The following is a 71748-nucleotide window of genomic DNA, read 5'->3' on the forward strand; positions in this document are numbered from 1 at the left end:
AGACGAGGGAGGGCCTAACAGGACTTTATCGTCCCTAGAGGCGTTGGAGACGAGGGAGGGCCTAACAGGACTTTATCGTCCCTAGAGGCGTTGGAGACGAGGGAGGGCCTAACAGGACTTTATCGTCCCTAGAGGCGTTGGAGACGAGGGAGGGCCTAACAGGACTTTATCGTCCCTAGAGGCGTTGGAGACGAGGGAGGGCCTAACAGGACTTTATCATCCATAGAGGCGTTGGAGACGAGGGAGGGCCTAACAGGACTTTATCGTCCCTAGAGGCGTTGGAGACGAGGGAGGGCCTAACAGGACTTTATCGTCCCTAGAGGCGTTGGAGACGAGGGAGGGCCTAACAGGACTTTATCGTCCCTAGAGACGAGGGAGGGTCTAACAGGACTTTATCGTCCCTAGAGGCGTTGGAGACGAGGGAGGGCCTAACAGGACTTTATCGTCCCTAGAGACGAGGGAGGGCCTAACAGGACTTTATCGTCCCTAGAGGCGTTGGAGACGAGGGAGGGCCTAACAGGACTTTATCGTCCCTAGAGGCGTTGGAGACGAGGGAGGGCCTAACAGGACTTTATCGTCCCTAGAGGCGTTGGAGACGAGGGAGGGCCTAACAGGACTTTATCGTCCCTAGAGGCGTTGGAGACGAGGGAGGGCCTAACAGGACTTTATCGTCCCTAGAGGCGTTGGAGACGTGTTCATGGAAGTTGGGCATCACATGTCTGACGTGGAATTAAAATCACCAGCAACAAGGAAAACAGCCTCCAGGTGCATGGTTTCCTGCTTGTTTCAAGGCAGGGAGGCAGGCAGGCAGACAGGCAGGCAGACAGGCAGGCAGACAGGCAGACAGGCAGACAGGCAGGCAGGCAGGCAGGCAGGCAGGCAGGCAGGCAGGCAGACAGCAAGAGGATATTGGACAGAATACAAGAGTGGGTGAAGTAAATCTATTTGCTTAATTTGCCCAGCTGCATCTTTACACTTCACAATCATTCTACACAGGTAATGTACCAGCACTCTCCCCATGGATGAGTTCTGACAAGCAGAGACTTGTGTTTGTTTTTTATTGTGTGTGTGTGTGTGTGTGTGTGTGTGTGTGTATCCTCTAGGAGATGCACTGTGATTTAAGTAGCCCCTCTTAATTGCATTTCACTGTTCGTTTGTGTCCCAAATGGCACCCTATTCTCTATATAGTGGTACTACTATAGACCAGAGCCCTATTCCCTATATAGTGTACTACTATAGACCAGAGCCCTATTCCCTATATAGTGGTACTACTATAGACCAGAGCCCTATTCCCTATATAGTGGTACTACTATAGACCAGAGCCCTATTCCCTATATAGTAGTACTACTATAGACCAGAGCCCTATTCCCTATATAGTACACTACTATAGACCAGAGCCCTATTCCCTATATAGTCCACTACTATAGACCAGAGCCCTATTCCCTATATAGTGCACTACTATAGACCAGAGCCCTATTCCCTATATAGTACACTACTATAGACCAGAGCCCTATTCCCTATATAGTCCACTACTATAGACCAGAGCCCTATTCCCTATATAGTGGTACTACTATAGACCAGAGCCCTATTCCCTATATAGTGGTACTACTATAGACCAGAGCCCTATTCCCTATATAGTGGTACTACTATAGACCAGAGCCCTATTCCCTATATAGTGTACTACTATAGACCAGAGCCCTATTCCCTATATAGTGTACTACTATAGACCAGAGCCCTATTCCCTATATAGTACACTACTATAGACCAGAGCCCTATTCCCTATATAGTAGTACTGCTATAGACCAGAGCCCTATTCCCTATATAGTAGTACTGCTATAGACCAGAGTCCTATTCCCTATATAGTGCACTACTATAGACCAGAGCCCTATTCCCTATATAGTGTACTACTATAGACCAGAGCCCTATTCCCTATATAGTGCACTACTATAGACCAGAGCCCTATTCCCTATATAGTGGTACTACTATAGACCAGAGCCCTATTCCCTATATAGTGGTACTACTATAGACCAGAGCCATATTCCCTATATAGTGCACTACTATAGACCAGAGCCCTATTCTCTATATAGTGGTACTACTATAGACCAGAGCCCTATTCCCTATATAGTGGTACTACTATAGACCAGAGCCCTATTCCCTATATAGTGGTACTACTATAGACCAGAGCCCTATTCACTATATAGTGGTACTACTATAGACCAGAGCCCTATTCCCTATATAGTGGTACTACTATAGACCAGAGCCCTATTCCCTATATAGTGGTACTACTATAGACCAGAGCCCTATTCCCTATATAGTGGTACTACTATAGACCAGAGCCCTATTCCCTATATAGTGGTACTACTATAGACCAGAGCCCTATTCCCTATATAGTGGTACTACTATAGACCAGAGCCCTATTCCCTATATAGTGGTACTACTATAGACCAGAGCCCTATTCCCTATATAGTGGTACTACTATAGACCAGAGCCCTATTCCCTATATAGTGGCACTACTATAGACCAGAGCCCTATTCCCTATATAGTGGTACTACTATAGACCAGAGCCCTATTCCCTATATAGTGGTACTACTATAGACCAGAGCCCTATTCCCTATATAGTGGTACTACTATAGACCAGAGCCCTATTCCCTATATAGTGGTACTACTATAGACCAGAGCCCTATTCCCTATATAGTGGTACTACTATAGACCAGAGCCCTATTCCCTATATAGTGGCACTACTATAGACCAGAGCCCTATTCCCTATATAGTACACTACTATAGACCAGAGCCCTATTCCCTATATAGTGTACTACTATAGGCCAGGGCCCTATTCCCTATATAGTGGTACTACTATAGACCAGAGCCCTATTCCCTATATAGTGGTACTACTATAGACCAGAGCCCTATTCCCTATATAGTGGTACTACTATAGACCAGAGCCCTATTCCCTATATAGTGGTACTACTATAGACCAGAGCCCTATTCCCTATATAGTGTACTACTATAGGCCAGGGCCCTATTCCCTATATAGTGGTACTACTATAGACCAGAGCCCTATTCCCTATATAGTGGTACTACTATAGACCAGAGCCCTATTCCCTATATAGTGGTACTACTATAGACCAGAGCCCTATTCCCTATATAGTGGTACTACTATAGACCAGAGCCCTATTCCCTATATAGTGGTACTACTATAGACCAGAGCCTATTCCCTATATAGTGGTACTACTATAGACCAGAGCCCTATTCCCTATATAGTGGTACTACTATAGACTAGAGCCCTATTCCCTATATAGTGGTACTACTATAGACTAGAGCCCTATTCCCTATATAGTGGTACTACTATAGACCAGAGCCCTATTCCCTATATAGTGTACTACTATAGACCAGAGCCCTATTCCCTATATAGTGGTACTACTATAGACCAGAGCCCTATTCCCTATATAGTGGTACTACTATAGACCAGAGCCCTATTCCCTATATAGTGGTACTACTATAGACTAGAGCCCTATTCCCTATATAGTGGTACTACTATAGACCAGAGCCCTATTCCCTATATAGTGGTACTACTATAGACCAGAGCCCTATTCCCTATATAGTGGTACTACTATAGACCAGAGCCCTATTCCCTATATAGTGGTACTACTATAGACCAGAGCCCTATTCCCTATATAGTGGTACTACTATAGACCAGAGCCCTATTCCCTATATAGTGGTACTACTATAGACCAGAGCCCTATTCCCTATATAGTGGTACTACTATAGACCAGAGCCCTATTCCCTATATAGTGGTACTACTATAGACCAGAGCCCTATTCCCTATATAGTGGTACTACTATAGACCAGAGCCCTATTCCCTATATAGTGGTACTACTATAGACCAGAGCCCTATTCCCTATATAGTGTACTACTATAGACCAGAGCCCTATTCCCTATATAGTGCACTACTATAGACCAGAGCCCTATTCCCTATATAGTGGTACTACTATAGACCAGAGCCCTATTCCCTATATAGTGGTACTACTATAGACCAGAGCCCTATTCCCTATATAGTGGTACTACTATAGACCAGAGCCCTATTCCCTATATAGTGGTACTACTATAGACCAGAGCCCTATTCCCTATATAGTGGTACTACTATAGACCAGAGCCCTATTCCCTATATAGTGGTACTACTATAGACCAGAGCCCTATTCCCTATATAGTGGTACTACTATAGACTAGAGCCCTATTCCCTATATAGTGGTACTACTATAGACCAGAGCCCTATTCCCTATATAGTGGTACTACTATAGACCAGAGCCCTATTCCCTATATAGTGTACTACTATAGACCAGAGCCCTATTCCCTATATAGTGGTACTACTATAGACCAGAGCCCTATTCCCTATATAGTGGTACTACTATAGACCAGAGCCCTATTCCCTATATAGTGGTACTACTATAGACCAGAAGCAGTGCACTACATAGGGAATAGGGTGCGCCCCCATTGGGTCATCTGTAGGGGAAATATGAGTTGCTGTTTTAAACCCATAGATGTTAAAATGTGATTTGTCACATGCTCTGAATACAACAGGTGTAGACTTCATCGCTGTCATGTTCCAGGCAATGATGTTTCACTTCTCAATTATCCAGCGTTGGAATGCCCACTGGAGCCGCTTCTTCTGCTTCTTGTTTTTAGCTGATAGGAACCCGGTGTGGTCGCCTGCTGCAATAGCCAATCCCTGACGAGGATCGACGAGTTGTGCGTACCGAGACGTCATTCTACACATCACTCTGTGTACTACGCCGTTGTTTGTCTGTTTGTGGCTCGCCTGTCGGCTTGTACCATTCCTGCCATTCTCCTTCCACCTCTCTCATCAACGAGCTGTTTTCACCCACAGGACTGCTGCTGACTGGATGCTTTTGGTTTGTTGCTCACCATTCTGGGTAAAACCCTGGAAACTGTCGTGCGTGAAAAGCCCAGGAAGGCGGATGTTTCTGAGACACTGGATCCGTCACGCCTGGCACCGACGATCATACCACACTCAGAGTCGCTTAGGTCACTCCTTTTGTCCATTTTAATGTTCAATCAAAACAGTAACTGAATGCCTCGATGCCTGTCTGCCTGCTTTATATAGCAAGCCACAGCAACGTGACTCACCTGCGATCCGTTTTCTTGAATGGGGGGGGGGTGTACCTAATAAACTGGTCAGTGAGTGTACTGTAGGTAGGGGTTAAAGGGACTAGGCAATCAGGATAGATAATAAACAGAGTAGCTGCAGCGTGAAGAGTGTGAAAGAGTGTGTGTGTGTGTGGGGCGTCAAAATACGTGTGTGTTTTGTGTAAATGAGCGTATGTAGTGGATGTGTGTGTGAGTGTCAGTGTAGTGTGTGTGAGTGTCAGTGTAGTGTGTGTGAGTGTCAGTGTAGTGTGTGAGTGTCAGTGTAGTGTGTGTGAGTGTCAGTGTAGTGTGTGTGAGTGTCAGTGTAGTATGTGTGAGTGTCAGTGTAGTGTGTGTGAGTGTCAGTGTAGTGTGTGTGAGTGTGTGCATAGAGCCGGTGGAAGACCAGCCTGGGGGGGCGGCCCCTCAGGAAGTCCAGAATCCAATTGCAGAAGGAGGTGTTCAGTCCCCAGGGTCCTTAGAGGGAGGTGTTCAGCCCCCAGGGTCCTTAGAAGGAGGTGTGCAGCCCCCAGGGTCCTTAGAGGGAGGTGTTCAGTCCCAGGGTCCTTAGAGGGAGGTGTTCAGTCCCCAGGGTCCTTAGAGGGAGGTGTTCAGTCCCCAGGGTCCTTAGAGGGAGGTGTTCAGTCCCAGGGTCCTTAGAGGGAGGTGTTCAGTCCCAGGGTCCTTAGAGGGAGGTGTTTAGTCCTCAGGGTCCTTAGAGGGAGGTGTTCAGTCCCCAGGGTCCTTAGAGGGAGGTGTTCAGTCCCAGGGTCCTTAGAGGGAGGTGTTCAGTCCCCAGGGTCCTTAGAGGGAGGTGTTCAGTCCCCAGGGTCCTTAGAGGGAGGTGTTCAGTCCCCAGGGTCCTTAGAGGGAGGTGTTCAGTCCCAGGGTCCTTAGAGGGAGGTGTTCAGTCCCCAGGGTCCTTAGAGGGAGGTGTTCAGTCCCAGGGTCCTTAGAGGGAGGTGTTCAGTCCCAGGGTCCTTAGAGGGAGGTGTTCAGTCCCCAGGGTCCTTAGAGGGAGGTGTTCAGTCCCAGGGTCCTTAGAGGGAGGTGTTCAGTCCCAGGGTCTTTAGAGGGAGGTGTTCAGTCCCAGGGTCCTTAGAGGGAGGTGTTCAGCCCCAGGGTCCTTAGAGGGATGTGTTTAGTCCCAGGGTCCTTAGCTTAGTGATGAGCTTGGAGGGTACTAAGGTGTTGAAAGCTGAGCTGTAGTCAATGAATAGCATTCTCACGTAGGTGTTCCTTTTGTCCAGGTGGGAAATGGCAGTGTAGAGTTGTGGCAGGTTGGGAAATGGCAGTGTAGAGTTGTGGCAGGTTGGGAAATGGCAGTGTAGAGTTGTGGCAGGTTGGGAAATGGCAGTGTAGAGTTGTGGCAGGTTGGGAAATGGCAGTGTAGAGTTGTGGCAGGTTGGGAAATGGCAGTGTAGAGTTGTGGCAGGTTGGGAAATGACAGTGTAGAGTTGTGGCTGTGGGCAGTCATGACATTTTGTCAGCCGGTTATTGTTATGCCCCTCTCACGGTAATTAATTTACCATTCATTAAAATAAACACGTTTAGCATCTCCAGGCCTCCATGCATACAAGCCACTGATTCACCCCTATGGAACATCTACATTTAAAAAAGTATAATAAATCAATGTAATACACACCATCACAATAAATCCATGATTTATTTTAGTCAGGTGTAAAGGAACATTTTGATATGAAGAGAATGTATTTCAGAAGAACAGAATATGAGTTGGCCTTCTGTATGTTACCTGGCTATACTCCATGCCATAGGCTGTAGGCTGACAAGATATGCTTATAAGTCCTGTGCCATTATTTTACTGTACTTCCACCGGCACAGTAGTTCTCTGTGTAGTTGAGTGTCAGAAGATGGGATGACCAGGGAGTAGTTCTCTGTGTAGTTGAGTGTCAGAAGATGGGATGACCAGGGAGTAGTTCTCTGAGTATATCCTTGTCTGGATGGATGGTTCTGATATCCTTGTCTGGACGGATGGTTCTGATATCCTGGTCTGGACGAATGGTTCTGATATCCTGGTCTGGACGGATGGTTCTGATACCCTGGTCCGGACGGATGGTTCTGATACCCTGGTCCGGACGGATGGTTCTGATACCCTGGTCCGGACGGATGGTTCTGATATCCTGGTCCGGACGGATGGTTCTGATATCCTGGTCCAGACGGATGGTTCTGATATCCTGGTCCGGACGGATGGTTCTGATACCCTGGTCCGGACGAATGGTTCTGATATCCTGGTCCGGACGAATGGTTCTGATACCCTGGTCCGGACGATTGGTTCTGATATCCTGGTCTGGACGAATGGTTCTGATATCCTGGTCTGGACGGATGGTTCTGATCTGAACAGCCAGTAGAATGCTGAGCATTATGACCCAAGCCATTCTACTCAGAGATGTCTGTCTGCTGGTAACATACACGTCTGTCTCTCTGCTTCTGTTTAAGTTATAACACATACAAGCCAGTGGATCTTATATGAATGCTTCCTGTGACCTTTCCACCTTGAAAATGTAGTTTACCATCTCTATTCATCTGTTCTCCTCTGAGATGATGACAAATTGATGCTTTTTTTTTACTTTGATGATTCTGTATCTACTGCTGGGTAAAGGCCATTTATTTGATTCAGTGTTCCTCTGTGTTAATCTGTTTTATTACATTTTACAAAGAAACATCTGCCGACGGTTTCCCCCAACCATTATTTTTACAGGTTACTCTACAGGGAGGGAGGGAGGGAGGGTTAAGAGACAAGGAGGGAGGGAGGGTTAAGAGACTGAGAGGGAGGGAGGGTTAAGAGACTGAGAGGGAGGGAGGGTTAAGAAACTGAGAGGGAGGGAGGGTTAAGAGACTGGGAGGGAGGGAGGGTTAAGAGACAGGAAGGGAGGGAGGGTTGAGAGACAGGAAGGGAGGGAGGGAGGGTTAAGAGACTGAGAGGGAGGGAGGGAGGGTTAAGAGACAGGAAGGGAGGGAGGGAGGGTTAAGAGACTGAGAGGGAGGGAGGGAGGGTTAAGAGACTGAGAGGGAGGGAGGGAGGGAGGGTTAAGAGACAGGGAGGGAGGGAGGGTTAAGAGACAGGGAGGGAAGGAGGGAGGGAGGGTTAAGAGATAGGGAGGGAGGGAAGGAGGGTTAAGAGACAGGGAGGGAGGGAAGGAGGGTTAAGAGACAGGGAGGGAGGGAAGGAGGGTTAAGAGACAGGGAGGGAGGGAGGGTTAAGAGACAGGGAGGGAGGGTTAAGAGACAGGGAGGGAAGGAGGGAGGGTTAAGAGACTGAGAGGGAGGGAGGGTTAAGAGACAGGGAGGGAGGGAGGGTTAAGAGACAGGGAGGGAGGGAGGGTTAAGAGACTGAGAGGGAGGGAGGGTTAAGAGACAGGGAGGGAAGGAGGGAGGGAGGGTTAAGAGACAGGGGAGGGAAGGAGGGTTAAGAGACAGGGAGGGAGGGAGGGAGGGTTAAGAGACTGAGAGGGAGGGAGGGTTAAGAGACAGGGAGGGAAGGAGGGAGGGAGGGTTAAGAGACAGGGAGGGAGGGAGGGTTAAGAGACAGGGAGGGAGGGAGGGAGGGTTAAGAGACTGAGAGGGAGGGAGGGTTAAGAGACAGGGAGGGAGGGAGGGAGGGAGGGTTAAGAGACAGGGAGGGAGGGAGGGTTAAGAGACAGGGAGGGAGGGAGGGAGGGTTAAGAGACAGGGAGGGAGGGAGGGTTAAGAGACAGGGAAGGAGGAAGGGAGGGTTAAGAGACAGGGAGGGAGGGAGGGTTAAGAGACAGGGAGGGAGGGAGGGTTAAGAGACTAAGAGGCTAAGTACATGTGTCTGTCTGTCTCTAGGAGAGAGGGCTAAGTACATGTGTCTGTCTGTCTCTAGGAGAGAGGGCTAAGTACATGTGTCTGTCTGTCTCTAGGAGAGAGGGCTAAGTACATGTGTCTGTCTGTCTCTAGGAGAGAGGGCTAAGTACATGTGTCTGTCTGTCTCTAGGAGAGAGGGCTAAGTACATGTGTCTGTCTCTAGGAGAGAGGGCTAAGTGCATGTGTCTGTCTCTAGGAGAGAGGGCTAAGTACATGTGTCTGTCTCTAGGAGAGAGGGCTAAGTACATGTGTCTGTCTCTAGGAGAGAGGGCTAAGTGCATGTGTCTGTCTCTAGGAGAGAGGGCTAAGTACATGTGTCTGTCTGTCTCTAGGAGAGAGGGCTAAGTACATGTGTCTGTCTCTAGGAGAGAGGGCTAAGTGCATGTGTCTGTCTCTAGGAGAGAGGGCTAAGTACATGTGTCTGTCTCTAGGAGAGAGGGCTAAGTACATGTGTCTGTCTCTAGGAGAGAGGGCTAAGTACATGTGTGTCTCTAGGAGAGAGGGCTGTGCCTTTCATGGCCTTGTAACTGTATGTACATTTTGATAAAACACTCAATTTAACAGTTTAATCTACACTCTAACTAAACCAGGTTAAAAAAAAACAATAATTACTTTTTTCCCTTGGAAAAATCCCCCATTTTGGAATGTCCCATGTCATTTTTCTGACTTGGAGGAAGATTTTAACCCAGTTAACCCCAAACTTCCCACCATCATCTCCGTCTCCCCGTGCAGCTCTAACAGAGGGGCTGCAGGCAGAACAGCGATCCCCAGATTTATAAACAGGGTGTGAACTGCCAGGAGAAGCTCTAGTCTGAGGAGGGTGGTTAACAATGTTCACACAATTCAGCACAGCAAATCTCAAATGGTCACAACACACACACACACACACAATCAATTAAGGTCAATCAGTAGGTCAATTAAGTTCCATCATAAGTGAAAACATGCATCAGATTATTGAGAAGTCTTAAAGCTGAAATTCCCTCTTCTGTTACACAGGTTGATTATAGGAGGATGCAAACTGTGGTAAAGACAGAGACAGCTCCCTCTGCTTGGTAGAGTTGTCCTTTCCTGCTGAATCCTCACCATTCTGACAGTCCATTGTATTTCAGCTGTCAGTCACAGCCTGTACATTAGAAATACCGGATCAAAAAGGCAGACTGATTGACAGGTCCAGTTTTGGCAGTTTCAGATTAAGATGTTCTCTGTTCTGAGACATTAACATTTTAGTCATTTTAGCATAATGTTCGTATCTAGAGTGACTCACAGTCAGTGTATTGAACTAAGCTAAGCTAGGCTACCACATATCACAGTCAGTGTATTAAACTAAGCTAGGCTTGGCTACCACATATCACAGTCAGTGTATTAAATGAAGCTAGGCTAGGCTACCACATATCACAGTCAGTGTATTAAATGAAGCTAGGCTAGGCTACCACATATCACAGTCAGTGTATTAAACTAAGCTAGGCTTGGCTACCACATATCACAGTCAGTGTATTAAATGAAGCTAGGCTAGGCTACCACATATCACAGTCAGTGAATTAAACTAAGCTAGGCTACCACATATCACAGTCAGTGTATTAAACTAAGCTAGGCTAGGCTACCACATATCACAGTCAGTGTATTGAACAAAGCTAGGCTAGGCTACCACATATCACAGTCAGTGTATTAAACTAAGCTAGGCTAGGCTACCACATATCACAGTCAGTGTATTAAACTAAGCTAGGCTAGGCTACCACATATCACAGTCAGTGTATTAAATGAAGCTAGGCTAGGCTACCACATATCACAGTCAGTGTATTAAATGAAGCTAGGCTAGGCTACCACATATCACAGTCAGTGTATTAAATGAAGCTAGGCTAGGCTACCACATATCACAGTCAGTGTATTAAACTAAGCTAGGCTAGGCTACCACATATCACAGTCAGTGTATTGAACTAAGCTAGGCTAGGCTACCACATATCACAGTCAGTGTATTAAATGAAGCTAGGCTAGGCTACCACATATCACAGTCAGTGTATTAAGCTAGGCTAGGCTACCACATATCACAGTCATTGCAAGTGAAACACTTTTCCTCAATAAAAGCAGCGAACAGCTACATTTGTGCTCACCACCTTCCGGAGACACCTGAAACCCCACCTCTTTAAGGAATACCTGGGATAGGATATAGTAATCCTTCTAACCCCCCCCTACCCCCCTCCAAAAAAAGATATAGATGCACTATTGTAAAATGGTTGTTCCACTGGATATCATAAGGTGAATGCACCAATTTGTAAGTTGCTCTGGATAAGAGCGTCTGCTAAATGACGTAAATGTGCTAGTAAGGAAACACACGTCCCAGTGTTAGTGCAAAGAAAAGTACAAATGTTTTTTAAACGTTCTTTTTATTTTTAGGCAGGGGCTGTGAAATACTCATTTAGGGCCCGTTTTGAGTTCCAGCTAAGACATGGTCAGTTCCAGGAGGTGGTAGTCCATGTTCTGCCTGATTTTAGTTGATACATTAGTCATGTAAAACCTGCCAGTGGCTGTGAAATGGGCTGTTGCAATGGAATAGGTCAAACCAGATAAACATCCCGACTCACTACATATAAAACAACTTCCCTGCTTAACCGCTGTATCCAGGCAACAGAACCTTGTGAGAAGTACATTAGTCCAAGACTTTTAAAAAAACGCCCTTGCAAAAAGACCCCTATTATGTATGATAGGGTACACCGTGCAACTTAGACGGGCCACTTCTACAGTCCTACTTATTATTGTTTTCATTCTCCCTGGTAGTTTGATCATATTCATTGATTGTTCTGGGAAGTGCATTCACTTGGGGTAGTATTCATTAGTGTACACCATAGGGGGAAAACATTTTTGCAACTGAAAACACGTTTCTTATTGGACAAATTCCGGTAGATCCCTGCCGTTTGGTTCCTAGTGAAAACGAGACCCAGGCTCCACGCTCAGTAGGCTTAAAGTATTGGAAACATTTCAGATTTAAAAAAAATTATAATAATAATAAAATGCTGAATAATTCCTTATTCTAACAATGTTAGAAGCAAGACATTAACCACAGAAAAATAGTTTATTCTCACAAAGAAACTTTTTATGTTTTCAAGTATTCCAAACTGTTAAATAAAGTACAGGGTGTGTTCACGTGATTTTTACATACTGGACATAAAAGCACTGCTCTGGTTTAAAGTTCTGTTTGAAGTGTTTTTCCCCGCTAACCCACTCACCCACTAACCCACTAACCCACGCAACACTCAAATGTCTGCAAACTATTCACATTTCTTCTTCTTCTTTTAATTTCATCAAATCAGAAATGTCAACAGCTGGCTATTGAACAAAGACCACACAGACAGTACACCTTGGACAGTACAGAATGGAGAGTGTCTGACGTCCATACAGGGGGAGGTACACGTAGAGCCAGGGTTGTGTTCATTAGGGCACACAACAGAAAATGTTTTGCAACAGAAAAAAAAATATATAATTTAAAAAAGGGACAATTTCTTATTGGACAAGTCCAGGAAGCCCCCCCCCTCCCCTTTTTGTGCCTAAATGAACACAACACTTGCTTATAACTGTGATTAGCTGCTTGCTGGTGATATGAACAGTACAGGACAACAGAAAGTGGGGTTAACATCATCTCAGTTGATCCCTTGATTAAATTTGGCAGTTCAGTACTTCCACACTAAAAGACTAGTTTCCCAGACAAGGATTAAAGACTAAAAAGCATGATCAATGGGAGAATCTCTATTGAAAAAGCTTGGTAGTTCGAGGCTAGTCTGAATATGTCTGGGAAACCAGCCCTAAAATAACTCCAATAAAAAGACTATACAGAAAGACTGGGGGGGCGGGGCAAGAAAGTGTTCCCGTAGTTACAGTTACCGAGGGATCCCGTAGTTACAGTTACCGAGGGATCCCGTAGTTACAGTTACCGAGGGATCCCGTAGTTACAGTTACCGAGGGACTACCTACGGTTCTTCACCTTCTGTTAATTTTTTATCTTCTAAAACTAGGCCTTAAACAGATACCCCAAGAGTTGTTTGTAAGGCACCTAATACTGTTTTGAAAATGACTGACTATTTAGTTGGGATAATATTCTATAAAGTTGTCATGTGTTCACTAAGTATGACTGGATCTAAGAAAAACAACAACTAATACTCTAGTGAGTTTTAACTCGTTTCCAGAACATGATTCAGTCTTTCTGTACATGACTTCTTCTCTTCTTTGTGTTACTTCCTGATGGCGTGTTTAAAAACAGCATACAGACATCCGTACACGCCATGTATTTCACTGATTAGTGTTTAAAACGTTAAACTACCCACTTGTGGCTAGACGGTATGCAGCATGTGTTCTACGGAGGGCTGAGTGTCTGCACGTTTTCGCTCCTCCCTTGTACTCGATTGATGAATCAAGGTCACCAATTAGTAAGGAACTCCCCTCACCTGGTTGTCTAGGGCTTAACTGAAAGGAACAACAGAAAAAAACAGCAGACACTAGGCCATCCATGGAATGAGTTTGACACCCCTGGTATACAGCAACGGTAAATAAAAAAGTTGCACGTTGGAGTGGGGTAGAATATTAGCGTTTCCGCTAACCCCAACCTTAACCTAATTCTCCTAACCTGCTAGGAAGTCAATTCTGTCCGTAGCTGTATACGATCTAGTCAAAACCATCAGAGGCTCCAGAAATGAGAAATGAAGCTTAAAACTACCAAAACATTGGTCCATTTGTTGGCTTGTCAATGCCCCATTACCCATCATGCTGTAAACAGTACTGTGTGAGCTTTAACACATTGGGATATTGCAGCCGGGGTCAACGTTCTCTTAGAGAATAACAAAAGACAGCCACTTTGTTTGAACAGGAGGAGCACGGTTGGGCTCAATTCCATTTCAATTCAGACAAGGAAGCAAACTGAAATTCCAATTCCAATTCAGAATTCCTGTTTGTTCCTGAATTGGAATGGAGCTCAACTCTGATGAGCAGCTGATAGAAGTCCACTATGATTCCAGTGTGTTGGTGGGACTGAGTTCATTCATGAGTTGAACGGTTATAGAAACCTGTCATTATTCTACAACTGAACTGATTGATCCCTATCAGGACGTTACTGGACCCATATCCCCATATAATATGGGTTTTACAACAAAAATTTAAAAATAAAAAACAACAACAAAAAAGTCTGGTTTGCCAACAGAATTTAGAATTGCGTACTGTGAGACAAAATGTAAAATAAAAGTTCAATAAGTCTGTCTATAGGACAGAGGATAGTCACCATAATAACTGTACACCTTCTACAATATTCATGTTCATTATGAATATTAATAATGACAGAAGTGCATTCACTTTTATTTATACAAACATCTTCCTTCTGATTCGCTTTGTTTTTTTTGTTGCAACTTTTTAGTTTTTTTTAAATGACTGTACTTCTTTAATCATCATCAACAGGACAGTTGATTAGTGAGTCAAGTGTTTTCTGTACATGTAAAGGTGGAGTGATGGACTGAGTCCCAAATGGCACCCTATTCCCTATCTAGTGCACTACTTTTTGCCACATACAAAGTAGTGCACTGCATAGGGAACAGTTTGACATTTGGGACGCAGATATGACCTCCATTCAGAGAGCTTATCAGGCGTTTAGCCTCAGAGACTGGTCCTCTCTCCTCCGGGACGAGATATCGATGTCTATTGAGTCTTTCCCCACTATGAGACGCAACCGTTTCGCCGGCGGGAGTGGAATGAAATCGTCCTCAAACTCATCGTCAAAGTAGTCATCGTCGTCATCCTCCTCCTCCTCTTCCTCCTCCTCATCAGACGGAGACTCATCTACCACAACGTTGTGCATCCTGTGCCCCCCGTGTCTCCCACCGTTCCTGGCTTCCAGGCCGAAGGCCCCACCACCCAGACCGCACCCCTCCGTGTCGCCTCTGTTGAAGGTGCTGTTGTCGGTGTGCGTCTGGGTCCGGCCGTCGTCCTCCCTCTTCAGCTGGATCTTCAGCTTGGTGGAGCTGCTGGTGCTGTGGAGTCCGGGAGGCCCAAACCCGTTCAGCTTGGACACGTGGTAGGAGCTGCAGGAACTGCCGTTCTCCCTGTCCTGAGACTGGTCCTTCCTGAACATGATGCTGATCTTGGACGTTGATGAGGAGGAAGAGGAGGAAGATGATGAAGAGGAGTTGACCGGGGGTTGGGCGGTAGGCTGCGGTGTAGTCGTGGTGCTGCTAGCCTGTTGCTGCGTGCTGATTGGCTCGCTAGGCTCGTTGGACTTGCTGCTGCTGCTGTCTCTGCGCCGGCGGAGCGTCAGTTTGGGGATCCCTCCACTGTTCTCCAGGATCAGCTGGGCATCGTAGCGCGTGATCCGCTGTTTCTTCTTCGCTTTGCTCTGCGCCCTGTCCCCCCTGTGGCTCCGGTAACCTCCCTTCCCTTTATGCCTACTGCCTTTCTCCCTCCCCTTGTCCCTGTTCCTGTCCTTCCCCCGCTCCCTCCGGAGGGGCTTGCTCCCATTGTAGTCCCAGTGGCGCTCTGGGACAGAAAGGCCCAGCAGCATCTTGTCGCAGTCTGCCGTGTCGGCAGTACTGTGGTGGTGATGGGGTTGTTGGGAGGCCGCCACCGGGGCCACCGCTACCGGCGTGAACAGCTCGCCGTATGACAAGTCCTCACGCTTTATCGTCCGTTCGGCCCGGAGCTGGGTGAGCTGGCTGCGTCTGGTACAGACCCCTCTGCTGGTGTAGCCAGCATCCAGACCTCCACCCAGCTCCGAGCCCAGCCCGTGGCCCAGGTACTGCTCCAGGTCAGCAGGCTCAGTTTTAATCTCCACCCCTCCAGGGATGGTGCTGTGGCCCTCCAGCCCCCCAGGCTCCAGTTTAACCCCAGCTGACCCGGCTATAGCCTCCTGGACCTTTACCAGGGTCCTGGTGGACCTGCGAGTCCTGTAAGTGCAAGGCTGGCTCTGGCTGCCCTCGCAGACTGCTGGGGTGTTGTTCTCCTTGGCCGCATGGCGGGTCAGACACCCCCGCTGGCCCAGGGCTGTCTGGACTGGTCCCTGTGCATCCTTCTCCTTCTTCACCGACACGCCCCCCTTACACAGCGACAACGTCCTCTGCTCGCGGAGACCCAGGCGACCAGGCCCGGTGGTACCCAGCACCTCCCCTCGGGCCCCCAGTGACGCTGCCGCCTTGGGCTCCGAACCTCTGCCCCGGCTGCATCTACTTCGCAACCGCACCTTGGAGAGCGAAGGCTTGGCGGGTTTGGATCGGAGTCTCTTTGGTACCCTGTTAGTGTTTCTATGACTTTGTTTAGAAGGTGAGGTAGAGGTTAGTGCTCTGGAAAGAGCCTGTCTGCTTTGAGTCCTGGTTCTGCTGAACTTCATACTGGAGGAAGTCCTTTTCCTTCCAGCTGAGGGGGAGAAGAGTGGGAAACTAAACATCAGATCATTCCTAAATTCAATGTAAACGTCATTCTTGAAGTAACTGTTAAAATTGTGGTTCGTTTTACACATAAACAAAAATAAAAAATCCCAATTCAGCAGCATAGGGAATTGTAACAATACAAGCAGGGGAGGGGATCCACCTAAAACCCCAACCTGAACGGACCCCAACCTGAACGGACCCCAAACTGAACGGACCCCAACCTGAACGGACCCCAACCTGAACGGACCCCAACCTGAACGGACCCCAACCTGAACGGACCCCAACCTGAACGGACCCCAACCTGAACGGACCCCAACCTGACGACCCCAACCTGAACGGACCCCAACCTGAACGGACCCCAACCTGAACGGACCCCAACCTGAACGGACCCCAACCTGAACGGACCCCAACCTGAACGGACCCCAACCTGAACGGACCCCAACCTCAGCCCTAATTTCAACCCTGGTTTCAACCTGTTCTTACATGTGTGTGTGTTTGGTATGTCCTGAGAGTCTATGTCGGTGTGGGAGCCCACAGAGTGGCTGTCGGAGTTCCTGCTGCCCTCTCCTGCCTCCATCTTCTTCAGCCGGTTCAGACGCTTGTCCGTCTCCCGTAACCCGTACTTGCTGTTGATCACCGGAGCCTCCGCCGGCAGCCCGGCTTTGGATTTGAAAGCACCAGTGAGACGTCTGCAAAAACAACAAACAAGGACCAGTAAAGTTCACAAAATATGCCTTAAGTGGTAATACCTTGTTTTCATATTCCTTCAGCCATATGAATAAACCCTGCTTATTAAAGTCTATTTATGTTTTTGTATTAAATTGTGTCATTGCGTCGCATTACATCAAATGATGTAAAGAAAGAGAGATGGAAAACCAACAGATTTTGTTGTTATTGAATCAATAGAAAATGGATGTCAAGACCACACATACCGTTCACATGTATAGCATTCACAATACTCATTGTTCTCCCCAAAGAATCCGTCGCCGTAGTAACAGGAGATCTCCTCTCCTGGTTCGATGTCCCTCAGCACCTTGACACAGGCCGTGTCACGACCCGTCGACACAAACTGGAACACACCACGACATTCATTTACACCTTCAGCCATCTAGATACACAACTAAAACTGTTAGAGATTCATACATTTTTTCTTTTTTTACTTTAGTTTATTTTGTTAATATTATCTTAATTCTATTTTTTTTTTAAACTGCATTGTTGGTTAAGGGCTTTTAATTAAGCATTTCACTGTAAGGTCTACACCTGTTGTATTCAGCGCATGTGACAAAATACAATATTATGAATAGGATTATATGGAGGAGGGGAAGGACATGATCCTAAATCAGTACTTTATAAATATGGACCCTGAGGTAACCTTTATCACAGGTGGGTAGGAGAATTTAAAGCAAAGAAAAGAATTTAAAACTTTTAATGAAGTAAACATTTTCAGTCACAACTTTGTTAAAAGGCATGTTTTACCAATCTATTGTTGTCACCACGAAAGAAGAAAATGACATTACAAATAATAATATATTTTATTGTCTGTGTGTGAACCACCCTCTTTTCTGCCATCTTAAATCAATACACCAAGTGTATTGTGTTAACCTCATTCCACACCAAGGGTAGCAGCCTATTGTATTGAGCCCTGGGCTTCGTCACACTCACCTTGCAATTTGGCCGGCAATCTGAAAAAAGAAAAAAAACACAGAAGATTAGGATCCCAGTTTCCTCACAGAGAGAGACTGCAGCATAACTTGAATTGGCCTTCTGGAACACTGACAAAGAACGTGCCCCAAATGGCACCCTAGTACTTATTTAGTGCACTACTTTTGACCAGGGTCTGATATTAAACACCTATTATCTGTTTCCATGTTGAAGACAGACCCAAACATCCATTGTAACTACCCAGAATAAATCTATCTGTAAACTTTATTTGGGAGTGCTCGCTGTATTTTTCATGTAAGTTTGGTTTACTTGTTATATTTTGATACATTTAAATGTGGTGTAGTAATTTATACAGGTCCCGTTGGTATTTCCAATGACAACCTGTATTGTGTTGGCAGTGGAGACTGACGTACCGTGATTGATGAAGGCTGCAGGCCCCAGCCACAGCTGAGCACAGTTCTTGCGTGTTGAGTACATGACACTGAAGTCATTCTCCCCGTGACGCAGCAACATGTTCTCCTCGCTCTCCGACAGCTCGGCGATGCAGCCCACCAAGTACTCAATCTTATCGTTCCTTTTCCTGAAGTACAAGAGAAAGAAAGAGAGAAAGAAAGAAATGTCGATCCAAATAAGGGACGTGATCAATACGACACAGAAAATCAAGGACTAAAGAGCATAGTGATTTTAGTGGTTTGAGAGAAGGTCTGGCCATTTCAATGAAGATGATGATGTCAGAACAGCAGGAAGTGTGAAAAAAACAACAACGTTCCTCACCATTCCTTTGTTGCCACGATCTTGGCTCCGTTCTGCTCAGAGGAGTAGCGGTTACACGGGAGAATCTCAAACCCACTGTCAGTCGCAAACATCCGGAGATACACAAATACCTGGAACAAAATGGAAAACAACAACAAAAAAGTTACAAGGAACAGAATGGACTCGTAACCAACCTAATCAAGGGTATGTTGTTAGATCAGTTGATTGGTGCAGGCTCTACTTCATTTATTATTTATTTAACTCGTCAAGTCAGTTAAGAACTAATTCTTATTTTACAATGACGGCCTATACCCGGGCCAAACCAATAACCTGAACGACGCTGGGCCAATTGTGAGCCGCCCAATAGGACTCCCAATCACAGCCGGTTGTGATACAGCCTGGAATCGAACCAGGGTCCGTCGTGCCTTAGACCGCTGCGCCACTCGGGAGACCTTCATTATGACTGTTCATCAGCCCAGCACCCCATCAATAAGAGACATGTGTTTCACTATCAACCGTGCTACTTGTGGCGTGCATCCAAATGATATAGTGCCCTACTTTTCACCAGAGTCCTGTATGTGACCTGCCATTTGTGACTCTGTGGTGTTGTAATCTCACGTGCTGTTTGAAGAGCTTCTCCTGGGCTTTAGACTTGTGTAGGAAGTGGTGTCTGGACCAGTCTCCAGAGGTGAGTGCTCTGAAAGCCTTCTCCAGGTTGTCATGCTTCTTGAACCGCTCAATAATCTCCTTCAGCTCCTCCTGTCTTCCCTTGATTGGTCGAAACCTGTCACGACATCACAGGCGTCGTCAATAACAACAAAACATTCCGGTTTCCAAATACAATTCATATTATCCAGCAAAAGATCTAGAAGGAAGACTATAAGTGGATAAGAGACAACACACACAAAACATTACATACAAAACATTTCCTGATGCATCCTAACGTGCTCATTGTGAGTAACTGCCCGAGGTGTGGACTCGAGTCACATGACTTGGACTCGAGTCAGACACGAGTCACAAATATGATGACTTGCAACTCGACTTTGACATCAATGACTCGTGACTTAACTTGGACTTGAGCCCTCAAACTGACTTGATACCCTCCCCAAGGCCAAATATTTGTAAAAAAGTATGCAGCGCATCAACTTCTTCATTTAACGGATTACAGTTTGAATCAAACAGCAGCCAATCAAATTGTGCCAGCTGAGAAAAAGTTGTGCGTGGCAGTGCAGAGGAACGTCGACGGGTGAATTCAGATGGAGCCCTTGGAAAGATGATACCCCAAAGTATTATTTTCGGATATAAAGACTACGCTGTATCAACAAAAAAAGGGATTGCAACTTGCAAAACATGCAGGAAGAAAATTATAGACGGAGGCACAACAATTTCCAACTTTGTTCGACATTTGAAGCTGCACAAAGAATGGTAAGTCGTGGCTAATATAGCCGACAGTTATATCATTCATAACATTGCCAGTGTAGCATGTAGGCTAACGTAACGTTAAATCAATGAGCCTCCACACAGTCAGTCAGTGCAGGAACGTGGTCATTGCACCCAGATTGAGCTACAACTGGCCAGGCAGTTGGTAGCCTAAATCCTGCCTGATGTTACTGCTGTTCCTAAAACCATTGACATACGTTAGCCTACTGTAACGTGTGTTAAGGTTGGGCGATTTTGTACAAGCCTACATCGCCCGATTGCGCCCCATAGCGATCCTCGATAGTTGAAAGCTATTGGAGGGGGGGGGGTTCTTATGGCTACCCATGTATTTCCATGGAAATATAAAGTTTATTTGGAAAGTAATACATATATTTTTTAAAAGCATTCATGATTTCCGTAAATGTAATATACTAACTATTACTGTTAAAAATATGAAATGGTATTACATTTGGTGAAGAGCACATCATGAGTTGTTTAGGACTCGAAACTCAAAGTTTAGGACTTGAGACGTGACGGTCTTGACTTGAGACTTGACTCGGACTTGCCTGTCTTGACTTGGGACTTGAGTGCTAAGACTTGAGACTTACTTGTGACTTGTAAAACAATGACTTGCTCCCACCTCTGATAACTGCAATTGATTAGATTTCTGTACTGCTTTTCCAGACAGTAGCACTCTGACAGAGATGAGAGAGCAGGACTAGACCTGGCTCAGTGATGAGAGAGGAGGAAAGAGGAGGTCTAGGCCTGGCTCAGTGATGAGAGAGGAGGAAAGAGGAGGTCTAGACCTGGCTCAGTGATGAGAGCAAAGGAAAGAGGAGGTCTAGACCTGGCTCAGTGATGAGAGCGGAGAAAAGAGGAGGTCTAGACCTGGCTCAGTGATGAGAGCGGAGAAAAGAGGAGGTCTAGACCTGGCTCAGTGATGAGAGCGGAGAAAAGAGGAGGTCTAGACCTGGCTCAGTGATGAGAGCGGAGGAAAGAGGAGGTCTAGACCTGGCTCAGTGATGAGAGCGGAGGAAAGAGGAGGTCTAGGCCTGGCTCAGTGATGAGAGAGGAGGAAAGAGGAGATCTAGACCTGTCTCAGTGATGAGAGCGGAGGAAAGAGGAGATCTAGACCTGGCTCAGTGATGAGAGCGGAGGAAAGAGGAGGTCTAAACCTGGCTCAGTGATGAGAGCGGAGGAAAGAGGAGGTCTAAACCTGGCTCAGTGATGAGAGCGGAGGAAAGAGGAGGTCTAGGCCTGGCTCAGTGATGAGAGAGGAGGAAAGAGGAGGTCTAAACCTGGCTCAGTGATGAGAGAGGGGGAAAGAGAGGGTCTAAACCTGGCTCAGTGCTGAGAGCGGAGGAAAGAGGAGGTCTAGACCTGGCTCAGTGATGAGAGAGGAGGAAAAAGGAGGTCTAGGCCTGGCTCAGTGATGAGAGCGGAGGAAAGAGGAGGTCTAAACCTGGCTCAGTGATGAGAGCGGAGGAAAGAGGAGGTCTAAACCTGGCTCAGTGATGAGAGCGGAGGAAAGAGGAGGTCTAAACCTGGCTCAGTGATGAGAGCGGAGGAAAGAGGAGGTCTAGACCTGGCTCAGTGATGAGAGCGGAGGAAAGAGGAGGTCTAGACCTGGCTCAGTGATGAGAGAGGAGGAAAAAGGAGGTCTAGGCCTGCGTCTATATTCCAAAGTGTCCCCGAGTGCTGATCTAGGATCAGTTTGGCCTTTTAAATCCTATTGAATAAGAGGGGGAACCTGATCCTAGACCAGCACTCACTACTTTGAGATGCTTTGTAAATACAGGCCCTGGTGTTCCTGTGTGTGTCTGGAAGTCCAGAGGTAGGGATATAGACAGGTTGCCTGGCAACACCACAAAAATGATGCAGAGATTTCTTTGGGGGGGTAGAATGACTGAGAAGGTCTCTTCTGGGGACTTTTTAAAAAGGACATTCTACTTCAAAAACACATGAAAAATGTAATGATGTTGACACTATCTGGAATCTGTGATGCGACCCACTGCGCTGTAGGCAGACGAGGCCCACTGCGCTGTAGGCAGACGAGGCCCACTGCGCTGTAGGCAGACGAGGCCCACTGCGCTGTAGGCAGACGAGGCCCACTGCGCTGTAGGCAGACGAGGCCCACTGCGCTGTAGGGAGACGAGGGCCACTGCGCTGTAGGGAGACGAGGGCCACTGCGCTGTAGGCAGACGAGGGCCACTGCGCTGTAGGCAGACGAGGGCCACTGCGCTGTAGGCAGACGAGGGCCACTGCGCTGTAGGCAGACGAGGGCCACTGCGCTGTAGGCAGACGAGGGCCACTGCGCTGTAGGCAGACGAGGGCCACTGCGCTGTAGGGAGACGAGGCCCACTGCGCTGTAGGGAGACGAGGCCCACTGCGCTGTAGGGAGACGAGGCCCACTGCGCTGTAGGGAGACGAGGAGGAGCATGCGGTGGCTGGATACTAACCTGTCACTCTCATCTTAAAGGGACAGTGTGACCATTTTTATGTCTCTGCATGCAGTTTCAAGGAAGTTGAAGGCTGTTTCAGGAGCCGTTGCTAACTAGTGTTAGCACGCAGACTAGAACTCCATAGACATCCAGTCATTGAGTTAACGCTAGCTAGCAACCTTCAAACTGCACGCAGACATATAAAATGATATCCATGAGTTTAATTGCCAAAATCTCACACTCTTCAAGAGTCTAGCAGGGGAAGCCCAGATATTGGTCGAGGATAAGGGTTAGGGGTCAGAGTCAGGTTTAAGGCCCCAGACAGACCTGGTGTTCATCTTGTGTGTCTGGAAGCCCAGGTATTGGTTGAGGATGAGGGTTAAGGGTCAGAGTCAGGTTTAAGGTTAGGGTTAAGGCCCCAGACAGACCTGGTGTTCATCTTGTGTGTCTGGAAGCCCAGGTATTGGTTGAGGATGAGGGTTAAGGGTCAGAGTCAGGTTTAAGGTTAGGGTTAAGGCCCCAGACAGACCTGGTGTTCATCTTGTGTGTCTGGAAGCCCAGGTAAGGGTCGAGGATGAGGCTGGTGGTGAGGTCATCGTGCTCACACAGCTCCTTGGCGGTCATCCCAGAGGACGGGATACAGCGTCGCTCCGCCTCCAGGCTGGCCGCACTGAACCCTGGGAAAAACATGAGAGTAAATGAGTACGGTGAAGTTACCCCCTAGACCAGTGGTTCCAAACCTTTTCCATTGCGGGGAACACCAAATCCCATTCAAAAGTCTTGGCGGTCAAATTGGTCAATTTTAGTAGTGAATGTAACAAATGAAAGGCGTATTATTATTTACAATTTGCATTGTGAAACGTAATGTAATATCGATTATAATACCATTAATACTCCCAACTGTAATTAATAAAAAGAAGAACAATAAAATACATTTTGTAAAAATAATACAATTTAAATTGCGGACGGCAGCACCACCGTGGACGTTGGTCAAATTATTATTATGATTAATAAATATTTTCTTCCAAAATTAATAACAATTGGGAGTATAAAATCATAAGCAATGTTACATTACTTTTCACAATGCAAATTGTTAATAATATTAATAATAATAATAATAATAATAAGCCTTTAATTTGTTATATTCACTGCAAAAATTGACATAATTTGACCGTCAAGATATTTTGTTAAAATGGTTCCGTGAATAGTGGAGCTTTTGACAGTGATTTGGTGTTCCCGGGAACTGATCCCAAGACGCTAATCGTGTTGCATTTTCCCCACTATTGGTTAAGGTTAGGATCAGTGGGTCATTCCATAGCGAAACATTTTGCAACAGAAAAACTAAAATCTGTGCCGTTATTGGACAGTATCAAGTACACAGTAGGCCTACGGACCTGTTTCAAAATGTTTTGTCCTAACTGAACGAGGCCCAGGGTCATTCACTAGGAAACAAACCAAACAAGACCCAGGGTCATTCACTAGGAAACAAACTGAACGAGGCCCAGGGTCATTCACTAGGAAACAAACTGAACGAGGCCCAGAGTCATTCGCTAGGAAACAAACTGAACGAGGCCCAGGGTCATTCGCTAGGAAACAAACGGAACGAGGCCCAGGGTCATTCACTAGGAAACAAACTGAACGAGGCCCAGGGTCATTCGCTAGGAAACAAACGGAACGAGGCCCAGGGTCATTCGCTAGGAAACAAACTGAAAAGGGGCCCAGGGTCATTCACTAGGAAACAAACTGAACGAGGCCCAGGGTCATTCACTAGGAAACAAACGGAACGAGGCCCAGGATTATTCACTAGGAAACAAACTGAAAAGGGGCCCAGGGTCATTCACTAGGAAACAAACGGAACGAGGCCCAGGGTCATTCACTAGGAAACAAACGGAACGAGGCCCAGGGTCATTCACTAGGAAACAAACGGAACGAGGCCCAGGGTCATTCACTTGGAAACAAACCAAAACGAGGCCCAGGGTCATTCACTAGGAAACAAACGGAACGAGGCCCAGGGTCATTCACTAGGAAACAAACTGAAAAGGGGCCCAGGGTCATTCACTAGGAAACAAACGGAACGAGGCCCAGGGTCATTCACTAGGAAACAAACTGAACGAGGCCCAGGGTCATTCGCTAGGAAACAAACGGAACGAGGCCCAGGGTCATTCGCTAGGAAACAAACTGAAAAGGGGCCCAGGGTCATTCACTAGGAAACAAACTGAACGAGGCCCAGGGTCATTCACTAGGAAACAAACGGAACGAGGCCCAGGATTATTCACTAGGAAACAAACTGAAAAGGGGCCCAGGGTCATTCACTAGGAAACAAACGGAACGAGGCCCAGGGTCATTCACTAGGAAACAAACGGAACGAGGCCCAGGGTCATTCACTAGGAAACAAACGGAACGAGGCCCAGGGTCATTCACTTGGAAACAAACCAAAACGAGGCCCAGGGTCATTCACTAGGAAACAAACGGAACGAGGCCCAGGGTCATTCACTAGGAAACAAACTGAAAAGGGGCCCAGGGTCATTCACTAGGAAACAAACGGAACGAGGCCCAGGGTCATTCACTAGGAAACAAACCAAACGAGGTCCAGGGTCATTCACTAGGAAACAAACGGAACGAGGCCCAGGGTCATTCACTAGGAAACAAACCAAATGAGGCCCAGGGTCATTCGCTAGGAAACAAACTGAAAAGGGGCCCAGGGTCATTCGCTAGGAAACAAACTGAAAAGGGACCCAGGGTCATTCACTAGGAAACAAACTGAACGAGGCCCAGGGTCATTCACTAGGAAACAAACTGAAGCCAACGGAGTGAAAATGGGACAGGATTACCTGAACGTGTCCAATAAGAAACTCTTTGTTTTTGCTGCAAAATGTTTTTCATTGTAAAATGTTTTGATACGGTGTGCACTTATGAATATGACCCAGATATGATAGAATACTTTCCTAGTCCCAGTACTCACGGCGACTACATCTCCTGCTGCCAGTCCCTGGTCGTAGAGAGCTCCTCTGTGGGTGTAGCTGCTGCTGGGAGCGGGTCTGGCTCTGGCTCACGGGCTGCTGTTCACTGGTGGAGTACCTGCTGCCATTCAACACCATGCTCTTGGATTGGCCCAGCCACTTCATACCCACAAGCCCCCTGGTCCAGTTGCATTTAGTCTCTGAGTTGAGGGAGCACTCAAGAGTGGGGAAGACCGGAAGCTAGGGGCTGTCACCTGGGGTGGGAAGAGAAATGGATGAAGGCCCGGTTAGAGACCACACACGCACACCATCTCATTACATCATCCAGTCATACTGAAGAGAAGACATGGTCTCCACCCTAGACCGAAGCCATAGACGCCACTACTTGTATGAAAAAGCTCAAACTGAGATCGCTGAACTCTGTTTGGATTTGCTCTGTTTAGAACAGAGATGGGCCTACACCCTATCAAAGTTACCGATCAAAGTGTCTGCTTACCCACATATTCAGTCTGAGCCAGCCCTAGCCTTTTGGGGGCCCTACGAGAAATTGTTGCCCCCCCACCTTGCGAGCAAAGCACTTAAGTGCCTCCCTCCCTCTTGACAGCAGAGGGAAAAAAAATGTTTTAGAATTCATTTCCTGCAATTCTACACATTTTGCCATGGGGCATAGAGAAAATGTTGCAGTTTTAAAGCAAGTTTGCTGCCATTCTACACATTTTGCCATGGGGAGAAGATTTAGCAATTTTATAACTTCATTCAATTATATTGATTTTGCCAATAGGGCAGAAACAAAAATGTGCAGTTTTACAGCTCATTTCCTGCAATTCTAAATATATTTTTCCATAGGGTTGATAGAAATGTTTGCAATTTTTAATATGATATTTGAGTGAGAGAGAAAATCAAAATGGGGTTGGTAATTCAACCATGATTACTACTAGTTTAAATCGCTAGCCGCTAGATTAACTTACTAATATAATATTTTTGCTGACAAGGGCTAATTGAGTGACTGTCAGTGAATGATATGAGAGAAACTGCTGATGCACAACCACATTTATAAATTGCAACTTGTGTATTTGGCGAGATGGCGCTGCAACATGTCACCTTTGCAACTAGAGGTGACTTGATCTCCTTTACTCCACACACAGAAACACATACAAAGCTCTCCCTCGCACTCCATTTGGCCAAATATGAGCATAACGATATCCTTCTGATTCCTGCTTACAAGGAAAAATTCAAAACAGGAAGTACCAGTGACGGAAGTGGTCCGATGACGCGGTTGCTAAGCTACAGGACTGTTTCGCTAACACAGACTGGAATATATTCCGGGATTCAAACGATAACATTGAAGAGTTTACCACATCAGTCACCGGCTTCATTAACCCTTGTGTGGTGTTCGGGTCTGTGGGACCCATTTTCAACCTTTACTAAAAGAAAAATTATACAATGATTTATTTTTTCAACCTGAGACTCATTGGCCTTGGCTCATTTTCATTGAACGCACACTGTGAACCCCCTACACATTTATATTACATATGAGGTGTTAGGTCAGCTGGACCGCAGGGTAATAAAAGTGTGGGAAAGTGTGTGTGTAGGTGAAAACAAGTAAAAATGAAGAAAAAAAGGTTTGCTGAGTGCCTTCACTCTGTCTTCCTCCTCCCTGGGCCTGCTGTTTACACACAGCACCAAGAACCTGTCTGTCTCCTTGTCTCCTTGCCTGTCTGTCTGTCTCCCTGCCTGTCTCCCACTCTTTACCCTTTGTAGTGTGTGAAACTACACAATGTCTTGCGGGAACCTGCACAATGTTATTGCAGTACATTATTTTGATACATTACATTACATTGTAAAAAATTCTGTATTTTCCCACACTCTACCCCAGCCAGGTGCAAATTGGGGGAGGGACACAACAAATAAATAGCTTTGAACGTGTGACTCCTTACCACAATCAATTAGTATGGCAAAAATAATCTCTGCTCAGAGGGCCTTAGAAACTATTTTTGCAGAAAGAGAAGCTAGTGTGGAAGGAGCGTCTTCCACTTTGGAATGAGGATCATGTCTCTGTCAATTCAGAATCTAACAGTGAGTTGTAAGAAGAGGATGAGCTTGACCCTCAGCCAGCCCCAGGGCCAGCCCCAAGAACATCCCGTCAGCAGCCAGCCCCAGGAACATCCCGTCAGCCTCCAGCCCCAGGAACATCCCATCAGCAGCCAGCCCCAGGGCCAGCCCCAGGAACATCCCGTCAGCCTCCAGCCCCAGGAACATCCCGTCAGCCTCCAGCCCCAGGAACATCCCGTCAGCCTCCAGCCCCAGGAACATCCCGTCAGCAGCCAGCCCCAGGAACATCCCGTCAGCAGCCAGCCCCAGGAACATCCCGTCAGCAGCCAGCCCCAGGAACATCCCGTCAGCAGGAAGCCCCAGGAACATCCCGTCAGCAGCCAGCCCCAGGAACATCCCGTCAGCAGCCAGTCCCAGGAACATCCCGTCAGCCTCCAGCCCCAGGAACATCCCGTCAGCATCCAGCCCCAGGACCAGCCCCAGGAACATCCCGTCAGCAGCCAGCCCCAGGAACATCCCGTCAGCAGCCAGCCCCAGGAACATCCCGTCAGCCTCCAGCCCCAGGAACATCCCGTCAGCCTCCAGCCCCAGGAACATCCCGTCAGCCTCCAGCCCCAGGAACATCCCGTCAGCCTCCAGCCCCAGGAACATCCCGTCAGCAGCCAGCCCCAGGAACATCCCGTCAGCAGCCAGCCCCAGGAACATCCCGTCAGCAGCCAGCCCCAGGACCAGCCCCAGGAACATCCCGTCAGCAGCCAGCCCCAGAACTAGCCCGTCAGCAGCCAGCCCCAGGACCAGCCCGTCAGCAGCCAGCCCCAGGACCAGCCCGTCAGCAGCCAGCCCCAGGACCAGCCCGTCATCAGCCAGCCCCAGAACCAGCCCCAGGACCAGCCCGTCAGGAGCCAACCCCAGGACCAGGACCAGCCCGTCAGCAGCCAGCCCCAGGACCAGGACCAGCCCCAGGACCAGCCCGTCATCAGCCTGCAGGAGGAGAAATATGGATGTCTAAAAATGGTGGATTGGTGTTCTTGCCCAAGGAACGAGCCGCCCCGCATGACTGCTAATGGGATAAGGAGGCAACCAGGGCCGACGCGGATGGCGGGTACTCATTTCATACAAGTAGTGTAGGACATAAAGTCTTCTTTTCAACTGTTCATCCCAGACACCATCCAGAAAATCATTCTGGACTGCACTAATTTGGAGGGAAGGTGTGTTTTTGGAGAGAGATGGAAGGAGTTGGACCAAACTCCTTTACATGCATACTTTGGGGTTCTTATCCTTGTTGGTGTTTTCAGATCCAATGGGGAATCCACAGAATCCATGTGGGATGGAGAAACTGGCAGAGAACTTTTCCATGCAACAATGTCTCTGGAAAATGCCCTGATTATTTCCAGAATTATCCGTTTCGATAACCAAGACACCAGACCAGCTTGCAAGTGTATAAGGGGAAGCCAGACGGAGGAGTCCCTGAGAAGAACCAAGGGATGTGGGCTGTCCTGAATGTGACACAGGGACTGGATGTTTAACATGTTTTACCAAAATCTGAACATATCAGAAGGCAATTATGTTTTAGAAAGACTTCCATGTACCATAGAAACCAGTAACCTATTGTTTTATACAGACTTCCATATGCCATTGAAACCAGTAACCTATTGTTTTATACAGACTTCCATATGCCATAGAAACCAGTAACCTATTGTTTTATACAGACTTCCATATGCCATAGAAACCAGTAACCTATTGTTTTATACAGACTTCCATATACCATAGAAACCAGTAGCCTATTGTTTTATACAGACTTCCATATGCCATTGAAACCAGTAACCTATTGTTTTATACAGACTTCCATATGCCATAGAAACCAGTAACCTATTGTTTTATACAGACTTCCATATACCATAGAACCAGTAGACTCTTTCTCTCAGGTTCGAGTGGTTTTAACTTCCTCTCATTGTCTGGTAGCCAGATGCCCATTCACCCATACCCTACTGCACTAATAATGTTAACAAATAATAGTTGATCAACATTTGAAGGTAAAACGTTCTGATCTGTTGGATCAGATCAAATCGTTTTATTTTTATGTAGCCTAGGCCTACTGGTGGTATGAATTTATGATCTATCAGATCCCAGAGTCTGGTTCACGACAAGCTGACCAATAGAATAGAGCAACTTTTCTACAATGGGGGGGGGGGATGGTAGAATGACACAGACACGCCAAAATCACACAGCCTAATTAGCCTACTCCTGTCTATACAGAACTAAATCAAATCATTCATATAGGCTACTAAAGCATGATGTGGCCACAGAGTATAATTAGCTTCCCCTAGACTTAATTATTTTAAACCACATTGTCTACAGTTGGAAGGAAACACCAAATAGAGGATTGTTGAGTCGCGACAGTCAGTGAAAAGTAGAGGCGGTCCAGCCAGGCATATCGCAATATTTCAACATTCAACGTGTGGAAAACAAAATGGCTACTGTTTTAAAGAGAAGAAAATGAGAAGACTAACCTATGTTTTAGTTGTAATAATTGTCAACAACAGTAGGCCTATAGCCCATCTCCTAAACACCAGCGGAGAGCATCGGCCATATCCCCGGGTGAGAGGCACTGAGCAGTATTCACTATTCATCATGTTGGGTCGGTGACGTTTAAACGTTTTTTATACATCAATTTCCTCCTCCAGTTTAGACGTACGTCATATTCTATTTGTCTCCCCTTCCTCATAGGGATATTATATGGACAACGGCGTGTTTATTGATCCGTTTGTCAGTGTCTGCGATGTAGGCTACCCTGTAATTTAGAGTATTAAAAACAATATTCTGCAAATGTCTCCAGTCATAAAATTGTAGTAGGCCAGGCCTCTGCGCTATACGTGCTCAGCCACGCATTGTGAACAGTGATCGAGTTCTATTATTAGTCTAAATTACGACTACACAAATCTACTCATCACATCAGGATGAGTAGGCTATATTACATAGGTCTGCAAACGCATGGAATGCTTTATTGTAAAAGGTGCATTTTTTTTGTTATGGTGAAAGTTACCTTCCCCAAACTTGAAACTCATGCACTGGCTAGTGATTTTTCTGTTCATTACTCGGCTTCAAAGTGTACGGTAAGGACACGCCATGTTCTGTTAAAATGAAATACCATAATGTAAAAGCGATTTCGTGTCATTCTGAGCACGGTGGGTGGATGTCCGAATCAGGTTACACACCCAATGCATATGGATCCCTAACATGCAGCAGCACTCACATCTCACATCATCATCCCAGACACCCTGGACCGACCCAACCTCTACTGCACTCCAAACTGCCTTCTCTCTCACCTGGATAAGAGGAACACCTATGTGAGAACACTGTTCATAAACTACAGGTCAGAGTTCAACACCATGATGCCCTCAAAGCTCATCACAGGTAGTGAGGGTAGGCAACAACACATCCGCCACGCTGACACTGGGGGCCCCCTCAGGGGTGCGGTGTTTTGGTACACCAGAAGTACATACATTTCCATTGGAACGCTGCGTTTCCATTGCAGACGCAGTTGCAGTGCGTTCTGTGTGGGGCATACATTGGATCTATCCAACGTATGCATCAAATTGTACACGTAGACTTGACAGAAATAGTAGCAAAAAAGGTGAATGTTGAACTTTTATTGCACACATATGCAGTAAACATTTTGGATTACATAATGAAAAGTTTGACTGCAGAATTACGCAGCATTGATGCGTTAGTCCCCTCCTGTACTCCCTGTTCACCCACGACTGCGTAGCCAGACGACTCCAAAACACCATCATTAAGTTTTCTGACGACACGACGGTGTTAGGCCTGATCACCAACAACAATAAGAGCGCCTATAGGGGAGGTGGTCAGTGACCTAGCAGTGTGAATGCCAGGACAACAACCTTTCCTTCAGCGTGTCAACAAGACAAAAGGAGCTGATGGTGGACTACAGGAAACGGAGGGCCGAACACGCCCCCATTCTCATCGACAGGGCTGTAGTGGAGCGGGTTCAAAGTTCCTCTGTGTCCATGTCACTAATCAATTATCATGGTCCACACACACACACACACACCAACAGTCGTTAAGAAGGCACGACAACGCCTCTTCCCTCTCAGGAGGCTGCAAAAAGATTTGTCACGGGTCCTCAGATCCTCCAAACGTTCTACAGCTGCACCATTGAGAGCATTTTGACAGACTGCATCACCGCTTGATATGGCAACTGCTTGGCATCCGACCACAAGATGCTACAGAGGGTAGTGCGTACGGCCCCAGTACATCACTAGGGTCGAACTCCCTGCCATCCAGGACCTCTACACCAGGCGGTGTCAGAGGAAGGCCCTAAAAATTGTCAGACTCCTGCCACCCAAGTCATAGACTGTTCTCTCTGCTACCGCACGGCAAGCGGTAACGATGCACCAAGTCTGGAATAGGGCGGTATCCATTTTTCTCAATACCTTCATACCATCTTTGGGTTTACGGTATTACCAAATGTTTAGATAAACAAGAAGATTGCAGATAGGGTGGGAATCAAAGGCGTTAACTCTGCATGCTGGCAAACGAACAAAGAGCATTACGTTTCTTCAAATAGAAACACACAACGTCCGAGTGCAATAAGAGAGTAAATATTTATTAATGAAAACAACTAAGTGAGAGAAACTTTAGGCCTCCTGGAATGGAAATGACTAGCAGTTGCTGCATGCTTCCAAAACAGGACAAACAGTGTAGCCTACGACACAAGATACAAAATATAACAAAACTATTAAATAAGAAATAACACAAAGTACTACAATAAGACTTGTTCAGCAGCATGAATATTGCACATATTGAGCAACAACAACATATAAATAGACTTAGGCCTTCGAAATTACCAGCAGCTTAGACGCCAGGTAAAATAGGACAGTCAAAATAGCTAATTGTTAGCATGTTCACCGGTCTTATTAAAAACAAACCCAAATAATCCAAATAGTAATAAACAATAAGAACAGTTTAGCATTGAATTGCACACAGAGGAATTACACATGTTGAGGTATATAAGCTACTATATAGGCTTGGCCTAGCCCTAGGCTATCAAATTCCTGAAAAAAAACTGCACAGGACCTCTTAACTAAATTCACTGCTGCTGGTTGCAGCTAAAAAACATCCACGTTCTTTGCCTGAAAGACCAGCACGTCCACCTTTCAGGAATCGATCTCTGAAGAGTGACGACATTCCCTGCCATGCCAAAAGACTCGCTCTGAAGCTGAACATGTGGCACATATACACAAGTACTTGTGGGCAACCTTTGCGAGTAAAAAGGAAAACTGCGTTCATTTCTCTGCCACCAGAGCAGTGGGTCCTCCTCTCCTTCAATAGATGGTTCATGCAGGTAAACTGTCAGTTGGGACCGCTGCCCTTTCTTCAATGGCGGGAGGCAGCTAGTGCAGCAGCTGAGCCCTTCTTCCCAATTAGACTGCCCACCCCCCTTTCCACTCTTATTCTGACAGGCGCTCGTCCGAGGGTGATCACCTCACGCTCAACCTTTTGTTTTCAGTCTCGTCCCGTGTGCTATCATGGTCCCAACGGCAGCGAGGGTCGATGAAGGTGATGTTTTTTTTTTTGTTTCCCCCACCAAGCCTTCAGATCAGTGCAGTGCCTCCATCTTTGTCCACTAAGATTTCTTCCTTTAACTGTGTGAGCCAATTGGGATGGAATGAGGAGATGGTGACATACTGCGCCGCTGAGATGTCAGTGAATTCACTCACTGGCTTCAGCGCTTGGTTGATGGATTCCAAAAATCAGCGATGTCTTGCCATGACGAATGGTAGCGCGTCTGTCTTTCTCCGTTACCCGTCGAATTGCCTCCGTTACCCGTCGAATTGCTGGAGACTGCTCTAGTATTCTTTATAATTTTCTGTTTTGACCCCAAACAAGTCGCACTGTCCTGTGTGGATACAAATGTGACATTACATTAGAACAAAGTTAAAAAAAAAATCACCACAGCTTGTGAATTGGAAAATTGGAATTGATTTGTGCATGGCCAAGGCTACACATTACACATGATAATATATTGTTTTAAAGTGTAGTTACTGTGACTAGACTCAATGCTCTATGAGGCCAAGCTCGGCCTATGCTTCCAGGTCTCGTTTTGTTTAGGCCAGCTGTGTGAGAAGGAGACAGTAATAGTGAGGCAGACTACCAAGGTTCCCTCTGTTCTCTGTTACTCATTCTACACAGAGTTTGTTACTGTAAAGATTTAAATTGTGGCCAAAACAATTTAACCATTTCCAGCCCAGTCTTCTGATTGTAGCTGTAATATTTGTTGTTATTGCGGACAGTTTTTCTTCAAAAATGTCCGTTATTTTAGTGCCTCCACGGAGTGCGTGGACTAGGTGGTCGGCTGTGTGGTGTTCTGGGAAAAAAGCTTTTCTTCAGGCATTTTGAATGCAGTTTCCTGTCTTCAGTAAGGTGTACTGTTAAGAGAAACGTACGGTGTCGTGTTAACACTGGACCAAAATGTCTGTGGTCGAGGAAAAGTGATCCGTACCGGACACTGAAACCTGGACCTCTCGTCGGACTCTGTTGTAAAGGTCCAGTATTTTCTCAGTTTGTACTGGGGGGGGTCTAATGTGTGGATCATGTCCTCGAACGCCTTCTTTTCCACCTTGCGGAAGAAAACTAGAGGTCGACCGATTATGATTTTTCAACGCCAATACCGATTATTGGAGGACCAAAATAAGCCGATACCAATTAAATCGGCCGATTTAAAAATAAAAAATAAATGATTTCTTTGTAATAATGACAATTGCAACAATACTGACTGAACACTTATTTTAACTTAATATAATACATCAATAAAATAAAATAAATAATGAAACATGTTCAATTTGGTTTAAATAATGCAAAAACAAAGTTCTGGAGAAGAAAGTAAAAGTGCAATATGTGCCATGTAAGAAAGCTAACGTTTAAGTTCCTTGCTCAGAACATGAGAACATATGAAAGCTGGTGGTTCCTTTTAACATAAGTCTTCAATATTCCCAGGTAAGAAGTTTTAGGTTGTAGTTATTATTGGAATTATAGGACTATTTCTCTCTATACGATTTGTATTTCATATACCTTTGACTATTGGATGTTCTTATAGGCACTTTAGTATTGCCAGTGTAACAGTATAGCTTCCGTCCCTCTCCTCGCTCCTACCTGGGCTCGAACCAAGAACACATCGACAACAGCCACCCTCGAAGCAGCGTTACCCATGTAGAGCAAGGGGAACAACCACTCCAAGTCTCAGAGCGAGTGATGTTTGAAACACTATTAACGCGCACCCGGCTAACTAGCTAGCCGTTTCACATCGGTTACACCAGCCTAATCTTTGGAGTTGATAGGCTTGAAGTCATAAACAGCGCAATGCTTGAAGCACAGCGAAGAGCTGCTGGCAAAACGCACAAAAGTGCTGTTTGAATGAATGCTTATGAGCCTGCTGCTGCCTACCACCGCTCAGTCAGACTGCTCTATCAAATCATAGACTTAATTATAATATAATAAACACACAGAAATACGAGCCTTAGGTCATTAATATGGTCGAATCCGGAAACTATCATCTCGAAAACAAAACGTTTTCCTTTCAGTGAAATACGGAACCGTTCCGTATTTTATCTAACGGGTGGCATCCCTAAGTCTAAATATTCCTATTACATTGCACAACCGTCAATGTTATGTCATAAATACGTAAAATTCTGGCAAATTAGTTCGCAACGAGCCAGGCGGCCCAAACTGCTGCATATACCCTGACTCTGCGTGCAATGAACGCAAGAGAAGTGACACAATTTCACCTGGATAATATTGCCTGCTAACCTGGATTTCTTTTAGCTAAATATGCAGGTTTAAAAATATATACTTCTGTGTATTGATTTTAAGAAAGGCATTGATGTTTATGGTTAGGTACAGCCGTGCAACGATTGTGCTTTTTTCGCAAATGCGCTTTTGTTAAATCATCCCCTGTTTGGCGAAGTCGGCTGTCTTTGTTAGGAAGAAATAGTCTTCACAAATTAGTTCGCAACGAGCCAGGCGGCCCAAACTGCTGCATATACCCTGACTCTGTTGCAAGAGAAGTGACACATTTTCCCTAGTTAAAAGAAATTCATGTTAGCAGGCAATATTAACTAAATATGCAGGTTTAAAAATATATACTTGTGTATTGATTTTAAGAAAGGCATTGATGTTTATGGTTGGAGCAACGTGTACCTAAGTGATTATATGCAACGCAGGACAGGCTAGATAAACTAGTAATATCATCAACCATGTGTAGTTAACTAGTGATTATGATTGATTGATTGTTTTTTATAAGATAAGTTTAATGCTAGCTAGCAACTTACCTTGGCTTCTTACTGCATTCGCGTATCATGCAGGCTCCTCGTGGAGTGCAATGTAAAGCAGGTGGTTAGAGCGTTGGACTAGTTAACCGTAAAGGTTGCAAGATTGAATCCCCAAGCTGACAAGGTAAAAATCTGTCGTTCTGCCCCTGAACAAGGCAGTTAACCCACCGTCCCTAGGCCGTCATTGAAAATAAGAATGTGTTCTTAACTGACTTGCCTAGTTAAAAAGGTTAAAAAAATACATTTTTAAAAATCGGTGTCCAAAAATACCGATTTCCGATTGTTATGAAAACTTGAAATCGGCCCTAATTAAATCGGCCATTCCGATTAATCAGTCGACCTCTAAAAGGAAACCATTTATTTTGCTGTGTATATGGAAACAGCTTCCGTGCACTTTGTCCACCTTGTGGTGGTTTTTCTATTTAACACTGAACAAAAATAGAAAAACACAACATGTAAAGTGTTGGTTCCATGTTTCATGAGCTGAAATAAAAGATCCCAGAAATGTTCCACATGTACAAAAAAAAAAGAAGCTTATTTTGCTCAAATTTTGTACACTAATTTGTTTACATCCCTGTTAGTGATCATTTCTTCTTTGCCAAGATAATCCATTAACCTGACAAATGTGGCATATCATGAAGCTGAAAGTTAACCAACTCGCGACCTGGACTTTTTGCATTGACCACACCCCTTTGCTCTACCTTATTTGATTCATCACAAATGCTGCTGTTATTGTTTATTATTCATCCTGTTGCCTAGTTACTTTACCCCTACCTACAGTGCATTCGGAAAGTATTCAGACCCCTTCACTTTAAAAAAATGTATTACATTTTACAAGTAGCGATGCACCGATAACATTTTTGGCCGATAACGATATCCAATATTTTCCTTGACAAAAAAACCCGATAACCGATATTTCAAATTTTAGCGGCCTTAAGCATTTTAGTACAGTTAAATAGTTGAAACGTACACACACACACACACACACACACACCAAAAAGTTATTTTGTTGGCATTTACGTATGTCCCCATTACCAGTAAAACATAATCAAAACCTATTTCTTTCACTTACTTGCTGTGCTGTTTTGTCGTTCATTTGTTCAGTCGTTTCATTCTCAACCAGGATTTCATCATACATGTGAAGTAGTGAAGTTTCAGCTGTCTGTCTATGGCCTCTTCTGTCGTGGGTCCTCTTCGGTGCGCACTGTCACTGTGTCCGTTTCCATCTTGTCCAGCTGTGTCTAACATTTCACGTAAACCCTGTTTCTTGTCTGCATCGAAGTAGCGGTCCTTGTACCTAGCATTGAGCATAGTGGCAACAGTAAAGAGGCTCAGAGAGAATGCCACGGAATCGCTTGTACACAGCCTCTAGTAAAGTACTTTTCCAAGTTTTAACCCCACAGTCTGTGTGGGCAGTTTTGTTGAGCAGGCGTTTCAATGCCATGACAGAGGGTATCACGTCTGCTGCAGACGCAGTTGATGAGCTTATTTCTCCAGTCAGTTGTTCAAATGGAGCTAGGAGTGTGTTCATGTTTCCAAGTTTCAAACATGTTCTCAAATGCCATTGAAATGGCAGCAGCGGTATGAGAACCAGCACATTCTGAGCATGCAATGCGGCTTTCCTCAGTACGAGATCCTCGTCGACCCACTGTGCTGTTAGACTCAGCATGCTCATGGGGCTGACATCGCTGGTCCAAATGTCAGTCGTGAAGCTAATAGCAGTGACGCCCATAGCAAGTAGCTCATGGATGTGCGTTTCAACAATACTGTGTAACCCCGGTAGGGCAACATCTGAAAAATAGCGCCTACTTGGTAGTGTGTACTGGGGCTCGAGGTGCTCGGCCAGTCGGCAAAAGCCAACATCATCCACGACAGAGAACGGTTGACTGTCAAGGGCAATGAATTCCATTATCTTTGAGTTGTCTCGCTGAAATGTTCTTATTCTTTCAAATGACTGCTGGACTTGAACTTGTTTAGTTGTTGGAAGTGTGCACTTAGTTTTCTGATTTTGTTCTAAGTAGTAGCTGAACGTCTGGGTGGTGATGCACTTTCGAATGAGTCATTAGGTTTGTGATATTGAAAGATTTCACTTTCTCCCCTCAGGAAATAATAGCAGCACAAATGTTGCATATGGCCTTTTTGTTATCTTCCTTTGAAACTTCAAAGTAGATCCACACAGCAGACATTGTGGGCTAGGTTAGGAATACTGTGTTGCACGTGTAGCGTGGTATTTCTTGTGGCGTCATTACGTCATCTACCTACGTTATATTGGTATGCAGGTCAGCTTTGACATCGGTTTTGCACATCAGCGTTATAGACATCGGGCCGATGCTGGCATTTTCAGCTAATATCGGCCGATTACGATATGCTCACCGATTTATCGTGCATCCCTAATTACAGCTTTATTCTAAAATAAATTACATTCTTTCCCCCTCATCAATCTACACACAATACCCCATAATGTAAAAGCAAAAACTGGTTTTTAGAAATGTTAGTAAATGTATAAAAAAATGTAAACTGAAATATTACATTTACATAGGTATTCAGACCCTTTACTCAGTACTTTGATGAAGCACCTTCTCTGCAGATCCTCTCAAGCTCCGTCAGGTTGGATGGGGAGTGTTGCTGCACAGCTATTTTCAGGTCTTACGAGCTTACCAGACGAGCTAAACTACTTCTATGTTCGCTTCGAGGCAAATAACACTGAAACATTAATGAGAGCACCAGCTGTTCTGGAAGACTGTGATCATGCTCTCCGCAGTCGATGTGAGTAAGACCTTTAAACAGGTCAACATTCACAAGGCCGCAGGGCTAGACGGATTACCAGGACGTGTACGGCGAACATGCGCTGACCAACTGGCAAGTGTCTTCACTGATCTTTTCAACCTCTCCCTATCCGAGTCTGTAATACCAACATGTTTTAAGCAGACCACCATAGTCCCTGTGCCTAAGAACACTAAAGTAACCAGCCTAAATGACTACCAACGTCTGTAGCCATGAAGTGCTTTGAAAGGCTGGTCATAGCTCACATCAAGACCATTATCACAGAATCCCTAGACCCACTCCAATTTGCATACCGCCCTAACAGATCCACAGATGATGTAATCTCTATTGCACTCCACACTGCCCTCTCCCACCTGGACAAAAGGTAAACCTGTGTGAGAATGCTATTCATTGACTACAGCTCAGTGTTCAACACCATAGTGCCCTCAATGCTCATCAATAAGCTAAGGACCCTGGGACTAAAAACCTCCTTCTGCAACTGGATCCTGGACTTCCTGATGGACTGCCCCCAGGTGGTAAGGGTAGGTAACATATCCGCCACGCTGATCCTCAACACGCGGGCCCCTCAGGGGTGCATGCTCAGTCCCCTCCTGTACACCTTGTTCAGTCATGATTGCACGGTCAGGCACGACTCCAACACCATCATTAAGTTTGCCGATGACACAACAGTGGTTGGCCTGATCACCGACAATGACGAGACAGCTTATAGGGAGGAGGTCAGAGACCTGACCGTGTGGTGCCAGGACAACAACCTCTCCCTCAACGTGATCAAGACAAAGGAGATGATTGTGGACTACAGGAAAAAGAGGACCGAGCACGCCCCCATTCTCATCGACGGTGCTGTAGTGGAGCAGGTTGAGAGCTTCAAGTTCCTGGTGTCCACATCAACAAGCTAACATGGGCCAAGCACTCCAAGACAGTCGTGAAGAGGGTACGACAAAACCTATTCCCCCTCAGGAGACTGAAAAGATTTGGCATGGGTCCTCAGATCCTCAAAAGGTTCTACAGCTGCACCATCGAGAGCATCCTGCCTGGTTGCATGACTGCCTGGTACGGCAACTGCTCGGCCTCCGACCGCAAGGCACTACAAAGAGTAGTGCACACGGCCCAGTACATCACTGGGGCCAAGCTTCCTGCCATCCAGGACCTCTATACCAGGCGGTGTCAGAGGAAGGCCCTAAAAATTGTCAAAGACTCCAACCACCCTAGTCTGTTCTCTCTGTTACCGCACGGCAAGCGGTACCGGAGCGTCAAGTCTAGGTCCAAGAGGCTTCTACACAGCTTCTACCCCAAAGCCATAAGACTCCTGAACATCTAATTTTTATTTTACCTTTATTTAACTAGGTAAGCCAGTTAAGGACAAATTCTTATTTTCAATGACGGCCTAGGAACAGTGGGTTAACTGCCTTGTTCAGGGGCAGAACGACATTTTTTACTTTGTCAGCTCGGGGATTCGATCTTGCAACCTTTCGGTTACTAGTCCAACGCTCTAACCACTAGGCTACCTGCCCAAGGAATGGAGATTAGACTGGTAGAAATCTGTCCTTTGGTCTGATGATTCCAAATTAGATTTTTGGTTCCAACTGCCATGTCTTTGTGAGACACAGAGTAGGTGAATGGATGATCTCCGCATGTGTGGTTCCCACCGTGAAGCATGGAGGTGGTGGTGTCATGGTATGGGGGTGCTTTGCTGTGACGCTATCGGTGATTTATTTAGAATTCAAGGTACACTTCTACAGCATGGCTACCACAGCATTCTGAAGAAACATGCCATCCCATTTGGTTTGCGCTTATTGGGACTATCATTTGTTTTTCAACAGGACAATGACCCAACACAACGCCAGGCTGTGTAAGGGCTATTTTACCAAGAAGAAGAGTGATGGTGTGCTGCATCAGATGACCTGGCCTCCACAATCACCCGACATCAATCCAATTGAGATGGTTTGGGATGAGTTGGACCACAGAGTGAAGGAAAAGCAGCCAACAAGTGCTCAGTATATGTGGGAACTCCAAGACTTTTGGAAAAGCAATCCAGGTTAAGCTTGTTGGCACAATTCCATGAATGTGCAAAGTTGTCATCAAGGCAACTGGTGGATACATTGAATAATCTAAAATATATTTTGATTTGTTTAACACTTTTTTGGTTACTACATGATTCCATTTGTTATTTAATAGTTGATGTCTTCACTATTATTCTACAATGTAGAAAATAGTACAAAATAAATAAAAACCCTTGAATAAGTGTGTGTCCAAACTTTTGACTGGTACTGTATATCTTACCGTCCCAGGAAAGACAGGACACCCAGGGAAGACAGGACACCCTCAATTTCGAGCCCTGGAGGGTATTATTTTAGAAAAAGACCAAAAGTATTTGGGTGTAATTGCAAAGTTGCAATATTTCACAGGCTACCAAGGGTGGCTAACCAACCTCCAGGCAATTCTTAAAGGGGCGGTGTTGTATTTTGAGACAGGCCTACATTGTCTGATGCTCTATGGGAAGAAAGATAGTAATGCATTTGATTTATGTGTTAGACCTTCTTTGGAGGGGAGGAGGGGGGGGCAAGTGTTTTGAGCTTTCGGACAAGTAAAAAAATATATAATATTTCCTACTTGCTAAAAAAAGTTATGCCCTGATATCTTTCTATAATTCTTCTATTTTTCTCTCTGCATTGTTGGGAATGGCCATCAGTAAGTATTTCACTGTTAGTCTACACCTGTTGTTTACAAAGCATGTGACAAATAAAAAGTTATACTATTTTCTATTATTCTAACTCTCAACAGTAAATTGAGACCCAGACTGAGTTCCCCCCCCAAAAATATATAATAATCTAAAATATAAATGGTGTAGAAGCATCAGATTCTGATTTAGATTATATCTGCAGCGCCACTTAGTGGTCAAATGAGGGAAGCCGCTTTGTCCGACTCAAATTTGGTACGTTTGTATGAGACGTGCGTGATGATGTCTTATTTGGCAGCCAGATAACACATTACAATTAAATATTGATCGGAAGTTAAACTAATGGGCAATCGAAGCCATGCATTTATTTTATGGAACAATGGATTGGTAATATTTCTTTAGCTAGCTACACCCTTGAACACTAGCAACTGATACGCCCTGGCGTAACGTTAGTGTTGCTAGCTACGTCAGTACTAGCTAACAACAACACAAGAGGTTGTACTGATAGGGCCTTGTCAAAAAACCAGCTGGCAAATTAGTGCAACACCTCATTCTGGGGGTACGCTGCATTTGGTATAGCAATGTCAGAAACGTTACCACATCATGCGCGAGTTAACGTTTGCTAGTTGACTGTTTTGAGAAAAGCGTTCAACGAGGAACCCGGAAGGACACCACTGATACATGTTTGTCAACTTTCCATTTCAAACAGGGGCCTGATAATAGCCAACTCGCCGTTAATATAGCCTATTTTCCTGTCAGAGGGTGTAGATTACACAATATTTAGCTAACGTTAGCGGTGTATCTAGGTGGCCTGGCATTAGCTTAACAAATTATGATGGCTTGAAACTTGAAAGCGACTGACCATTTACAGAAAGTTGACATACACATCTCACTCACCGGCACTGCTAATATACGTTTCAATGCATTGGTGTTAACAGGGTTTAGTCATGTTAGTTAGCTAACATTAATCAATAACAGTAAGTAAAACACCCATGTTAACTAGCTAAAGCAAATCATCTTTATAACTAGCTAATTATCTACCAGTTTGATAGGTACCGAAACAATCTAGCTAGTGATTTTCGACACCAAAGTCGAGCGTAAATACACCTCTAATATAAAAACAATGTACGATAAACACGTAGCTAACGTTAGCTAGCTGTTTTGAAAAGCAAAATAGACAAAACACTCGCCCAGGCCCAATAATCGAGGTTTGCTAGCTAGCTAGGTCAGGCAAACTGACTACCTTGTCCATATCTCGTTGTTTTCTTTATTACTAGGTAACTTACTATCATGGCTGAGTTTGCATGTTTACTAGCGCGCTAGCTAGCTACATTATCCGACTAACGTTACAGTAACTAGCTAACTACAAAACTGCACAGTTGTTAGCTAGGTAACTTGCGTTCTGAAAACATTTTTCACCCATAGAAAAGTGTCAGGACGTCTTGCAACGACCATCACGACTGAACAAATAACGTAAATACTCACTAAATATTTATTCCAGGATGAGCAGGAACATTAGATAATCCTTCAAAAAAATCCAGGATTGGCACGACACTGTAATCGAAAATTTCGTCGGAAACAAAACATTTCAGAAATTAACATTAAAATTCAAGATGGCGGCTAGCACAGGAGCGAGGAGAAAGGCGTAGTACTGCCATCCAGAAGAAATAGACCCAAGGAATACTCCAGCCATTCGGCATCAATCATGTCCAATAGTTTAGGATTAAACAGATATTAAGTCGTTTTGACAATGAAATTAAGTTAACTGATGATTTCGAGAAATAAAACACAATTAATTCCTTACTTTGTAAAAAATTATCGGATGTACACAAAAGTAGTGCTGCATAAACAAACCTGTAAAGCGCTTCCTAAGAAGTCAACGACAGCTGATAGGATCTACGCTCTTCTGCAGTCACACTCCGATAGAAAGCAAGAGAAGAGCAGCAAATGTCGTGCTATAAGTCTATCTGCATAAAGATGGCATGTGAGCACAAAGGACTATTCTATACGGTAATACAACACTGACTCTCACAATACTCTTTTTTTCCCAAGTACAATTTGAACAGTTGTTCAGAGACCGGTTTACCGGTCGACCTATCTATGGCACAAGTTGATGTGCGGTAGCTACGGTTCTAAGGTACGTGTAGTTAAATCCATACACGCCAGCAAACGATATATCTACAAATCTGGGCACAGAGGAGTAATACAGAAATCTGCAATATAAACGACATTATTTGTCTAATCTCAGCTGTAAAGACACCTCTGCTGATGTCATGTTCAAAGCATGATATTCTTAATCATACAAAAAAATAAAGAATCTAACACTACCAGCTGCAAGACGTTCTCTCTCTCTCTCACTCACACACACACACACACACACACACACAGCCGGGCCGATTTGGCTACGAATTGGTGAATTGCCGTATCTGAATGACTAGCAAGACATTCTGCATCAAGTTTTAAAACGAAGCAAGATATTTCAGGGTTGTTGTCCTTTCTTATTCGACAGTGTAGATCAGTGCCCAAACCTATGTAATTCCATGGTAGTTCGTGTAATGACACATTTGTAACATATACCAGTTTGCAATGTGTCATACACTGACTTTCCGATTGAAAACGTTAGAATAAATTGCAGTAGCATACAAGTTGTGCATTTCTATTTCACGCTTCCCTCCGTTACATTTTTAAAACCCTACTCCTTGAGTATGGTGGATGTGGGTGTTCACTGCTTTTTAACCGTTTCCAAACCAGGGCATTATATCCTTCTCGAGGGGGCATTTATTCAGAGATATTGACAGCTTCTTTGAAAATAGGAAAATATACAGTGCCTTGGAAAACAAATATTCACATTTTGTGCACAACTCATGTCCTCGAGGCACTGCCGTTTTCAACCTGTATGAGAGAAGAGGACCAAAGTGTATGCAAGCCCTGGTTTATTGTGAAAAAGACTGAAAGTAAAGAAATCTTAACACACAACATTTTAGAACATTTGAATAGCAGTAAATGTTTTGTGTTGAAATATTGTTAAAATGTTCAATTGGCTAGTTGACATAATCAGTTACTGGCCCAGTGAGTCACCTGAATGAGCCATCTCAAGTTAAGGAAAATATCAATTCAAAAACAAAACAAATGTCAAGAGTGAACATTATTACAAGAGTTAATATGACTGTAAATATAAAACATGTTACATACACAGTAAATCAAAATACTAACAATTAAAAAAAAAATTAAATATACAATACTCCTGAAACTGTCTGTTTCCCATTTAGTCTCCACCATCCTGTTACTTGGAAACCTGAAAGTGGAAAGAGAAGAGGAAACGTTAAATAAACCAAATATCTCTCAAATCACAAAAAAAGTAGTTCGTAGAGCCTGACCGATACAGTGCCATCAGAAAATATTCAACATTCGGTTGTGTTACAGCCTGAAGAAGAAGAATCTTGTTCAACTGTTGCCATGCACCTGCAAACAGTTTGCTCAGATGTGCGAGTGCCTTTTGAATTTTGAGTTGTGTTACAGCCCGAATTCAAAATGGATTACATTTACCCCCCCCCCCACCCATCAACACAATACCCCATAGTGACAAAGTGAAAACATGTTTAGAAGTTTTTGCTCATTTATTTAACATGAAATACAGAAATCTAATTTACATACGTATTAACATCTGAGTCAATACTTTGTGGAAGCACGTTTGTAGGCAAATACAGCTTTGAGTCGTCTTGGGGTATGTCTGTATCAGCTTTGCACATCTGGATTTGGTGATTTTCCCAATTTTCCTTGCAGATTTTCTCACGCTCTGTTAAGTTAGATGGGGAGTGGCGGTAAACAGCAATCTTCAAGTTTTTCCACAGATTTTAAATGGGATTCAAGTCTGGGCCACTCAAAGACTTTCGCATTCTTGTTCTGAAGCCATTCCAGCGTTGCTTTGGCTGTATGCTTGGGGTCATTGTCCTGTTGGAACGTAAATCTTCACCCCCAGTCTAAGGTTGTTTGCACTCTGAAGCAGGTTCTTATCACAGATTGTCCTGTATTTGGCTCCATTCATTGTTCCCTCTATTGTTACCAGTCTCCAAGTCCCTGCTGCTGAAAAGCATCCCCCATAGCATGACACTGCCACCACCATGCTTTACAGTAGGGAATGTGTTAGACAGGTGATGAGCTGTGTCTGTTTTATTCCAGTCACTGATTTACATTGAGGCCAAAGAGTTGTATTTTTTTGTCTCATCAGACCACAGGATCTTTTGCCTTATGCTCTCAGTCTTTTACATGCCTTTTTGCAAACTCCAGGTGTGCCGTCATGTGCCTTTTTCGCAGGAGTGGCTTCTGACTGGCCACTCTCCCATAAAGCCCAGATTGGTGAAGTGCTGTAGAGACTGTTATCCTTCTGACAGGTTCTCCCATCTCAGCCAAGGAACTCTAGATCTGTCAGAGTGGTCATTGGGTTCTTGCCCAGTTGCTCAGTTCGGTCAGACAGCCAGCTCTAGGCAGTCTGGGTAGTTCCAGATTTTTTCCATTTCCTATGATGGAGACCACTGGGCTCTTGGAAACTTTTTCAACACTCAACATTTTTTTTATACCCTTCCCCCAGATAGAATTGTGATTAAGCATACAGTATATCTCAGAGCTCTACGGACAGTTCCTTGGACTTCATGGTATAGTTTCTGCTCTGACATGCACTGTCAACTGTGGGACTTTATTTACACATACAGAGATGTGTTTCTTTCTAAATCATGTCCATGGCCACATGTAGACTTCAAATGAAGTTGTAGTGACATCCCAAGGATGATCAAAGGAAATTGGATGCAATTTGGAGTGTCATAGCAAAGAGTTGTGAATACTTATATTGAAAATGAAATACAGAAATATCTCATTTACATATTTTCAATATTTAAAAAAAAACATGTTTTCACTTTGTTATTATAGGGTATTGTGTGTAGATAGATGGGTTAGGGGAAAAAAATACATTCAATTCATATATAATTCAGGCTGTAACACAAAATGTGGAATAAGTCAAGGGGTATCAGTACTATCACCAATATTGTCCTTTTTAACCGCTATATCGGTATGGGCCGATATTCACTGATAACCGATATTGAATAAATAGAATGAAACAAGGGAATCTCATGCTGATCTGAACACCTGCAGCCATTTTCATGACATTATTATTGTCACAAAGTATGAAATCAACATTTGAAGCATAGTTATTGGACAATTGCTCTTTTGGATGGAAATGTATGAGAATTCAGAGTAGAAAAATGACACTTTTTCACTTCCCACTCTAAAAACAATATATCGGCATAGGTAAGTTTTGCCACCCCAAAAATCGTAATCGGACCCCAAAAAAACATGGATCGGGCTCTAGTAGTTACAATCTGAAAACATACACAGTGTTGTTGACAAATATTGGAGAGTTTAATTGAAACAACCCTTTGAACACACACAGAGATCTATAGGAGATGACAAAAACAAGCAGAACGCTCTGTGGACTCCATGTTGATTACCTTTTAAGAAGAACCCTGTTCCTCCTTGACCTTGTTCTCCGCCTCCATCTCCTCCACCCCAGCCTGGGTCATCAGGTCACCAATGTTCTTCTCCAGGTCATCGATGCGGCCACTCATCTCATCGAGTACTCTTGTCAAGGAAGTGGGAACAACATTCAGGTACCATGCCTACTATACAAAATATCCCAAACTCCTATCCATAGAACTAAGAACTACCAATCCCTTTGACCCAATCTGTCTGCTTGTTACAGCGGTCCATCAGTAATACAATGTAATATAATGTTCTGTATTTTGAAATGTTAGCAAAAGTTGTACATTTCACTGTTAGTCTACAACTGTTGTTTACAAAGCATGTGACAAATACAAGTGTGATTGATTGATTTACACAATTGCTTCAAACCAGCTGACAAAACCACCAGGAGTGTGTGCATTACATGTATCTGAATGATCAATTCATTGATATCATTAGACTACGCTATGAGCAATCCAATTAAATTGTAACATAAAATTGTGTCATTCTGAAAGTCTGTCTTTGATAGCATTGAAATTGTGAAGGCAGGATATTTCTTCCAATGATCTGGTCTGACATGGTCTGGAATTTATCCTGCATCTGCTGCAGCAATGTCTGGACCTGTAGAAAATGAGGAGAAGGAGGACAGAACATGTTGTAATAACTGTTTGTTGCAATGTGTGGGTGGACACGTTTATATCCTGTAGTATAGCAGAATCTTAGTGCATGCATGCATGCATACTATTGAACCTTGTGGGCGTTAAGCTGCCTCCGATGCCTACACAACAGGGTGTTGCCTCCACCGCTGATACCATGGAAACCATTGGGATTTGCAGTTTTGTCGCCAAAAAACAAAAGTCAAGCTTTTACAAGCCGGAACACAATAACATTTAGCCATCTATCACCCATCTATCAGCTACATTTCAATAATAATAGCTGTAGCTAGCTAGCTAGCTAAACAGGACTAAAACAAAGGTAATGTAGCTAAACAGAATTTGACCGCAACTATTTCATTGAAAAAAAGTTTGTTGCTATAAAAACGATTGGAGAAAAAAACAGTTATAGCAGAATTTTAGCCAGTTAGCCAGCCTGCTAGCTAACGCTAGCTAGTTCTCAGGTTTTCAAATGGGATAGGATATGGCAAGGATTTGGGACCGTTAGCTAAATAATAAGACTCACCACCCCAGTCAGGTCCTGTACAGATTTCGGATCCTGGATCTCTGACATTGCACTAAATTCGTGGCGCTGCTGTACGATAGACCACTGCCTAGTCTGAGACGTCTTCCTTCTCTGCACACGAAGCGAAACAACCGTGAATGACTGAGGGAATTATTTTACACTGGCCTGGATTGAACCGGGCAATGGGTGTTTACCTCATCGGGCAAAAACGGAGAGGGGGGAGCGCTCTTCTCAAATGGAACAGTAATCTGCGCCGCTTGGTCATGTTGTCAACAAGGCAGCATGGTGCATCGTCTAGAAACATACAACATATATTTTACAATAAAATACATTTTCTAACTAGTTTTAATTGGGATGGCATATAAAGGGTATTTATCAAAAGCAATCAAGTGGAAAAATACATACTCGAACTAATTACTACACGTGCTTGATTACCAAACTTTTGTTTTGAGCCAATTTCGCCGTCTTACGGTCAGAGCATGGCACCTGGCTCATGCCGGTGAGGCAGCCCGGTTCCAAATGCAATCCATTTTGAGCCGGTGCAAAACACGCTCACACGGGCGCCGGAGCGAGATTAATCGAATCCGTCACTGACTAGCTACAGACCCCCAACGAGTAAACAGTGAAGCGTGAGCATTCTAAATCTCGCGAGTTTACCAAAACGGGAAACGAGCAAACGGTATTGGATTAGAAGCGTTTATAAGATAATGCAACAACATTAGTGAGTATTTGGAAGAATAAGAGCAGAACCTGGAACATGATGCATGGCGAACAAGCATTTAGTAGGAAATATATATTTGAAAGGAAATTGCATCCTCCTCGATTTGGTTGATGAAACGCACATTTATTTAATCGCCATTCATTTTCTGCCGGTTGAATTCACTCAACTCTTGACTTTTTCTTATCCTGGCTTTGATTAACAAAAGCCTCCCTATCAAATAGGTAGGTTGGCAACAGTCCGTTTTTATTTCTCACCTCGTGTTGATTGGTAATTCATGCCAGAATAAGAGCTCAGCAGAAGTTTCAACTTTGAAATGGGTTACAGTTTGTCTTTCTGATTTGCAGTTGAAAAGTAAATAAACAAAACTACAACAAAATCTTACACATTCTGTTTAGGGCCTAGCTATATGCACAATTGAACTAACGGAACTAAAGTCTGGCATTATGTTCGGTGCATTGGATCAGAGCCTACTGGTGGAAAGCTGTGCTGTGGTGTCCCATGAGTTGTGAGAGACATGGACAACAGACTGGATCTGGGTGATGAGGAGGAGGGAGATGTGGGGACCCTGTGGCACTCTTTGGACTGGCTGACATCCTGTGTGATGGTGGTTGGAGGGGCTCTGCCCTACGCCTCACAGTACCAGCAGATCCTTCGGACCAAGAACACAGACGGCTTCTCTACACGCGTCTGCCTGGTTCTGCTGGTCGCTAACATCCTCCGCATCCTCTTCTGGCGAGTGTGTTTGGGTGTTGGGGGGGGGGTAGTAAGGTTTACCTGGAGTTAATGCAGTGTCAGGTTTTCTGCTAATGTGTGTGTGTGTGTGTGTGTGTGTGTGTACATCTGTCTGTTTGTGTGTGTGTGTGTGTGTGTGTGTGTGTGTGTGTGTGTGTGTGTGTGTGTGTGTGTGTGTGTGTGTACATCTGTCTGTTTGTGTGTGTGTGTGTGTGTGTGTGTGTGTGTGTGTGTACATCTGTCTGTCTGTTTGTTTGTGTGTGTGTGTGTGTGTACATCTGTCTGTCTTGTGTGTGTGTGTGTGTGTGTGTGTGTGTGTGTGTGTACATCTGTCTGTTTGTTTGTGTGTGTGTGTGTGTGTTTTCACACCTGCAGGTTTGGGAAGCAGTTTGAGGTGACTCTGCTCCTGCAGAGTGTGGTGATGATTCTCACCATGCTGGTGATGCTCAACCTCTGCTGCTCCGTACAGAACACCAACCGTATCACCACCAAACAGCAACACATCACAGGTAACAGCAAACATATAGCACCCATAGAATAACTATCTAACAGCCATCTAACTTCGGCTCCAGGCTTTAGTTACGTTGAAAGCTTGTGGCAAAGGCTAACAACAACCATTTAAAAACCATAAGACAGTCATCTATCACCCATCTATCCACCATTTTAATAACCATCCAGCCACCTCTGCAGCTGTTCTATTGTTTTACCACTGGAGGGAGATATTGGGGAGGAAAGAGGAAACAATAACCTTCCATTATTTGTCTGTCTGTCTGTCTGTCTGTCTGTCTGTCTGTCTGTCTGTCTGTCTGTCTGTCTGTCTGTCTGTCTGTCTGTCTGTCTGTCTGTGTCTCTGTCTGTGTCTCCCCCCCCCCATCCACCCACCCCATCTCTCTCTCTATCAGATCTGGACCCCCGGTTCTTTTGGAGCTGGGACGGCTTTGAGGACTACCTCATCTTCCTGTTGGCCTTCACGCTGCCCTGTGCCTTCACCACCCTTCTCCTCCTGGACTCCTCTCTGTTTGTGGAGTCCCTGGGCTTCCTGGCCGTGTTGACGGAGGCCATGCTGGGGCTACCACAGCTGCTCCAGAACCAACGCAACCACTCCACCACCGGCATGAGGTGAGGCTGAGGAAGCAAACACATTTTCTTCAGGAAATTGACCCACTCTACTCAGATGAAGGTGACCAGCCCTCACTCACCTGCTTCTCTCAGCATCCCCTACCAGCCCTCACTCACCTGCTTCTCTCAGCAAACCCCTACCAGCCCTCGCTCACCTGCTTCTCTCAGCAAACCCCTACCAGCCCTCACTCACCTGCTTCTGTCAGCATCCCCTACCAGCCCTCGCTCACCTGCTTCTCTCAGCAAACCCCTACCAGCCCTCACTCACCTGCTTCTCTCAGCATCCCCTACCAGCCCTCACTCACCTGCTTCTCTCAGCATCCCCTACCAGCCTCCGCTCACCTGCTTCTCTCAGCATCCCCTACCATCCCTCACTCACCTGCTTCTCTCAGCATCCCCTACCAGCCTCCGCTCACCTGCTTCTCTCAGCAAACCCCTACCAGCCCTCACTCACCTGCTTCTGTCAGCATCCCCTACCAGCCCTCGCTCACCTGCTTCTCTCAGCATCCCCTACCAGCCCCCTCTCACCTGCTTCTCTCAGCATCCCCTACCATCCCTCACTCACCTGCTTCTGACAGAATCCCCTACCAGCCTCCGCTCACCTGCTTCTCTCAGCATCCCCTACCAGCCCCCTCTCACCTGCTTCTCTCAGCATCCCCTACCATCCCTCACTCACCTGCTTCTGACAGAATCCCCTACCAGCCTCCGCTCACCTGCTTCTCTCAGCATCCCCTACCAGCCTCCGCTCACCTGCTTCTCTCAGCATCCCCTACCAGCCTCCGCTCACCTGCTTCTCTCAGCATCCCCTACCAGCCTCCGCTCACCTGCTTCTCTCAGCATCCCCTACCAGCCCTCACTCACCTGCTTCTCTCAGCATCCCCTACCAGCCTCCGCTCACCTGCTTCTCTCAGCATCCCCTACCAGCCTCCGCTCACCTGCTTCTCTCAGCATCCCCTACCAGCCCTCACTCACCTGCTTCTCTCAGCATCCCCTACCAGCCCTCGCTCACCTGCTTCTCTCAGCAAACCCCTACCATCCTCCGCTCACCTGCTTCTCTCAGCATCCCCTACCAGCCCTCACTCACCTGCTTCTCTCAGCATCCCCTACCAGCCCCCTCTCACCTGCTTCTCTCAGCAAACCCCTACCAGCCCTCACTCACCTGCTTCTCTCAGCAAACCCCTACCAGCCTCCGCTCACCTTCTTCTCTCAGCATCCCCTACCAGCCTCCGCTCACCTTCTTCTCTCAGCATCCCCTACCAGCCCTCACTCACCTGCTTCTCTCAGCATCCCCTACCAGCCTCCGCTCACCTTCTTCTCTCAGCATCCCCTACCAGCCTCCGCTCACCTTCTTCTCTCAGCATCCCCTACCAGCCCTCACTCACCTGCTTCTCTCAGCATCCCCTACCAGCCCCCTCTCACCTGCTTCTCTCAGCAAACCCCTACCAGCCTCCGCTCACCTTCTTCTCTCAGCATCCCCTACCAGCCCTCACTCACCTGCTTCTCTCAGCATCCCCTACCAGCCCCCTCTCACCTGCTTCTCTCAGCATCCCCTAACATCCCTCACTCACCTGCTTCTCTCAGCATCCCCTACCAGCCTCCGCTCACCTGCTTCTCTCAGCATCCCCTACCAGCCTCCGCTCACCTTCTTCTCTCAGCATCCCCTACCAGCCTCCGCTCACCTGCTTCTCTCAGCATCCCCTACCAGCCTCCGCTCACCTGCTTCTCTCAGCATCCCCTACCAGCCCTCACTCACCTGCTTCTCTCAGCATCCCCTACCAGCCTCCGCTCACCTGCTTCTCTCAGCATCCCCTACCAGCCTCCGCTCACCTGCTTCTCTCAGCATCCCCTACCAGCCTCCGCTCACCTGCTTCTCTCAGCATCCCCTACCAGCCTCCGCTCACCTGCTTCTCTCAGCATCCCCTACCAGCCCTCACTCACCTGCTTCTCTCAGCATCCCCTACCAGCCTCCGCTCACCTGCTTCTCTCAGCATCCCCTACCAGCCCCCTCTCACCTGCTTCTCTCAGCATCCCCTACCAGCCTCCGCTCACCTGCTTCTCTCAGCATCCCCTACCAGCCTCCGCTCACCTGCTTCTCTCAGCATCCCCTACCAGCCTCCGCTCACCTGCTTCTCTCAGCATCCCCTACCAGCCTCCGCTCACCTGCTTCTCTCAGCATCCCCTACCAGCCTCCGCTCACCTGCTTCTCTCAGCAAACCCCTACCAGCCCTCACTCACCTGCTTCTGTCAGCATCCCCTACCAGCCCTCACTCACCTGCTTCTCTCAGCATCCCCTACCAGCCCCCTCTCACCTGCTTCTGTCAGCATCCCCTACCAGCCCTCACTCACCTGCTTCTCTCAGCATCCCCTACCAGCCCCCTCTCACCTGCTTCTGTCAGCATCCCCTACCAGCCCTCACTCACCTGCTTCTGTCAGCATCCCCTACCAGCCCTCACTCACCTGCTTCTGTCAGCATCCCCTACCAGCCCTCGCTCACCTGCTTCTCTCAGCATCCCCTACCAGCCTCCGCTCACCTTCTTCTCTCAGCATCCCCTACCAGCCCTCACTCACCTGCTTCTCTCCGTTCGCTCTTCATACCCATCTATTCCTCCCTCGGTTTTATAATATAATTTAGCCGTGATGGCGAACAGGGATGCAGACCCTGATGAGTGTTTTGTTGTTACATTTGAACATGTTATACATTGGAGCAGAGCGAGCCAAGTTGATACATTGTATAATTGAATTGCCTGGTATAACCAAGAGCACGGGCCAGTCTGAGTAGGCTTTGCAATTGCAAGTTCGCTAACCTGTCACACAGTCTCTTGCATGCCAGAGGAAAAATGGAGCACAGCTTCGCAACAGGCATGCCTCCAGCGTTACAGCAGAGAAAACGCCTTGTCTCAAAAAACATGACCAATATTACAAGAGCTACCTTTTTTCTGCACAATTTCGTGCGCATTTGATATAATTTCACAAAACCATGTCGTGGGCGGTTTTAAACTAATCCTGGTTTGATAACGAACCAAGTCATGTTCAGTCATGTTACCTAGCTAGCTAACAACCTGGTAACTTCACACTAGGTTTAGTCACATCTGATTGGTGTTTAACTGAAGAGAAGAACAGGTTTCATGTTTTCCCCTTACTGCCACATATCATTATGCATGTTTAATAGGAAAATATAAGCACCCACCAAATTAGTTGTATTCCTTCCTGCCATTCCTCCAGACCAATCACAGCTAGGCCTTTGGATATGAGCCAATCAGCCATTCCATGCAGCATTCTATTATACAGTGAACAGGGTCAAGTTAAATTCAATGTGTTTTATTGACTAGAAGGGTGAAATTAAATTCAATGTGTTGTATTGACTAGAAAGGGGAAGTTAAATTCAATATGTTGTATTGATTAGAAGTGCCTTCCCTGTAGCTCAGTTGGTAGAGCATGGTGTTTGCAACACCAGGGTTGTGGGTTCAATTCCCACGGGGGGCCAGCACAGAATAAAAAATAAAAAAATAAATAATGTTTAGAAATGAAATGTATGCATTCACTACTGTAAGTCGCTCTGGATAAGAGCGTCTGCTAAATGACTAAAATGTAAATTTAAGTGAGAAGTTAAATTCAATGTGTTGTATTGACTAGAAGTGGGAAGTTAAATTCAATGTGTTTTATTGACTAGATGTGGGAAGTTAAATTCAATGTGTTTTATTGACTAGAAGTGGGAAGTGAAATTCAATGTATTGTATTGAGTAGAGGGGACAAGGTTAATTCAATATGTTGTATTGACTAGAAGGTGAGCAGTTTTTGTGTAACGCATAGGCAGAACATTTTAGAAAATGAGAACAAGCGTTTCTAAATTTAATTTAAAAATATATAATATTTGCTAGCAACAACTGATTTTAAATGAATTTGCCTGTGGAACAAGTTTAGAGGGTGAAATATAATACAAGTTGGCCCACTCTATCAATGATCCACTTTTCAACTCATTACTTCTTGTATTCCCAATTTTTTATTTTTTTTTATTTTTTTGTTCTTTAGCACTGTAATTTAAGTTTTAAAACTGCAAAATTATTTTTGCGCCATGGAAACATTTGTACTATTACAGGAAATTAGCTTTAAAACTGCAAATGTTTTCTCTGTCCCATGGCAAAATGTGTAGAATTGTAGGAAATTACCATGAAAACTACAAAATTCTCTCCAATTTGAAGAGGGGGGCCTTTAAAATGTCCTTTCCCAGGCCCGAGACTTGGTTAGTCCGACCATGAGCTGCAGCAGTAAAACTCCTTGTATGCTTGTAGTTGCTGAATGTTTTTTCTCATCGTGAGGTGAAGCTAATGAGTGTTTACTCTGATGAGAGCTGTACTCTGAAACACATTCCAGCCGTACCCTGAGACACACTAACCCACTAAATGAACTAAGTTTGTCTCAAATGGCACCGTATTCCAAATCAAATCAAATTTTATTTGTCACATACACATGGTTAGCAGATGTTATTGCGAGTGTAGCGAAATGCTTGTGCTTCTAGTTCCGACCATGCAGTAATATCTAACATGTAATCTAACCTAACAATTTCACAACAACTACCTTATACACACAAGTGTAAAGGAATGAATAAGAATATGTACATAAAAATATATGAATGAGCGATGGCCGAACGGCATAGGCAAGATGCAGTAGATGGTATAGAGTACAGTATATACATATGAGCTGAGTAATGTAGGGTATATAACATTATATAAAGTGGCATTGTTTAAAGTGGCTAGTGATACATTTATTACATACATTTTTCATTATTAAAGTGGCTAGAGATGAGTCAGTATGTTGGCAGCAGCCACTCAATGTTAGTGATGGCTGTTTAACAGTCTGATGGCTTTGAGATAGAAGCTGTTTTTCAGTTTCTCGGTCCCCGCTTTGATGCACCTGTACTGACCTCGCCTTCTGGATGATAGCGGGGTGAACAGGCAGTGGCTCGGGTGGTTGTTGTCCTTGATGATCTTTTTGGCCTTCCTGTGACATCGGGTGGTGTAGGTGTCCTGGAGGGCAGGTAGTTTGCCCCCGGTGATGCGTTGTGCAGACCTCACTACCCTCTGAAGAGCCTTACGGTTGTGGGCGGAGCAGTTGCCGTACCAGGCGGTGATACAGCCCGACAGGATGCTCTCGATTGTGCATCTGTAAAAGTTTGAGTGTTTCTGGTGACAAGCCGAATTTCTTCAGCCTGCTGAGGTTGAAGAGGCGCTGCTGCGCCTTCTTCACCACGCTGTCTGTGTGGGTGGAACATTTCAGTTTGTCCGTGATGTGTACGCCAAGGAACTTAAAACTTTCCACCTTCTCCACTACTGTCCCGTCGATGTGGATAGGGGGGTGCTCCCTCTGCTGTTTCCTGAAGTCCACGATCATCTCCTTTGTTTTGTTGACATTGAGTGTGAGGTTATTTTCCTGACACCACACACCGAGGCCCTCACCTCCTCCCTGTAGGCCGTCTCGTTGTTGTTGGTAATCAAGCCTACCACTGTAGTGTCGTCTGCAAACTTGATGATTTGAGTTGGAGGCGTGCATGGCCACGCAGTCATGGGTGAACAGGGAGTACAGGAGAGGGCTGAGAACGCACCCTTGTGGGGCCCCAGTGTTGAGGATCAGCGGGGTGGAGATGTTGTTACCTACCCTCACCACCTGGGGGCGGCCCGTCAGGAAGTCCAGGACCCAGTTGCACAGGGTGGGGTCGAGACCCAGGGTCTCGAGCTTGATGACGAGTTTGGAGGGTACTATGGTGTTAAATGCTGAGCTGTAGTCAATGAACAATGGATGTTGACTTAATGGTGCTTCTTCATTATCATAACCAACAGGTTTTGGCAGACAGCCAAAACCTATAATGCAATGCTCCTACACAGTGCACTATCTGGGGAATAAGTTGGCATGTGGTATGTATCCTAATAATACTCAGATGACACCCGGCTGTCTGCCAAAACAAATCAAATCAAATCAAAACCTGTTGGTTATGATAATGAAGAAGCACCATTAAGTCAACATCCATTGTAGAGTTGCAGTCACGATGATGTGAGACTGTCAGCCATGCCATGCTTCCCTGTTTAAATTGGATTAGATAAATAATCATTAAGATGAGCTACATGAACAGATGCCAAGCTAATACCAGTTTGTGGCTTGGCAGAGGGAGAACGGTGCGACTGCAGAACACAATTCATCTGCAGGAATCCCTCCATATACTTTGTTTGGTACATTTTTATGCTATGACTCCAGGAGGCAGTTGCGCTCCAGTACAGTAGGTGGCGGTAACCGTATGCTAGCTAGACCTAAAGAAGACTCCGGTACACATCAGGCGGGAGCCGGCACCGTGTGCTAGTGTAACAGTGTAGGTTCCGTCCCTCTCTTCGCCCCGACCTGGGCTCGAACCAGGGACCCTTGCACACATCAACAACTGACACCCACCGAAGCATCGTTACCCATCGCGCCACAAAAGCCGCGGCCCTTGCGACGCAAGGGGAACAACTACTTAAGGTCGCAGAGCGAGTGACGTCACCGATTGAACCGCTATTAGCGCGCACCACCGCTAACTAACTAGCCATTTCACATCGGTTACACTAGCTAGTCCTAAAGTGGACCCTGTTACACCTTCTGGGTGTCATAGGGCTATAGGGCCATGTTGGGCTGTCTCAGACACCAGTCAGCCTGGCCTACAGACCTTCTGGGTGTCATAGGGCTATAGGGCCATGTTGGGCTGTCTCAGACACCAGTCAGCCTGGCCTACAGACCTTCTGGGTGTCATAGGGCCACGTTGGACTGCCTCAGACACCAGTCAGCCTGGCCTACAGACCTTCTGGGTGTCATAGGGCTATAGGGCCATGTTGGGCTGCCTCAGACACCAGTCAGACCTATTTGACACTGATGATCAATAATTACCTCTTCAGTAAAATGACGGTGCTCAAACCGAACTAAAGATACACCTGGAGGGAAACACCTGGAGGGAAACAGGTGCAGCACCATGTTTCCTCTTCTCAGTGACTGTCATTCAAAGTGATGGTCAATGATCCTGTTTCTTATTGACATGTTTTCTGTCTTCAGTGTGAACATGGTCCTACTGTGGATGGCCGGGGACAGCTTCAAGACGGCCTACTTTGCCCTGAAGGAGAGCCCGCTCCAGTTCCTGCTGTGTGGGCTGACTCAGGTACTGGTGGATCTGGCTATCCTCTATCAAGTGTGTCTCTACAGCCAAGACCCCTGGGACAAACTGGCTTAACTAACTCTAACCCTAGCTAACTCTAACCCTAGCTAACTCTAACCCTAGCTAACTCTAACCCTAGCTAACTCTAACCCTAGCTAACTCTAACCCTAGCTAACCCTAGCTAACTCTAACCCTAGCTAACTCTAACCCTAGCTAACCCTAGCTAACTCTAACCCTAGCTAACTCTAACCCTAGCTAACCCTAGCTAACTCTAACCCTAGCTAACCCTAGCTAACTCTAACCCTAGCTAACCCTAGCTAACCCTAGCTAACTCTAACCCTTGCTAACTCTAACCCTTGCTAACTCTAACCCTAGCTAACCCTAACCCTAGCTAACTCTAACCCTAGCTAACTCTAACCCTAGCTAACCCTAACCCTAGCTAACCCTAACCCTAGCTAACTCTAACACTAGCTAACCCTAGCTAACTCTAACCCTAGCTAACCCTAGCTAACTCTAACCCTAGCTAACTCTAACCCTAGCTAACTCTAATCCTAACTCTAACCCTAACCCTAATCCTAACCCTCTATCAAGTGTGTCTCTACAGCCAAGACCCCTGGGACAAACTGGCTTAACTAACCCTAACCTAACTAACCCTAGCTTGGAGAGGAGAAGGTGCTCAACTAAGGTGAGATGAGGTTCAACCTGGCCACATCTACATCATGTTTATTATGGTACACTGGGAACCAAAACAAGTTCAGATAGTACCTCCCTGTTTCTGTCAGTTTGGGAGCGTTTTGTTGCATTTCCTGTCTACTGACAACAGCTACAGGGTCAACAACACATGTCAACATAGGAAGAGCCACCAGTAGGAGTCAGACATAACGGTCATACTACAATACCAAGCGCAGATATACTGAGTGTACAAAACATTAGGAACACCTGCTCTTTCCATGACAGACTGACCAGGTGAAGCTATGATCCCTTATTGATGTCACCTTGTTAAATCCACTTCAATCAGTCTCGATAAAGAGGAGGAGACAGGTTGAAGAAGGATTTGTAAGAGTTGAGACAATTGAGACATGGATTGTGTATGTGTGCCATTCAGAGGGTGAATGGGCAAGACAAAAGATTTAAGGGCCTTTAAATGGGGTATGTCAAGAACTGCAACGCTGCTGGGTTTTTCACACTCAACAGTTTCCCTGTGTGTATCAAGAATGGTCCACCACCCAAAGGATATCCAGCCAACTTGACACAACTGGGGAAGCATTGGAGTCAACATGGACCAGAATCCCTGTGGAACGCTTTAGACACCTTGTAGAGTCCATGACCCAAAGAAGGCTGTTCTGAGGGCAAAAGGGAGGTGTTCTTAATGTTTTGTATACTCACTGTAGTTCACAGGAGTGAACATTTCTATTCAAGCAAATTTTGATTGATCTTCATGAGAAGACCAGTATTTATGAAGTTGCCAGGTTTCTCATTAATGTATTCATGTATTTATTTGGGCCGTTTTTAGTTTTTCTATTCAAGCTATTTTGACTTGAGTTGTATGAGAAGTGTTCAGTATTTATTAAGTTGCCATGTTGTTTTTGAATGTCATGTTATATTTATATTTTGGGAATCTGTTTTTATTTTTTAAGTTTTAGTTTGATGTTGATACAGTTATTTATTGGTCGGCCAGTCCTCGCGTCTTCACAGTAATACATACTACTTGCTTCAAGTATACTTCGAGGATAAGAACACAATTTGTGTTTTTAAAAGTCTTGTTCATTAAAATAAATGTGACATCATAATGTTTCTTGTTTCCTTATTATTGTCCTCTGCCTCAGTGTCAGATATAAATATCCCATTGTGATACCGACACTGGGGGTCATCTATCTAGATGTTGTATTGAATACACTGCTACCTATGGAGGTTCCTGTCAGGGGGACATTCTGGGGGTCTAGATGTTGCATTGAATACACTGCTACCTATGGAGGTTCCTGTCAGGGGGACATTCTGGGGGTCTAGATGTTGTATTGAATACACTGCTACCTATGGAGGTTCCTGTCAGGGGGACATTCTGGGGGTCTAGATGTTGTATTGAATACACTGCTACCTATGTAGGTTCCTGTCAGGGGGACATTCTGGGGGTCTAGATGTTGTATTGAATACACTGCTACCTATGGAGGTTCCTGTCAGGGGGACATTCTGGGGGTCTAGATTTTGTATTGAATACACTGCTGCCTATGGAGGTTCCTGTCAGGGGGACATTCTGGGGGTCTAGATTTTGTATTGAATACACTGCTACCTATGGAGGTTCCTGTCAGGGGGACATTCTGGGGGTCTAGATGTTGTATTGAATACACTGCTACCTATGGAGGTTCCTGTCAGGGGGACATTCTGGGGGTCTAGATGTTGTATTGAATACACTGCTACCTATGGAGGTTCCTGTCAGGGGGACATTCTGGGGGTCTAGATGTTGTATTGAATACACTGCTACCTATGGAGGTTCCTGTCAGGGGGACATTCTGGGGGTCTAGATGTTGTATTGAATACACTGCTGCCTATGGAGGTTCCTGTCAGGGGGACATTCTGGGGGTCTAGATGTTGTATTGAATACACTGCTACCTATGGAGGTTCCTGTCAGGGGGACATTCTGGGGGTCTAGATGTTGCATTGAATACACTGCTACCTATGGAGGTTCCTGTCAGGGGGACATTCTGGGGGTCTAGATTTTGTTTTGAATACACTGCTGCCTATGGAGGTTCCTGTCAGGGGGACATTCTGGGGGTCTAGATTTTGTATTGAATACACTGCTGCCTATGGAGGTTCCTGTCAGGGGGACATTCTGGGGGTCTAGATGTTGTATTGAATACACTGCTACCTATGGAGGTTCCTGTCGGGGGGACATTCTGGGGGTCTAGATGTTGTATTGAATACACTGCTACCTATGGAGGTTCCTGTCAGGGGGACATTCTGGGGGTCTAGATGTTGCATTGAATACACTGCTACCTATGGAGGTTCCTGTCAGGGGGACATTCTGGGGGTCTAGATTTTGTATTGAATACACTGCTGCCTATGGAGGTTCCTGTCAGGGGGACATTCTGGGGGTCTAGATGTTGTATTGAATACACTGCTGCCTATGGAGGTTCCTGTCAGGAGGACATTCTGGGGGTCTAGATGTTGTATTGAATACACTGCTACCTATGGAGGTTCCTGTCAGGGGGACATTGTTCAATGTCCTTGATGTCCTGGCCTGCTGCTGGAGAATCTCACACACACGGAGAGAGTCACACACACACACGGAGAGAGAGAGGAGAGAAGCTATAGATTAGATGAATTTCGGAGTACTATTTTCAAAATGTCTCATACTATAAAAGTAGAACATTATGCATACTGTTTAGTACTATAGTATGAGTTTTCAGACACGGCCAGTGTGTTTCACGGTTTTCTGTCTGATATCACTTCATCCTAGTTTCCAGTGATCTGTTACTCCTGTCAGCATGTAGAGGGTTAATGTGACTGACTGACAACACAGGGGGAGTCCCAAATGGCTCCTTGGATTTTTTTTACCAGGGTCCATAGGGCACTGTTTAATAGTAGTGCACTATATAGGGAATAGGGCTCTGGTCTATAGTAGTACCACTATATAGGGAATAGGGCTCTGGTTTATAGTAGTGTACTATGAAGGGAATAGGGTGCCATTTGGTACACAGCCCAAGTTGTGTGATGTCCAATGTACACACTAAAAACAAATGTTTCTATATAGTGCCAAATAAGGGTTCTTAGGCTTGTAACCATAGCAGAACCCTTTTCTTGGTTCTATAAATTCCCTGGGTTTGATTGTGTTAATTGACAAGTTGAAACAGGAGTGCTAGCTCTGGAACGGCTGGGGGTCCCTAAGGAGATGAATGACAACCACTGATTTAGCTCTCAGTTGATGCAAGGCCATAAGTCTTTCACAAGACTCCCTCACTGACCATAGTCACGTATGACATGTGTAATGGCATAACACAATATATCAACTGGAACGACACTCTCACTCACAGTTGCACGAAAATAGTTGTGAGGAAACCACCACCTAAAATATAGTAATGGGTCGCCGCCCCGATATTTAAATGTTCACTATAAGAGGAAAGAACACCTTTGTGAACTGCAAAGAACCATTGAAGAGCTCAAATTGTTCTTTTAGTCATTATGGTTCCACATAGAACCCTCACCTTTCCCAAAGAACCCTTGAGGAACCCTCTTTTCTTAGTGTGTGGTAGTTTAGCGGCTTACAGACTACACAGACGGTTGTGTAGTATTATGTTTTAACACGTTGCAGCTCTCATCACTTGTAACTAAGCCTGTAAACATGTACACAACAACATCCGTGTTCTCCAGGGTGACTGGGGATTTTAATCAGACAAGCAGAAGGGATCAGGGAGTTGTGTTTCATTCCCACAGGAGAAGAGGAGGGAGCTTGTGATGTAATGACATTTCCATCCTGTCTGTGTCTCTCTCTCGTTGTCTCTCTCTGTCTTTCTCTCTCTCTCTCTCTGGCTCTCTCTCTCTCTAGCTCTCTGTCTGTCCGTCCATCCGCCCGTCCGTCCATCCGCGTGATTGCCTTATATGAACTGTAACTCAGTAAAATCTCTGAAATTGTTGCATGTTGTGTTTATATTTTTGTTCAGTATATTTGATCCTTCAAAGTAGAAGGCTGCTCCAGCCAGAGACAACATTCCATAGGCTTGTTAAGGTTATCATCTGAAACCCAGGGTAACAACATTCCATAGGCTTGTTAAGGTTATCATCTTAATAAACCCAGGGTAACAACATTCCATAGGCTTGTTAAGGTTATCATCTTAATAAACCCAGGATAACAACATTCCATAGGCTTGTTAAGGATATCATCTGAAACCCAGGGTAACAACATTCCATAGGCTTGTTAAGGTTATCATCTTAATAAACCCAGGGTATGACATTCCATAGGCTTGTTAAGGTTATCATCTTAATAAACCCAGGGTAACAACATTCCATAGGCTTGTTAAGGTTATCATCTTAATAAACCCAGGGTAACGACATTCTATAGACTTGTTAAGGTTATCATCTTAATAAACCCAGGGTAACAACATTCCATAGGCTTGTTAAGGCTATCATCTGAAACCCAGGATAACAACATTCCATAGGCTTGTTAAGGATATCATCTGAAACCCAGGGTAACAACATTCCATAGGCTTGTTAAGGTTATCATCTTAATAAACCCAGGGTAACAACATTCCATAGGCTTGTTAAGGTTATCATCTTAATAAACCCAGGGTAACAACATTCCATAGACTTGTTAAGGTTATCATTTTAATAAACCCAGGGTAACAACATTCCATAGACTTGTAAAGGTTATCATCTTAATAAACCCAGGGTAACAACATTCCATAGGCTTGTTAAGGCTATCATCTGAAACCCAGGGTAACAACATTCCATAGACTTGTAAAGGTTATCATCTTAATTAACCCAGGGTAACAACATTCCATAGGCTTGTTAAGGCTATCATCTGAAACCCAGGATAACAACATTCCATAGGCTTGTTAAGGATATCATCTGAAACCCAGGGTAACAACATTCCATAGGCTTGTTAAGGTTATCATCTTAATAAACCCAGGGTAACAACATTCCATAGACTTGTTAAGGTTATCATCTGAAACCCAGGATACAAATCAAACCGAATTATGGCTATAAACCTGGGTCATATATTTTAGACTCATGTGGGCTGTAATTGAATTAGCAGGGAGCCAGTCAATGTACACTGTGTGCGTAGTGCATTACATAGGGAATAGGCTGACGTATGTGACTAAGTTACGTCTCAAATGTGAATAAAGAGTGACGCTGTAGATTATGCTTCCAAATCAATGGATCTCACAGTTATCCACTGGAGACAGAGAGATTATTGTTTAGAAACATTTGCATTTGCAGAAAAAAAATATGTATTTTTCAAAATGCCTTGCTACAGCAAAGGCACATTGTTAATGTGACAAACTTTCGCAGGGTGACGCCAACTGCCATGTTCATTATAGCTAGCAATCATCTAACAATAACCCAGGAAATACAGTACAAGCCAAAAGTATGGACACACATACTCGTCCATATTATGTCACGAACAGCTCAAATAAGCAAAGAGAAACGACAGTCCATCATTACTTTAAGACATGAAGGTCAGTCAATGTGGAAAATTTCAAGAACTTTGAAAGTATCTTCAAGTGCAGTCGCAAAAACCATCAAGCGCTATGATGAAACTGGCTCTCATGAGGACCGCCACAGGAAAGGAAAACCAGAGTTACCTTTGCTGCAGATGATTAGTTCATTAGAGTTACCAGCCTCAGAAATTGCAGCCCAAATGAATGCTTCACAGAGTTCAAGTAACAGACAAATCTCAACATCAACTGTTCAGAGGAGACTGCGTAAATCAGGCCTTCATGGTCGAATTGCTGCAAAGAATCCACTACTAAAGGACACCAATAAGAAGAAGAGACTTGCTTGGGCCATGAAACATGAGCAATGGACATTTGACCGGTGGAAATCTGTCCTTTGGTGTGATGAGTCCGAATTTGAGATTTTTGGTTTCAACCGCCTTGTCTTTCTCAGACGCAGAGTAGGTGAACGGATGATCTCCGCATGTGTGGTTGGCACTGTGAAGCATGGAGGAGGAGGTATGATAGTGTGGGGGTGCTTTGCTGGTGACACTGTCAGATATTTATTTAGAGTTCAAAGCACACTTAATCAGCATGGCTACCACAGCATTCTGCAGCGATACGCCATCCCATCTTGTTTGTGCTTAGTGGGACTATCATTTGTTTTTCAACAGGACAATGACCCAACATACCTCCAGGCTGTGTAAGGGCTATTTGACCAAGAAGGAGAGTGATGGTCTTTTACCAAATAGGGCTATCTTCTGTATACCACTCCTACCTTGTCACAACACAACTGATTGGCACAAACGCATTAAGAAGGAAAGAAATTCCACAAATTATGGGACACCTGTTAAATTAAATGGTTCCAACCGTAAAGCATGGAGGAGGAGGTGGTGTGATGGTGGGGGGGTGCTTTGCTGGTGACTGTCACGACTTCCGCCGAAGTCGGTCCCTGTCCTTGTTCGGGCGGCGTTCGGCGTTCGGCGGTCGACGTCACCTGCCTTCTAGCCATCGCAAATCCACTTTTCATTTTCCATTTGTTTTGTCTTTGTCTTACACACCTGGTTTCAATTCCCCAATTACTTGTTCATTATTTAAACCTCTGTTCCCCCATGTTTGTTTGTGAGTAATTGTTTGTATGTAATACGGTCCGTTATTGTGGGCTCGCATTATTGCGTTGTATTTGTTTGTATTTGGAGTAAATACGTTTTTTACTCATATCCGCTGTCCTGCGCCTGACTCCTCCACACCAGCTCACACAGACTTTATTACAGTAACACTGTCAGTGATTTATTTAAAATTCAAGGCACACTTAACCAGTGTGGCTACCACAGCATTATACAGCGCGTCACACATTCTCTGCTTTCTCTTTGCTGGATGTATCTGTGTGTGTGTGTGTGTGTGTGTGTGTGTGTGTGTGTGTGTGTGTGTGTGTGTGTGTGTGTGTGTGTGTGTGTGTGTGTGTGTGTGTGTGTGTGTGTGTGTGTGTGTGTGTGTGGGAGTCAGATGTCCTCTCCTGTGGCCGGATTAACAGTAATCCTTGATATTCATCATCCAGGGATCACAGGCCAACTCATTAATAATCACTGTCATCACACTCCTCCTCTGTCCTCACCCTCCCTCCCTCCCTCCCTCCCTCCCTCCGTCCGTCCGTCCGTCCGTCCGTCCGTCCGTCCGTCCGTCCGTCCGTCCGTCCGTCCGTCCGTCCGTCTGTCTGTCTGTCTGTCCGTCCGTCTGTCCGTCTGTCTGTCCTCTGTTCTGATCTCTCTTTGTGTGTGTGTGTGTGTTCTCTTCTCTTTCCTACACACCACGATCGCACTAATCTACTGTTTTCAGCTTTTCACTAAGGTCTTAAAGATCTTTGGTTTATTTGTCAGTATCCTGGCTGATGAAACCATGTCAGTAACCTGGCTGATTGAAACCATGTCAGTAACCTGGCTGATTGAAACCATGTCAGTAACCTGGCTGATGAAACCATGTCAGTAACCTGGCTGATGAAACCATGTCAGTAACCTGGCTGATTGAAACCATGTCAGTAACCTGGCTGATGAAACCATGCCAGTAACCTGGCTGATGAAACCATGTCAGTAACCTGGCTGATGAAACCATGTCAGTAACCTGGCTGATGAAACCATGTCAGTAACCTGGCTGATGAAACCATGTCAGTAACCTGGCTGATGAAACCATGTCAGTAACCTGGCTGATTGAAACCATGTCAGTAACCTGGCTGATGAAACCATGTCAGTAACCTGGCTGATTGAAACCATGTCAGTAACCTGGCTGATGAAACCATGTCAGTAACCTGGCTGATGAAACCATGTCAGTAACCTGGCTGATGAAATCATGTCAGTAACCTTGCTGATGAAACCGTCAGTAACCTGGCTGATGAAACCATTCCAGTAACCTGGCTGATGAAACCATGTCAGTAACCTGGCTGATGAAACCATGTCAGTGACCTGGCTGATGAAACCATGTCAGTAACCTGGCTGATGAAACCATGTCAGTAACCTGGCTGATGAAACCATGTCAGTAACCTGGCTGATGAAACCATGCCAGTAACCTGGCTGATGAAACCATGTCAGTAACCTGGCTGATGAAACCATGTCAGTAACCTGGCTGATGAAACCATGTCAGTAACCTGGCTGATGAAACCATGTCAGTAACCTGGCTGATTGAAACCATGTCAGTAACCTGGCTGATGAAACCATGTCAGTAACCTGGCTGATTGAAACCATGTCAGTAACCTGGCTGATGAAACCATGTCAGTAACCTGGCTGATGAAACCATGTCAGTAACCTGGCTGATTGAAACCATGTCAGTAACCTGGCTGATGAAACCATGTCAGTAACCTGGCTGATGAAACCATGTCAGTAACCTGGCTGATGAAACCATGTCAGTAACCTGGCTGATTGAAACCATGTCAGTAACCTGGCTGATGAAACCATGTCAGTAACCTGGCTGATGAAACCATGTCAGTAACCTGGCTGATTGAAACCATGTCAGTAACCTGGCTGATGAAACCATGTCAGTAACCTGGCTGATGAAACCATGTCAGTAACCTGGCTGATGAAACCATGTCAGTAACCTGGCTGATGAAACCATGTCAGTAACCTGGCTGATGAAACCATGTCAGTAACCTGGCTGATGAAACCATGTCAGTAACCTGGCTGATTGAAACCATGTCAGTAACCTGGCTGATGAAACCATTTAGTTGTAGAATGCCAGAACATTGCCCTCACATCAGATAGCATCAGGGGTGAAACTAGATGTAACGTCTTACCGGTACGGGACGCCCAAGTACCTGCACGCATTAAAAAAATATATACTGTAAAAATGACAGGGTTGCCTACTCTGCTGACAAACAGATCAATAAACACGACGCTGTCTGATCCATATAATCGAGTGAAAGAGATAAGAGACTAGTCAGACATACCACTATAAATCAACTAGGGGAGTGGGACATTTACTGCTGAGCCTTTAGAAAACACTGAAACTCTTGTTTGTATAGCTGTGTAGGCATGGGCTTGGTCTCATGAGTAGAAGGTAATGACGTAGGCAGTTACATCACAGGGGCTTGACTACAGCATAATAAAAGCAACTTGGACTTTTCCTATTTTGCAGAACTCAGGAAAGACATCAGTTGTATGTGTGGTGTTTTGATCTTTGACTTCTGTCTACAGCTGTATTTTGATTAAAATTGTTATTATTTATAAGTGCACATTTGTAGTGTTCCTTATTTGTTAAGTAAAAAAACGGAGCACAGAAAAACAGAACCAACAATATCAATCAACAAAGACATAAGAATATGTAAGCTATAAGAATATGTTGAAGTCTAGCTTGGGTGCAGATGACTGAACTGCTCACTTTACTGTCTGTCTGCAGGTATACTGTACATGTAAGGATGTGCACTGAGTCGGGAAGCAAGTTCAGGAAGTGAGTGTTTTAATAAATAAACACAACATTATACAAAATAAGAAACACGAACAACGCACAGAACTGACACAGGAACAGAAACAATAACGCCTGGGGAAGAAACCAAAGGGACTGACATATATAGGGAAGGTAATCAGGGAGGTGATGGAGTCCAGGTGAGTCTGATGACACGCTGGTGCGCGTAACGATGGTGACAGGTGTGCGCCATAACCAGCAGCCTGGTGACCTAGAGGCCGGAGAGGGAGCACACGTGACAATAAAGACGAGGAGACATACAAAGGTATGTCAATTGGTATTGGTATGTTATGCAGATCACATTTACCATCCTCCCTTAGCCTTTATCATCCTTCCTTAGCCTTTATCATCCTCCCTTAGCCTTTACCATCCTCCCGTAGCCTTTATCATCCTCCCTTAGCCTTTATCATCCTCCCTTAGCCTTTATCATCCTCCCTTAGCCTTTATCATCCTCCCTTAGCCTTTACTATCCTCCCTTAGCCTTTACCATCCTCCCTTAGCCTTTATCATCCTTCCTTAACCTTTATCATCCTCCCTTAGCCTTTATCATCCTCCCTTAGCCTTTATCATCCTCCCTAAGCCTTTATCATCCTCCCTTAGCCTTTACATCCTCCCTTAGCCTTTATCATCCTCCCTTACACTTTATCATCCTCCCTTAGCCTTTATCATCCTCCCTTAGCCTTTACCATCCTCCCTTACACTTTATCATCCTCCCTTAGCCTTTATCATCCTCCCTTAGCCTTTACCATCCTCCCGTAGCCTTTATCATCCTCCCTTAGCCTTTATCATCCTCCCTTAGCCTTTACTATCCTCCCTTACCTCTTCAATGAAAATCCCATAGACCTCTATATTATGGACAAGGTATGTGAATGAAAACCATCGTCAACCATTATCATTTTCATTCACATTTACTACAAAAACCAAGGTTTAAATACGGTCGTGTTTATGTTTTGTTAATTATCTGTATAATTAAAACGTTTTTTGGGGATTCACAGACTTCACCCTCCTTACGCCTCTGATGAATATAACAGGAAGCCTGTTAGATCACCATGCACTGAAAAATCATTCTGGCTGTGGATACGGAGAACATCAATACATTAACATCAACACTACTAGAGGATACAGAGAACATCAACACATTAACATCAACACTGCCAGAGGATACAGAGAACATCAATACATTAACATCAACATGCCAGAGGATACAGAGAACATCAACACATTAACATCAACACTGCCAGAGGATACAGAGACATCAACACATTAACATCAACACTGCCAGAGGATACAGAGAACATCAACACATTAACATCAACACTGCCAGAGGATACAGAGAACATCAACACATTAACATCAACACTGCCAGAGGATACAGAGAACATCAACACATTAACATCAACACTACTAGAGGATACAGAGAACATCAACACATTAACATCAACACATTAACATCAACACTGCCAGAGGATACAGAGAACATCAACACATTAACATCAACACTACTAGAGGATACAGAGAACATCAATACATTAACATCAACATGCCAGAGGATACAGAGACATCAACACATTAACATCAACACTGCCAGAGGATACAGAGAACATCAACACATTAACATCAACACTGCCAGAGGATACAGAGAACATCAACACATTAACATCAACACTGCCAGAGGATACAGATAACATCAATACATTAACATCAACACTGCCAGAGGATACAGAGAACATCAACACATTAACATCAACACTACTAGAGGATACAGAGAACATCAACACATTAACATCAACACTGCCAGAGGATACAGAGAACATCAACACATTAACATCAACACTGCCAGAGGATACAGAGAACATCAACACATTAACATCAACACTGCCAGAGGATACAGAGAACATCAACACATTAACATCAACACATTAACATCAACACTGCCAGAGGATATGTCCATTGGGACTCTGCTCGGAGTTCACCTGATATTTGGATTTCTTAATTCTGCTTTACCACTAAAATCCTAATAAACACTAAGAGCTGAAATATTGTTGTTATTGTTATGCATATTATTATTCATAATAATAATAATAGGGGGAGTAATTAAAAAATGAACCCCAAAAAGGTTCTTCAAAAGGTTCTTAGAGGATCCATTAAAAGGGATTGTTTGAAGAACCCTTTTAAAGAACTTATAGGTGTTCCCCCACAGTTTCAATATGAAGAAACCCTAAAAGATACTCCAGGAATCTTTAATTTTTAGAGTGCACCTTTGTTCACTCACAAAATCATTTCAGCATCCAAACCCCAGCAGTGCTCTGTGCCGTCGCAATGTGATGAATGGTAAGAGCCAGCTGTCCTATAACACCTAGGCATAGTGTAATAACATTCTGTGATTGTCATTAAGCCTCCACTTGTACCCTGAATTGATGCATCCACTGTTGTCCACCTACGCCTCGGTCTCGGCCACTCATCTCTGCCTTGACAAAATGTGTTCTCCTCAAACCACAATGCAATTCTGGAGCATAAAACACCCGGTTTCCAGTCAATTCACACATTTTTCATGCGGCTGACATGCAGTCATGTTAAATAGTTGTGTAGTAGCCTATAGTTTACTGGACATGTTGTATTCATTGTGAACGCTCACGTTTTACCAGTATGGCTTACCCCCCACTATTTATTTTACAATGGACGATGTACCGGACCATACCGCCTTGCTCTCACCCTTGGATAGCGTAATGGAGAGCTGTTGACAGTGGAAGGAGTGACGATGTGAAAATGGAGGCTTGGTGATAAGGTGGTTGTGACACTACAATAGCTGTGATGGTTTATGGTGGTGACAGACAGACGTGAAGGGTGAGGCTGGGAATTGAGCCAGGACAACTAGGATTACCAGCCAGCAGCTACTGAGGAGTGTCATCATGGTCCTGGCAGCTGAACAGAGAGTCAGGACCTCAGTTTAATGTCTATCTACCCTCTGTATTTCTATAGTCCCTGTCACTGTCCCATGTCCTGGGGTGTTGAGTGTCTTGGCCTGTCCTGTGTCCCCTGTCCTGGGGTGTTGAGTGTCTTGGCCTGTCCTGTGTCCCCTGTCCTGGGTTGTTGAGTGTCTTGGCCTGTCCTGTGTCCCCTGTCCTGGGGTGTTGAGTGTCACGGCCTAAATAAATTAAGGAGAGCCGCACACTCCAACGTTTTGGACAGGGTATAATGACAAACACTGCAGGGTGACTCGTTTATATAGTGTTAAAGGACACACAGGTGTTAAAGGACACACAGATAGCGTACGATCATAGATACAATTTGGCTACATAAGCCTACAAACATTTACAATGAATAGCAAAATCACAATAATCACAAGAACGGCTTCAGATCAAAGTCTACGTTGAGAGCGAAGGGAGCAAGGGTTTTTAAATTAAAGATCCAGGCAGCCTCTCGTTTTAACAATAAATTGTCGAGGTCACCCCCTCTCCTAGGGAGGGTGACATGTTCGATGCTGATATAACGTAGAGACGAGGTTCCCCTCTCCTAGGGAGGGTGACATGTTCGATGCTGATATAACGTAGAGACGAGGTTCCCCTCTCCTAGGGAGGGTGACATGTTCGATGCTGATATAACGTAGAGACGAGGTTCCCCTCGCCTAGGGAGGGTGACATGTTCGATGCTGATATAACGTAGAGACGAGGTTCCCCTCTCCTAGGGAGGGTGACATGTTCAATGCTGATATAACGTAGAGACGAGGTTCCCCTCTCCTAGGGAGG

General features: G+C 45.2%; 3 protein-coding genes across 7 annotated transcripts; 1 reads left to right on the forward strand and 2 right to left on the reverse strand.

Moving 5' to 3' along the window:
• Positions 1-12039: 12039 nt before the first annotated feature.
• Positions 12040-43846, reverse strand: LOC115166698 (histone-lysine N-methyltransferase KMT5B). 3 transcript variants are annotated; one of them, XM_029720410.1, is made up of 10 exons: positions 43333-43846; positions 25620-25871; positions 23187-23334; positions 19416-19581; positions 18819-18928; positions 18458-18624; positions 18045-18064; positions 17315-17451; positions 16866-17071; positions 12040-16368 (listed from the first exon to the last, which is right to left on the reverse strand). In XM_029720410.1, exons 2-10 carry the CDS (start codon positions 25780-25782, stop codon positions 14606-14608), a joined length of 2880 nt encoding a protein of 959 aa, XP_029576270.1. In that variant the 5' UTR covers positions 25783-25871; positions 43333-43846; the 3' UTR covers positions 12040-14605. The 3 variants fall into 3 exon arrangements, with proteins under 3 accessions (XP_029576270.1, XP_029576269.1, XP_029576271.1); XM_029720409.1 differs by lacking the exon at positions 43333-43846 and adding an exon at positions 42964-43252; XM_029720411.1 differs by lacking the exons at positions 23187-23334; positions 25620-25871; positions 43333-43846 and adding an exon at positions 22985-23175.
• A 548-nt stretch (positions 43847-44394) lies between these two features.
• On the reverse strand, positions 44395-48315 carry LOC115166699 (heat shock factor-binding protein 1). Its single transcript, XM_029720412.1, has 4 exons — positions 48169-48315; positions 47544-47610; positions 46980-47104; positions 44395-44773 (listed from the first exon to the last, which is right to left on the reverse strand). The coding sequence occupies exons 1-3, from the start codon at positions 48214-48216 to the stop codon at positions 46983-46985; spliced, it is 237 nt and encodes a 78-aa protein (XP_029576272.1). The 5' UTR covers positions 48217-48315; the 3' UTR covers positions 44395-44773; positions 46980-46982.
• A 526-nt stretch (positions 48316-48841) lies between these two features.
• On the forward strand, positions 48842-58050 carry LOC115166700 (PQ-loop repeat-containing protein 1-like). Of its 3 annotated transcripts, none has more exons than XM_029720416.1 (5): positions 48842-49110; positions 49324-49621; positions 49997-50130; positions 50524-50740; positions 57809-58050. In XM_029720416.1, exons 2-5 carry the CDS (start codon positions 49404-49406, stop codon positions 57981-57983), a joined length of 744 nt encoding a protein of 247 aa, XP_029576276.1. In that variant the 5' UTR covers positions 48842-49110; positions 49324-49403; the 3' UTR covers positions 57984-58050. The 3 variants fall into 3 exon arrangements, with proteins under 3 accessions (XP_029576276.1, XP_029576275.1, XP_029576274.1); XM_029720415.1 differs by having other exon boundaries at positions 49354-49621; XM_029720414.1 differs by having other exon boundaries at positions 48842-49621.
• The last annotated feature ends 13698 nt before the right edge of the window (positions 58051-71748 follow it).

The sequence above is a fragment of the Salmo trutta genome, chromosome 29, assembly GCF_901001165.1.
Source record: "Salmo trutta chromosome 29, fSalTru1.1, whole genome shotgun sequence".
Lineage (NCBI taxonomy): Eukaryota > Metazoa > Chordata > Actinopteri > Salmoniformes > Salmonidae > Salmo > Salmo trutta.

Excerpts from the sequence above, each read along its gene's own strand:
- LOC115166699 (XM_029720412.1), bottom strand. The coding sequence starts at position 48,216 with ATGTCAGAGATCCAGGATCCGAAATCTGTACAGGACCTGACTGGGGTG. Across the intron at positions 47,611-48,168 it reads TACAGGACCTGACTGGGGTG|GTCCAGACATTGCTGCAGCA; the intron begins GTGAGTCTTATT and ends CATTTTCTACAG. Across the intron at positions 47,105-47,543 it reads AGACCAGATCATTGGAAGAA|TCGATGAGATGAGTGGCCGC; the intron begins ATATCCTGCCTT and ends TGACAAGAGTAC.
- LOC115166698 (XM_029720410.1), bottom strand. The coding sequence starts at position 25,782 with ATGAAGTGGCTGGGCCAATCCAAGAGCATGGTGTTGAATGGCAGCAGG. Across the intron at positions 18,625-18,818 it reads ATCGTGGCAACAAAGGAATG|GAAAAGGAACGATAAGATTG; the intron begins GTGAGGAACGTT and ends CTTGTACTTCAG. Across the intron at positions 17,072-17,314 it reads GAATGCTATACATGTGAACG|ACGTCTCACTGGTGCTTTCA; the intron begins GTATGTGTGGTC and ends TTGTTTTTGCAG.
- LOC115166700 (XM_029720414.1), top strand. The coding sequence starts at position 49,404 with ATGGACAACAGACTGGATCTGGGTGATGAGGAGGAGGGAGATGTGGGG. Across the intron at positions 49,622-49,996 it reads ATCCTCCGCATCCTCTTCTG|GTTTGGGAAGCAGTTTGAGG; the intron begins GCGAGTGTGTTT and ends TCACACCTGCAG. Across the intron at positions 50,131-50,523 it reads CAAACAGCAACACATCACAG|ATCTGGACCCCCGGTTCTTT; the intron begins GTAACAGCAAAC and ends TCTCTCTATCAG.